We start from the raw sequence: 72089 nt of genomic DNA on the forward strand, positions 1-72089 counted from the left end.
TAGTATTCCATATTCATGGGATCCCAACAAACACAACATGTAGCATTACAAATAGATGATCTTTATCATGATAGGCAGCTCACAAGATCTAAACATGATAGCACAATAGGAGAAGACAACCATGTAGCTACTGCTATGGACCCGTAGTCCAAGGATGAACTACTCACGCATCAGTCCGGAGGCGGGCATGGTGATGTAGAGCCCTCCGGTGATGATTCCCCTCTCCGGCAGGGTGCCGAAGGAGATCTTCTGAACCCCCGAGTTAGGGTTGATGGCGGCGGTGTCTCTGGAACTGTTCTGGTATTTTGGCTCTCGGTACTAGGGTTTTCGGGGACGAAGGAATAAATAGGCGAATGGGCAGCGTCAGGGGAGCCAGGGGGCTCCCTCCCCACGTCTCGGCGCGGCAGTGGGGCCCCCCGCGCCGCCATATGGGGAGGGCCCCCTGCTGGCCTTCCTCGACTCCTCTTCGGTCTTCTGGAACACTCCGTGGAAAATAGGGCCGTGGGCTTTTGTTTCGTCCAATTCCGAGAATATTTCTAAAACAACTTTTCTGAAATCAAAAACAGCAGAAAACAGGAACTGGCACCGTGGCATCTTGTTATTAGGTTAGTCCCAGAAAATGCATAAAAACATTATAAAGTGTGAATAAAACATGTATGTATTGTCATAAAACTAACATGGAACATAAGAAATTATAGATACGTTGGAGACGTATCACCGCCCGCTACCTGCCCCTCATGATGGATGGGGTGAATCACCATTGGTTCAACACTCTCACTCCAAACAACATCGACTCATGGGAAGAGGCCCGCGCTTCTTTCATTCAGCACTTCGCCAGCGCATACACACGCGCTACCACCATCGAGGACCCGGAACGCTGCATCCAAGGCCCCCGCGAATCGACTCGCCGGTGGATGCAACGCTGGCAGGACATGTGGACTGCCTCCAGCGGCATCAGCATGGACATGGCGATCTACTGCTTTCGGCGGTGTTGCCGGTATGAGCCACTCGGTGCCAAGCTCCGACGCGTCAGCAGGGACAACATCTCCATCGCCGAGCTGTTCGACATCGCTCAGCGCTACGCTGGCGAAGATCCTACGGTCGACTCGGACGACGAGTACGGGCAACGGCGCAATCGCCTCCCCATTCGAGCTGACACTCACCACGATGACTACCGCTTCAACACTCGCCCAAGCAATGGCAAGCGCCGCGCCGACGGCGGCAACACCGAGTTCTTCGCCAACACCGACTACGGGAAACGCGACCAAAAATACTCCCGCCGTGACAACCACAGCCCCAGGAGAAGATCGCCCCTGGGCAAGCGGCTCGACGCGCACAGCCTACTGGACGCCCCGTGCATCTACCACAGCAGGGAGGGCAAGCCATCCACGCACACGATGGCTAACTGCTTCTCCCTCAAGCAGATAGAGAAGGCCCGCCGCGCGAAGGAAAATGGCGGCAGCGACCAGAACAAAGACCGCAACAAGGATCAGGACCAGCCAAAGGAGGACGGGTTCGGCCGCAGTGTCGGATCCCTCCACACCTTCACCGGAGTTGGAGACCTCCGCGACAAGAAGGTCCTCACATGAGCAGTGGCTGTGAAAGCGGCCGTCGCAGATGTCCCGCGCTGGCTCAACTGGTTCGAGCAGAGCATCACGTGGAGCCGTGAAAACCATGCTCCACGCATCGAGTACCCAGGGCGAGTGGCCCTAATCGTCAAGCCCAAGGTCGCCGAGTACTGGCTCTCGAAGACCCTGATGGACGGAGGGACCTTCATCACCATCATGTACTACGACACCTTCCGGCGACTCGGCCTGCCCGATTCACGCCTTGAGACGACGAGTGTCACCTTCCATGGCATCGTCCCTGGGCGGAAAGCCTTCCCAATCGGCAAGATCACACTGCCGGTGACCTTCGGCACGCCGGCAAACTACCGCACCGAGCGGATCTCTTTCGAAGTGGTCAACTTTCGCAGCCCGTACCACTTCGTCCTCGGCCGCCAGGCGTTTGCCAAATTCATGGCTGCGCCTCACTACGCCTACAACATGATGAAGCTGCCTGGGCCACGTGGCGTCATCACCATCCGCAGTGACCCAGACCTCGCTCAGGAGTGCGAAGACAACGACACGAAGCTCGCCAACGCCGTCATATCATCACCGCCGAGCATGACAACACCGTCGAACTCGCCAAGTACACGGTCGACCACAACGACCCCGCCATCCTCGAAAAGCCAACTGAGCTCGACTCGTCCGCGGCGACCTTCTAGCCGACGACTGACACTCGTCGAGTAGATTTGGTAGAAAACGACTCGAGTAGGCATGTTATCATTGAGACAGGCCTGTCCGCCTAATAGGAAAATGCGCTCATCAAGTTCCTTCGTGAGAATCGAGATATCTTTGCATGTAAACCTTCTGATATGCAAGGTGTCCCGAGAGAACTTGCTGAGCACAAACTCCACGTTGATCCCACCGCGCATCCCGTCAGGCAAACGATGTGACCCGTAGGTGAAGAGCGAAGAGGTGAACCGGCTGTTCGACGCTGGCTTCATCATGGAAATCAAGCACCCCAAGTGGCTGGCAAACCCAGTCCTGGTGGTGAAGAAGAACAAGACGTGGCGAATGTGTATAGACTACATAGGCCTCAATTGCGCCTGCCCCAAGGACCCATTCGTCCTCCCACGAATCGATCAGATCATCGATGCAGTCGCGGGCTCGGAGTCGCTATGCTTCCTTGACGCATACTATGGGTACAACCAGATCAAGATGGTGGTTGAAGACCACGAGAAAACTGCCTTCATCACGCCACTCGGCGCCTACTGCTGCACCGCCATGACCTTCGGCCTCAGGAACGCCGGAGCCACCTACCAGCAGTGCATGAAAAACTGCCTCGATAGCCAAATCGGATGCAACGTCCACATGTACATCGACGACATGGTGGTAAAGTCGACTCGGCAGGACGACCTAGTCGCCGACCTCACCGAGACCTTCGCTAACTTCCGGCGCTACCAGATCAAACTCAACCCCCTGAAGTGCACTTTCGGGGTCCCCTCGGGACAGCTACTCGGCTATGTCATCTCCAAGCGCGGCATCGAGCCCAACCCGGAGAAGACATCGGCGGTCATGCGCACCAAAAGACCTGCATGTCTCCTCGACGAACAAAAGCTCGTCAGGCGAGTCGCTGCACTCAATCGCTTCATACCCCGACTCGGCGACAAGGCCACGCCACTCTACCGCCTCCTGAAGAAGTCCGATTCCTTTCAGTGGATGGAAGAAGCACAAAAGGCCTTGTAAACTCTCAAAGACGCACTGCAAAACGCACCTATCCTCGCCGCTCCCCTACCACGAGAAACCATGCTCCTCTAGGTCGCCGCGTCCAATCGTGACGTGAGCGCAGTCATGGTCGTCGAGGACAAGGAAGAAGGAAAGGAGTAGCTCATACAACGCCCAGTCTACTACATCAGCGAAGCCCTCACCGAGTAAAAGCAACGGTACCCGCACTACCAAAAGCTGGTATACGCCATACTCCGAGCCCAGCGGCGACTGGCCTCCTACTTCCATGCGCACCCTATCAAGGTCGTCGCCTCAATGCCACTCGCCGACATCATCCTCAATCGTGCCGGCCGAGTCGCCAAGTGGGCATTCGAGCTCGGCGTCCACAACATCACTTACGAGCCACGCCGCGCGGTCAAATCCCAGGCGTTGGCTGATTTCTTCATCGAATGGGAGGAAGCACAACAGCCAACCTCCCCGGCCGACCTCAAGCATTGGATCCTTTACTTTGACGGCTCCAAGAAACTCGAAGCGGCGGGAGCAGGAATCGTCCTCATCTCACCAAAAGGCGACACTATGAGGTACGTCCTGCAGCAACAGTTCGAGCCCTGCACCAACAATATGGCCGAATACCAGGCGCTCCTCCATGGCATGCGGATCGCCAAGGAGATGGGCGCAACAAGACTACACTGCTTCGGCGACTCTGATCTCGTCGCCAGCCAGACCGCCGGCACCTGCGATGCCACCGACGGCAACATGATCGCCTACAAGCGAGCGGTCAACCAGGCCGGCGCCAGCTTCACCGGGCACGTCGTCGAATGGGTCGATAGGCGCAAGAACGAGGAGGCCGACGCACTCTCCAGGCTTGGCAACAAGCGACAAACACCTCCGCCGGGCGTCTTCTTCGACAACCTTACCCACCCGTCGGTGCGAGTACCCCGCGAGGTCCCACATCGCCGAGCCACCCGCACCCGACTCCGTGCTAGTTGTAGTCGTCTCAGACGCTGGGGACTGGACGGAGCCGTACATCAATTACCTCGAGTGGCAAGTCTTGCCCATGGACGAGACGGAGGCACGTATGATCGTGCGTCGATGCAAGTCCTTCACCATCATCAACCAAGATATGTATAAGCGCAGCATCTCCGGAGTATTTCAGCGGTGCGTGACCGCCGAAGAGGGATGCAAAATCATGCGCGACATACACGCAAGGGGACTGCGGTCACCACGCGGGCGCACGCTTGATAGTGACCAAAGCCTTCAGGCACGGCTTCTACTGGCTAACAACCCACGCCGATGCAGTCCAACTCGTCCGCGCGTGTGTCGGATGCCAGAAGTATGCAAGCCAGTCGCACATGCCAGGCTCAGCACTCAAGACCATCCCCATCACTTGGCCATTCGCCGTTTGTTGCATGGATATGGTGCGCAAGTTCAAAACAGCCCCCGGCGGGTACACCCACCTTCTCATCGCCGTCGACAAGTTCACAAAGTGGGTAGAAGAAAAACCCATCAAGAAGTGTGACGGCAAAACCGCCACAAAGTTCCCGCGGGAGTTGATCTATCGCTACGGATACCCGCACAACATCATCACCGACAACGGCACGAACTTTGCCAAAGGTGAGATGGCAGATTTCTGCGAGGAAAACGGGATCCGACTCGACCTCGCCTTAGTCGCTCACCCCGAGTCCAACGGTCAAGCAGAACGAGCAAACCAGAGCATCCTCCACGGAATCAAGCCGCGACTGGAGGTGCCCTTGGAGAGCGCGGCTAGATGCTGGGCGGAAGAACTACCCTCCGTACTCTGGGGCATACGCACAACTCCAAATAGGTCGACGGGCTACACGCCTTTCTTCCTGGTATACGGTGCAGAAGCAGTCATGCCCACAGACATCGATCACGACTCGCCACGCGTCGTGAACTACGCCGAGGAAGAAAACGAGCTCGCCCGTCAGGAAGGATTCGACCACCTCGACGAGGAACGGGACCTCACACTCTCTAGAATGGCCATATACCTGCAAGGCCTCCGGCGCTATCACAGTCGCCGAGTCTGCAGTCGATCCTTCCAGGAGGGCGACCTGGTCCTTCGGCTAATCCACGACAAGAAAGGCATGCACAAGCTGTCCCCGCCATGGGAAGGGCCATTCGCCATCAGCCGCGTACTCGGCAATGATGCCTACTACCTGACGAACGTGCGCAAAGACGACAAAGGAGAGCCGCTCACCAGAGAGGTCGAACGCCCCTGGAACGTCAATCTCCTTCGTCGGTTCTATACCTAGTCGCCATGTAAGCAACAGTCGAACATCAATAAAGATAATATTCACTCCTCTCATATTCGCTGATCCTTAGATATAACCGTGCACCACACAAACATATCTCCCAAGTCGCCGTTACGAGCTAGTCGCCAAGACGCGCAGCTTAGGAACCGGGAGACTTTCGCTTGCTTCTACTGATAGAGCAATCCACGATAAGCTAAGTAACTCGGCTAACAAGGACACGGTGGGTAAGCTAGTCGTAACACCATGACTAGCCCATTCCCCGTTCCTTACGCCGTCAAGCGAAAACAGCGACTGGATCCTACAGTAGGGTTGCCCGCTTGACCAGCCCCCCAGGCCCTAGCAACCGACCAATGCTACGCCATACAGCATACAACTGCCCTCATCTACCCTAGGACCGTGACTTGGAAAGGCTGAGTACTACGACCGGGGACTCCGCAAAATGGACCCGCGGCTCGCTAAGGAAAAACGCCGAAACATGAACCTCCTTCGGGGTGGCCATGCGACTGGCCCATCGGGCCACAATGAGCGGCGCGCTACAAAATAGCGCACCCCAACTGCCACTCTCCCTACCTTTGAAGCAGCCATTCGCCCTATACGACTACGTACTGCGACTGGGGACTTCGCAAAATGAACACCCAGCTCGAACAGGAAAACAGTCATGTCGATAGCCTTCATCGGAGTCGCCCAGCGACTGGCCCCTCGGACCATGGCTAGTAGGCCCGCTAACAAAAACAACAGCTCGAAACAGCACAAAAAACACATTGCAGTGAACTAAAACTCGGCAAACATGGTAAACACATTCCATACATAAGATTGTTGACAGTCAAAAGAACCCGCGAGTCACTTCCACAGACTCGCGGGAACAAAATATCTTATTACAGGAATAAGGGGGAACCCCCCCCCCCCATGAGCAACGCTCCCCTACTCGGAAGGCTCAGCCTCGGAGTCGACCACCGGGACCACCGGCTCCGCCCCACCTTCTTCGTGGACGAACTTCGGCGTGTACTTCACGACCGGATACGTCGATAAGGTATTCGTGGTGGCGGCGTGGAACAGGCGCTCGCCGGGGAAGTCCTTCGGCTTCTCTTTGAACTTCTCCTTCTCAGCATCCTCCGGCGCCGCCTGGCTGGCGATGTGCGTCTCCAGGTCCGCTATCGCCAACACGCGGCCTGCTTATGGACGGACCAGGTCCATAAGGCGTGGCACCTCTGCGACATCAAAGTCGCCGGTCTCGGACAGGAACCCCGCCGTCACCTCCTCCACGTCGAAGCCCTCGGAGTAATGGACGAGCACCATGCTTAGAGCCATGGTGATGCCCACCCGGCAAGACGAGCGGCGCAGCCAGTCCACCACGGTCGGAACGTCCATGATGGCCTTGAAGACCGAAGCGGCGTCGCGCGGAATCCGCTCTCGTGGGCTTAAGTACTGAAGCGTCGCCAGGATATCCCCCGCACATTTAATAATGCGCGTCATCACAGTCTCAAGACACTCACGGGGGGTCGCCATCTCCACGAAATCGCAAGTCCCTGAAAGAAGAAAAAGAACAAGTTAGCACTCGCCACACCCGGACTCTCAAGCAAACTCGCGACACCCGGACTCTCAAGTAGACTCATCAAGCTCGGGGACTGGACCCACAAGCGGACTCGCCACGCTCTGGGACTGGATCCCCAAGCGGACTCCCCACGCTCGGGGAGTGGACCCCCAAGTGGACTCGCCAGGCTCGGGGACTGGACCCCCAAGCGGACTCACCATGCTCGGGGACTGGACCCCCAAGCGGACTCGCCATGCCCGGGGACTGGAACCCTAGGCGGACTCGCCATGCTCGGGGACTGGCGACTCCAGCACATACGATAGAAACAAAAGAAGCAAAAAGGCACATACACTTACCGAGAAGCTGCCGCGACATCTCCCGGACGAACGACTCGAAGCTGGTCTTTTCCTTCTGCATAGTCAGGATGGTTTCTGCAGAGGCCTCCTTTTCCGTGGCGAGCACCTCGGCATGCTTCACCTTCAGTGCTACATGTTGCTTTTCCGCTGTCGTTGGCATCGTGCGAGCCGTGTCCCTCTCCTCCAGTGCTGCGGCAAGCTTGTCTTGATGCTCGGCGATAACGTCCATCAGCTCCTTGCCCTTACCCTCAAGGACCTTGGTAAGGTCAGCGATCTCCGACTTCGCCCGCTTCGCCGCAGCTTCAGCTTCAGTCGCCCGAAAGTCGGCCTCCCTGTACAGCGAATCCTTCACATACCCGGCGCGAGCTTCGGCGAGCGCCTTCTCACGCGCCTTTGCTACAAAGAAACGACTATGAGGAATAGATCAATCAGCAGAACAACGTTCAAAGGAAAAGGGGTAGGACACTTATTGCCGATGACGATAAGGGCATGATTCTTCTTCGCCGCATCCTCCACCAACGCAGTCAAGCGCTTCACCTCAGCCTGTAAAGATAGAAATACACAGCAAGGTCAGTCGTCCGGTCAAAAACAAAGGAAGAGACTCGACTCGCCCCTTCAGCCCAAGTCGACCCTCGGGGACTGGGGGGAGACCGTACTACCTACAGTATCTTACTCACCGTGTGGACTTCGCCAAGAGCATTGTGTAGCTCGGCAAACGACAAGGATGGAAGCCGCAGCTGGTGAGAGGTGCGCAACTCGTCACTCTCCTCGGGAGCAGTAGCGTGCACCACTGCCTCCATCGATGGTGCTCCCCCCTCTGGCGCGAGAGGATCTTCGCGATGAGCGGGGTCCCTCGCCGCTTTCGTCCGCCGCTCCTTCAATGGCGCCACTGACGAGCCGCCCTCCGTAGCAGCGACTCGCCCCTTGGATCTTTCCCCGCCACGGACCCGGTGGCTGTCTTCGTGACCGTGGCCCCGGCCGCTCTCACCGAGGCTTCGGCCTCGGTGGCTCCCTTCGCCGTGCTGACCCCCGTGGCCTGCCCGGTGGACTCCACGCCGGCGGTCTTCGTCACGGTTGCGGCTTCCCCTCGCGACGATGTCATGTCAGCAGGGTCGGCCGCTGCCTTCTTCGCCTCGGCGGCTTTCTTTGCTTCGACCGCCTTCGTCGGTGCTGCCCCGCGCGCGGGGATGGTCTTCTTCAAGACCTTCTGCTTGGCCATGCGATGAATTACCGGTATCCCCTAATTTCTTACGCCGGAGTCAACTAAGCCGGAGAATGCAGGTAACACTTACTTCACGGTCGGGAGCGTCTTCACGCCAGGGCCGACTCGCTCCCCAACATCGAGCGCAGCCTTGAGGGGGCGCTGGAGCACCATCGCGCCCTCCAGGACGGTTTGGCGCATTCGCTTGGGCCGCGGTTCGACGGGCTCCGCGGCGGGTGCCTTCCCTTCCGGCAGGGAAGTCGCCTCCTCCTCTTCCTCTGCCGCACCTTCTTCTGGAGGGCTCTGCGATGAGGAAGTCGTTCCCCTTTTTGCGCCGCGGGCGCGTCGAACGAAGTCCTGCGCCTCGGAGTCTGACTCCGTGCGGTATCCGTCGTCTTCCTCCTCGTCCTCGTTAGCCTCCTCGCCCTCGATCATCTCCAGGGGTCTTTCCCGGCGAGTGGGGGGAGGTGGTTAGAAATCTTCTGCCACCACTGCATCAAAGCCAAAAAAGCAAGGTAGCGACATCACCGAAAGCAGTTGCTCGTCGCAAGGAGAAATGGAATTGTCACATACCTTAGGCGCCGGCTTGTCCTTGGAGTAGGGCTCTGCTCGGCGTCGAACGTGGTGAAGGTGGCCGTGATGATTTTGGCGAGTGACTTCCGGTACTCGTCCTCGCTCCACTCGGTCACCGTGGAGCGGGTGCAGTCGTTCTGCCCCCGGTACTCCCACATGTAATGGCCCCGACACCGTAAAGGAATCAGGCGCCGGGCGAGCCAACAGTTGTACATGCTGGCGGCGGTCAACCCAGCATCCTTCAGCGTCTGGATCGCCAGTCGCATCGACTTCACTACCTCCTCATGGTCGCGCTGCAGCGACCGCACGTTGAGGCGCCAGGGCACACTCGGCTCGGGCGAGTACTGGGCGATGGCGACCTCGCCCGCCCGGGCGAGCTCCGTGGCGTAAAACCAATACTTGCGCTTTTGCGCTTGCGCCTTCTTTGGGAGCGCCATGTCGATGAAGGCCTCTCCGGATTTCACCTGGAAGGTGATCCCGCCATTGGGGATGAGCGACTGGTCGCTCTTGTTCACCCGAGCCATAATGGGAAGTAGGGCGGGCAGCCCAGGTAGCACTCGCACAGCGCCACGAACAGTGCGATCTACTGGACGCTGTGCGGCCCGAGGTCGGAGATCTTGATGTTGTAGAACGCCAGGAGCTGCCGTAGGAAGTCGGAGGTGGGGAGCGCGAAGCCGCGGTCGAGGAAGCTCAAGAAGATCACGAACCCCCCAGCCTCGGCAGCGGCTCCGTCTCGTTCGCAGCCGGAACCATCCACCTCTCGTGCCTCATCTCGGGGATAATCCCGCCGGCGATGTACGGGAGGAGGGCCTCCTTCGTCACCTTGGACTTCCCCCATCCTTTGGCCGCCATCAATGCAGCTGGAACTTGGTCGCGGGGTGGATTGAGGATGAAAGCGGAGAGAGGCGAAGGAATGGAGAAGGAAGAAGTGTGGCGGAGTGTGCAGCCCTAGCCCGCCGTTCGTTCTTTTATACCCCCTCACTCGCCCGAGTTAAGGAACAAAATCCGCCGTCCGATACCGTTCCGAGATCGACGCCCAAAGATCAGTGGTCGAGATTTGCGCCGGAGTTATTTGCGCGTCCGTTAACTAGTTGTTAGTTGTCTTATCGCGCCCAATGGTCAAGCGCAGAGTAGCAGCTCGTGCCTCGGTCAACGTGAATCTAGCCATTGGATTCGCCACGTGTTCCCTCCTGACAACATGCGCTGATTGACAAGCGACGACTGGAAAACGCTGACTGCCATACGTCGACTGGTAAAGGTCGGTTGGAGCATTCTGATTGGCTCCTTGCGACTGATGCCTGGGTCTATTTTAACTTTTGTTTCAGGAGCCCGTCAACGACTTGCTTCGACCCATCGCCAGACCTCTTCAAGCCCTGCCTCAAGCCCTTACTTCATCATTGACGCGCTCGGGAACTACTGATGGGGATACACCCTAGGGGGTGTGTCACGAGTCTCACTCGGTGCAGGAAAGGAGGTCCAAGGAGAGTTCCAGTCGACATGGGCGACTAGTGTAGGGATTCGTTGCATAGAAAACAAAAAAATTCCTACCGCGAGAACGCAATCCAAGCCAAGATGCAATCTAGAAGATGGGAGCAACGAGGGGATGAACGAGACTAACCCTTGAAGATTTCTAAAGCCTACAAGAGGAGGCTCTCGTTGCTGCGGTAGACGATCACTTGCCGCTTTCAAAAGCGCGTAGAAGATCTTGACGGTGCCACAATCGGGCAGCACCTCCGTACTCGGTCACACGTTCGGTGTTGATGACGACGTCCTTCTCCCCGTTCCAGCGGGCAGCGGAAGTAGTAGATCCTCCTCGGAATCCCGACAGCACGACGGCGTGGTGGCGGTGTCGATGGAGAACTCCGGCAGGGCTTCGCCTAAGCGTATGCGGGAGAAGTGGTGGAGGAGGAGAGGCTAGGGTTTGGGGAGAGGGGGTGGCTAGGGCGCCGGCCATGGGCAGCCCTAGGTGGTGCGGCCAAGTGTGTCTGCCCCTCCCTCTCCTCCTCATTATATAGGTGGAAATCCCCAAGAGTTGTAGTCCAAGTCTTCGAATAAGACCCCAACAACAAAACCTCCCATAGGTGGGAAACCTACGCAAGGGGGGAGTCCTACCCAAGGTGGGACTCCCACCTTTCCCTTAGGTGGGGTGGCCGGCCACCTATGGTGGAGTCCACCTGGGACTCCACCCTTTAGGGTTTGGCTGGCCATGCAAGGTGGAGTCCCTTCGGGACTCCACTTTCCATGGTGATTTCTTCCGGACTTTTCTAGAACCTTCTAGAACCTGCCATAAATGCACCGGATCATTTCCAAACTTGGAATATGACTTCCTATATATGAATCTTATTCTCCAGACCATTCCGGACCTCCTCGTGATGTCCTGGATCCCATCCGAGACTCCGAACAAAACTTCGAACTCCATTCCTTATTCCATATCTACTTAAACGACATCAAACCTTAAGTGTGTCACCCTACGGTTCGCGAACTATGTAGACATGGTCGAGATCTCTCTCCGACCAATAACCAATAGCGGGATCTGGAGATCCATAATGGCTCCCACATATTCAACGATGACTTAGTGATCGAATGAACCATTCACATACGATACCAATTCCCTTTGTCACGCGATATTTTACTTGTCCGAGGTTTGATCATCGGTATCTCTATACCTTGTTCAACCTCGTCTCCTGACAAGTACTCTTTACTCGTACCGTGGTATGTGGTCTCTTATGAACCATTCATATGCTTGCAAGCTATTTAGACGACATTCCACCGAGAGGGCCCAGAGTATATCTATCCGTCATCGGGATGGACAAATCCCACTGTTGATCCATATGCCTCAACTCATACTTTCCGGATACTTAATCCCACCTTTATAACCACCCATTTACGCAGTGGCGTTTGATGTAATCAAAGTACCTTTCCAACATAAGTGATTTACATGATCTCATGGTCATAAGGACTAGGTAACTATGTATCGAAAGCTTATAGCAAAAAACTTAATGACGTGATCTTATGCTATGCTTAATTGGGTGTGTCCATTACATCATTCACATAATGATATAACCTTGTTATTAATAACATCCAATGTTCATGATTATGAAACTAATCATCTATTAATCAACAAGCTAGTTAAGAGGCTTTACTAGGGACTCATTGTTGTTTACATAACACACATGTATCAATGTTTCGGTTAATACAATTATAGCATGGTATATAAACATTTATCATAAACATAAAGATATATAATAACCACTTTTATTATTGCCTCTTGGGCATATCTCCAACAACTAGGCCCCAAGCCACTAGAGCGACTGGGCCAGGATCCTGGTGCGACTGGGCCTAAACCCTCAGGGGCGACTGGGCTGAAGGCCCAGGCGACTGAATACGAAGCTTACTTTGAAGAGGCGTAACGAATCCCGAATTAGTAGCAACTGATATGATTCGGACTTATCTCCATGTAACCCTAGATCGAGGGTGTCCATATAAACCCCCGAGCTAAACCCTAGAAGACACACCATCTGAGATCCGATCTCTCCCTCATTGCTCTTGGCGTAGCCGCCGACTGAGCCTCCCATTGTAATTCTCCACTGAGCAATAAGATCTAGCAGGACGTAGGCCTTTTGCTCTCCGAAGGGGCTGAACCTAGGTAAAACCTTGCGTCCTGTGCACCTCGCTCCGCAGATGGCTATGCTCTCTTGCTCCCGCATCAACGAAGTGCTGCACCCTATAGCACCTGCCGTGGTCACATCCACGACACTGATTACTAGGCTTTTCGTGTCTACCAGGCTAGCATCGGTACACGGATGGTGTCTACGGAAAAGCCAAAGATTATCACATAATTTTGTAGTATATCAACAATGCGCTCGCTGTGCCAAATGCAGATCAGGCTGGTGCTTTGTGAGCGCACGGTCATGGAGAAACACCATAGCACACCACTTATCATATCCTATCCACCCTTTCCATTTTCCATAACTGAGATGCATCTTTTTATATGGTGGCTAAGCTCGCTTAGCTAGCCTAGTAGTAGTAACCAGTGCTGCTCCCCACACTATTGCTAAAACTTCTTAGTGCCCTATGACTGAATTATCACATCGGTTGCTAATTATAAGATCATCACAAAGGAAGAAGGCTAACAAAAACTGTGCTTTACGACTATCATCAATCATTTCGACGCAAAGACCCTAGGGTCACATCCAGCATCAGTCGATCGGCTGGTCTGATGTAGCTAGCTGCGTAGGGCCGCACGAAGATGCAGGCAACTAGTTCATATCCTATTGTCTTGCCAACAGATTCGCTTCTTCTTTTCAGGCTTTGCCATGGGAGATGGGACAGGGAATTGGGACAACGAAAAAAGAAAAAAGTAGAGGAATTTATCAAAGTGTGTATATAGAACTAAAGAGAGAGCAAAACCAAAAGGCAGGTAAAATCACGCGGCTCCCTCCCCTAACATGTGTAGATAGATAGCAGACACGTACGTACTGCGTGCGAAAGTTAGAATATGACGAGGTTCCATATCTCTCTCCTCCTCAATCTCGCGAAATTCCATGGCTAGCTAGCTCCATTATTGTTCACATCGACGTACTGCACCACACAAGTGTATCATGCATCCCCCACCTCGATTAGCTACCAAACAAGAGAGCTAATATAATCACGATAACCCTAATGGAGTAATGGTGGATGCAGGGAAGTTAGACAAGACTAGGAAGTGTTTGGGAAAGGGAGGCTATAAACTAAAGAGAGGCAAAGTGGTTGTGGAGATCACTGGATTCCTGCACTCCAGCTCGCGAAAAGCCGAAGAATCACGCAAATAATAATAATACAACTCGTAATAGTATAATTCTTCGCTCGTGCATGCTCCCCACGTCTAGGGGCTATCTGGCATCAAACTAAACCATGCATATTCTTGTGTTGATCACGCTCACTCACACAAACACATTTCCTAGAAAAAGAAGCCCGATCGTCCAACTTGCGAGGTGCACGGCCGGTTTGCCTTTTGGCGCGAATGATGACTGCTACTCCGCCCAATTTGGTTGAATCCCCATCTATCATCGTCCCTTGCCGGCCATCTTTTTCCCTCCTTTTTTCCGCGTTGCTGTCTGAGATCAGATGCCTCGGTTGGCACCACGGAAATGAAGCAGCAAGTTGGGACCCTTTTGGGCAGGAGCGCTTGAGAGCTAGCAATGTTTTACGATATCTTGAGATGACTAGCTGGGAACAGGGACGAGAATGGCACCCTTGGCCGGCCACTCCCCGGCCATCGTGCGCCTGCAGTTCCTCTCCGGCTCTCCGCCGTCCGCCTCGCGCGCGCGCACAGGGATGTAACTGAGATGCCGGCCGCGTGCCCGTCGACGGGGCGGCTGGGCATGTTTATGATAGATACTGGATTGTCACCGCCACCATTGTTCTGGTGGAGCGCTGCACTGTGCAGGATCATAATCGATTAGCAGGGGAAATCGACGAATAGTACGTGTGGTGCTATAGTACTAGCTTTTCGAGTGTTCTCCAGTGCATGCTTTGGCTTAACTCGAAGCAGCAGCCTCAAGTGCACCCCCAAGTCGTGTGCGGTGTGCATGTACATGATGTGCTCGGTGCGCTTGAACCATGCATCCGTAGTAGTGAGGTAAAGCTTTGGGACCAGTTTGATTAGGTGCGTGCTGCCGAGTTCGTGATCAGCAGTCCAGAGACCCCACGCGACACAGCACGCCCACCCACACTGTTGGTGCGTGTGCGTCGTCTCGTATCAACCCCTACCTGCCTGCGATACGCGACGTGTGCAGGGTGCTCCGCTCCGCGCCGCGCTAGGCTCCGCTTCCCGACGGTGGTTCGGTGCGGTGCGGTGGCCGTGCTCCGGGGTGGCAACCTCGCAGAAACCAAAAGGGGATGTGGTGCCTGCCGAAAGAGGGGAGGTGGGCAGTTGGTGCGCCAGGATATGCCGCCTACCGTTCGCGTCACCCTCCTCCGCCTGGTCGCAACACCCAAGGGAACAAACTCCTCTGGATGGAAGAAAACACGACGAAAATGACTTGTTTGTATCCTACTCCTGCATACGTAGGTGCTGCTGGGACCGACGCATCGTGCGTGGATGGACATGGATATAGATAGGCAGATGTGCTCACGCGCGCGGATGCCGTGCACAGCCGGCCCAACTATGCCATCGGGCCACCATCACCTTCACCTTTCGTTTTTCTTCTCCGGAGCGGTGAGAACACACACATTTTCGTAAGATGGCCGCCACCAGAAAACAATTTGTGAGGTAGTGGAAAGATATATCGATATGGAGATTGAGACCAAACGCATGGCAACAAAACGTACGCGAATGGTTCCAAGAAACACTTGTTGGCAGAAACATGCATGCAGATGTGGCTTCCGTCGACCGGCACGGGACAAAGAGCGGCAATGCAGCTCGCACAAGCCACCTGTGTGAGTACTGAACGGGTTGGCAAAATGGCAGTTAGAGGTTCATGGTGGTCACCATCCTCTATTCCTGTCCAACAAACACAACCTCGCCCGAAAACATGGCCTGCATTGTGCTGTACTCATCTAGCCATCTGCGCTGGTAGATGACACTCCATGCGCGCATGTTACCCTCACCACAACTTTGCTTAATCCTCTTCCATTGTGTTCCTTAATCCACGGATCAAAATGGTGCACACAACATTTTTATTATATACTATTATTCGATAAATCTTAATAAGGTAATACGTCCATCAAAACGAAGCCACCTTCTTGGAAAAAAGTAGACAAGCTTGATGATGCCATGATCTCACACCTACACATATCATCTAAAACCTGAGCAATGGTCTGGCTAACCCTAAGCACGCACCGCACATGCATGCTCTAGAAATCGCCGCCGAGAACCCATCTTCAAGACATGGATTAACGCGTCCATCATCATGCGTTCGCCACCAAGATTCATCATACTCGACATCGAAGAAAACACCCCAGCCACTCCAATCTCAGGACCCCTGCAGCCAAAAAAAAAAAAACAATGCCCCGCGAGGGAAAACGGCACCGCATGACACCATTGTCCTATCTTGGAGACCAAGATCTAGGGTTTCTACCGAAGCAGCTTAGGCTAAGAGAGAAGAACTCACCTTCGCCCTATCTTGGAGACCAAGATCTAGGGTTTCTACCAGAGCAACCCAACTAAGACACAAGAACTACATTGGCTAAGAGACAAGAACTACATCGACTGCAACAAACAAAGAATCACCTAGATGAGATCCCTTCATGGAGTGTGACACTTTTCTCGAAAAATAGGATACATTAATATCTCGAAATTAATCTCTAAAGATAACAATTACATTCAACCTGCCCTAATGATAATACCGATGCACACATAAAAAAGAATAATTACAAAAAAGAAAAGTCTCGTAACACAGAAGCGGACCAAACACCACAAAGACAACACCAGAAATCCATCTTCTCCAAAAGTGACACCTCCGAGAAGGATCATTGTTATGATCCAAGATCATAGGTTTTTACCAAGGAGAAAGTCTGTGCTAACAAAATAATGTCTTCAACAAGATCATTGTCAATCACAACCAATTAAGACGACCTTGAGTTTTTACCCTGCAAGTTTAGACTTTGAAATTCTCCTGTACTATCGCTCCCACTTGTCGATCGAGCTGCTCCAAGTCACGAATCACCAACCAAAACCTCATCGCCACACACCAAGACTCGAACCACCATTACAAGTCCTCAGATCTCAGCTTCCATGCCATTCTCTGCGACTGACTTCATCATGGAACTAAAGACATTTCTCACGATGGTAACACACTATAGAGCTTCACATCGCTCCCTCTGAAACCGAACGGTCAGAAAAAACATGGTTGCGCGCGATCGATCATACCATCCGATCTGGCAATCTCTGGCATGTCGTCCATTGGAGTTCACCAGCGGAGCCTTCCGGAACTCAACATTCCGGCCAAATCAATGAAGACATGCAACAATCAATTCTTCATAATGGCATGAGTGGGATCCTAGGACCGCCTCTATTATTCAAGCCGAGCCAGCAGCCCCCACGCCACCAGCCAACTCCTAGCGGGGCAAGTCGACGCACCGGCCATGGCCACGGCTGACTCCCGACAATGCCACGAGGCCGGGAGAGATTGGGCCACCACCACCAAGGCCAACGATGGTGGAATCACCACGGTGTCAGTCCATCACTGCATCTCGGCGTTCATAACCGTGGTACCGTAGCACCGTAGAAGCCCAAGACCCCTGGAGGATCTGGATCCGGCCATCGCAACCATGGGGCACTACCACCAAGCGGAGGAGCTCCACCTCCATTTTCTACGCGCTGGGATCATTGCTGGAAGGATGCAGCACCACGCTGCCGCTGACACTCGATGTCGTCACCGGTGCCGCAAGGAGAGGGAGGTCATTGCCAGCGGAAAAATATCCCCGCCGCCACCACCACGCGGGTTTTGCCCAGTGGTGTCTCCCGACGGTGGCGAGAGGAGGACGGATAGTGAGGACTGCCGGAAGCTAGGGTTAGGAAGGAGGAGGAGGAGGGTGTGACACTGGGAGTGCCTCCTCAATTGATCCTAATCTAGAGTTTTCCCCGAAAACTAATGCCCTACTTTGCTCGAGACTAATGGCACAAGCATGTCGCCGCCAAGGTCCTCCACCACCACATAGTGAGCGCTAACAAAGAGGCCGAGGGAGAGCACCTACCACCACTAGGGAGTCGTGCTGCCACAGCTAAATCAAGGGCCATGGCCCCTGGGATCCAAGCTCACCGTGGAAATGGCCAGAGGTTGCCGACTTCTGTTGTGGGGCTGCTACACCCATGTGCCACCCCGCGCCAATGAGCCGCCTTGCCGAGGTACCCGAGGTACCCGTCAGATGCACCACATCCACTCACCGAACATTGCTCGATGGGTGGGGGTGGCGAAGAAATCCCAGCCGGCGTGGCGGTGAGGGAGGAGGGGGCTAGACACTAGTGGAGACGGGGCATTCAACCTTTAGTCCTGGCCCAGTTACCAGCCGGGATAAATGGCCCTCCACGTGGCTGCGATACAGGGTTTGGGCTAGAGAACCTTTGGTCCCGGCTCGTAATCCCAACCGGAACTAACTATTATTTTCAATAATTATATTTTTAATTTTTTTAATTTCATTTTTCTAATTTCATTTTGTTTGACTTGTTACTCTCTCATTTTGACCATTTTTAATACTAATTACACTTAATATGTAGTTAAATTGTAGACTTGGTCATCACTTCTCGGTCGGTCACCCATCCGCACACTACTCCACCCTCAGCACACTTAACTCCTCGGTTCTTTCCTGTTGAGCTTTCGCGAATGTGATTGTACCTTGTACCTTGTTGTAAATACTACTATATCAATCCTATTAACTCTTATACCATTATGTCATATTTCTATATTTTTTGAAACAAAAAATAATCTATAAACCGCAATTGGACAAATAATATATTCTTTATTATTACAAAAATGTGAGGAATTTGAATATGAAATAATTATGTTTGTAATCATTTATTATTATTATTATCAAATAATATATGTGTTATATTCATATAATATGGCCAAATAATAATTTCATGAAATCCGTAAACCGCAATTGGACAAATAATATATGCTTTATTGTTATATAAATGTGAGGAATTTGAATATGAAATAATTATGTTTTTTTTTATTATTATCAAATAATATATAAGTTATTCATATAATATGGCCAAATAATTAAATGGCGAGGGATAGGCTTCCGCGGGCGCTTGACGCTCGATTTTGATGCCAGTATTGGCGACGCGATCGGCTTCCGCGGGAACGAAGCGTTTGACTTTAAGTCCCGGCGCGTGTCACCAGCCAGGAATAAAGGGGGTACCGCAGGCGCAACGTGCCGCAAAACCCTTTAGTCCCGGTTTGGGATACAAACCGGGACCAGTGGGTCTTAACGAACCGGGACTTATGGGTGTCGTACGATTGGACGAACTCAGGTCGACGTGGCCAGGCCTTTGGTCCCATCCCAGAACACGGTCGGGACCAAAGGGGCCTGACGAAAGGACTGTTTTCTACTAGCGAGAGTTGGAAATGAAATAAATATATGCCCTAGAGTTGAAGAAATGAGCTGCTAATCCGACCAATAAAATAGGCATGTAATTGTTAACTACTCTACTACATAGTATAAAGATATCGAGAAGCTATCTCAAATGCTTACCTAAATTGATTGACCCGGCATGTGCCTTGGCGATGTGGTAAACAAGGAATGATTCATTCCCATATCCAGTTGCTCGTGCTCTGTCTGATTGACATGTAATAAACTCGTTTCTAGAGTATGGGACCAGAATAATCTCCCTTCGAAACGTCCTTACCTGGTGACATGACATAGTAGACAAAGAAAGATCAGAGACACTCGCCAACTAATCAGCAACAAGGAAATCGGACAGACAGACAGGCACCCTCGTTACACGCCACGATTGCGAAATCTGAACCAACCAAATCACACATGGCGTAGACCACTGCACCTCCACGGATAGTTATATCGACGCACACATCACTTTCTTCAGATCAGACAACTATAAAAATGACTTGCTACTAGAGTAGAGGCTATGCAGGAGTAGGAAGAAACGGGACTCCAGCATGAATTAACGCGTGATGCCGATACATCGTCCAAATATTTGTCCGAGGTGAGGGATGATGGTGACGACCGAGCAGGTTCTGACGTTCAAATCAATTCTTTGCTTGCAAAGCGCCAATTTGTTCATCTATCCAAGCCATCAAAATAGATTGTTACATGAACCAAATGGGGTGCCTTCTCCTCCTAAGGGATAGACACCAGGCAAACGATGACAGCAACATGAGTGGTATTGACTGGCCACACTAATTGCGACACTCGACCATCAATTAGACGTCGAGCGGCACAATTCACAGGACCGCTTCAATGACAACTTTATCTGAAGTTTAAAACCCTATAATAACCAGTAGTAGAAAGAGTAAAATGAACTCAATGTAAAAGCTAAGAACCAATAGGGACATTCATCCGAAATGAAGAGAGCTATGACGTCAATGAATAATAAGCTGCAAGAAACTGGAACTCTACCTAATCGGGCAAATAAAATAAGATTTAGGTCCAAATCTAGTGGTAACAACGAGAACAAAGTGAAAGACAAGTAAAGATAATGGTAGCTTCCTAAAGTACGTCAAGCCAGGGTCCCAAGAAAAGAGACACCAGGCCGTGGAAGCAAGCCGGCCCTTGAAGGAGGGATAACTCATGGTTTTTGTGGAAGTTGCCAACTTAGAAAGGCAGGCCCCAGCCAAACACAAAAGTTGTTTATAGAACAGGTAACGGTGATACTCGAGGACAGGGACAGGCAAGCAAATATATACTGCTGTACAAGAAAGATGCATCAATTGGAAATCCAGATGGGTCAACAGAAGCTGAAGGTGACTGAATGGCAATGAAAGCATGAGCTGCTGGTGGCCAATAATAGAGCCAAAAGTATTAAGAGATGCCAATGCAAAGGTTTGCAGTGCAAGTTTGTGGAAATAACATCGTTTGTGAAGGCTACTTCACAGCGACAGATAAATGCTCACCGGGGGAAGTCTACACCATCCGTTGTATTTGCTTGACTTTTCCGGGTATGCCATCCTAAACTAGCAGCCACTAACACCCATACAAATCTAGCTAGCTTCGAGTGCATCCGACCAGACACATGAGTTCATGACCACCATCATAGGTGCTCCCTTAATTAGTGTCTGCAGAATCTGGTCCCAATCGCTGCTCCCGTTTATGATCCTCACTTTCACGGTATCACGGGTTATAATTGAGCAGCACAATAATAGTTGGCCTCATTTCACCTCCATGTGTGTTCACACCGTGCATAATTTTGCCGGTCATTCTTTACTTGGCATATGCTCATCTGATTGATTGGATCCCACTGAAAGCTTAATCTAGCTCTGCAGTTGAGTATATATGCATCTCCCACCAAGACATTCTACGTTGACAACCACTTCAATGCAGGACAATCAATCATAAAAATACTCAAAGACAGTCGGAAATGGATCCAAACCTTCTCATGAGCAGCCTGTTGCAGGTATTGACATAACAACCAATGAAACTTCGCACATGTAGAATCCGGTCTGACATCAACAGCAAGCAGTGTCTCACCAGTCATTATTCATGACTAAGCAACCACTTAACCTACAGGATTCTGGATGATGCCAGTATTTGGCCAGCGCTCTCCCTGAAGCACTCCACTGTATTGTCTCTGTACTTGGCTACTGCAGGACGTAATGATTTTGACACAAAGCCAAATCACACAAAAATATTATTGGTACTAGACTATCCACAAAATAATCTGACAACATCCAACCCATGCTACATAGACTGGTCCTGACTGCTGGATTGCTATATTTGAACTGAATATTAACAAGGGAAAATAAATGCATGTTCAGCTTGCTGTGTACCTGTTCCTGCTGGATAAAGATCGTTCAGTAATTGGTAGGCCATATTGATTTATACTTGGCCCTCTGTGAATTACTCCTGCGGAACAATTTCCAGTGCAGATTACAAAATGTGGGAGTGGGGATTATAGTCCCACGCATAAGTCTTGCTTAACAAAAATGGGGCAATCTGCAGCAAAAAAAAAAAGTGTGGTAACTATCAAAATGCGCAGACTGTTGGGTGTAACCATGAGCTATCATAGTATAAACCTTAGCTGGACTTTGTTCCCTCCTAAAGCAAGGGAATAGGACTGACCTTCCTTCTTTTCGTCAGTGTCCCTAAGGGCGCCTAAAGAATGTGGCAATGCAACATGAGTAGCTATCTGAGATAAAATGGCGCACGGATACTAAAGTATGTATATATGTGGGGATAACGAGAGGAGAGGGGGGGGGGGGGGGGAGGGGGTGACGGCTGGGGAGCTAGGGTTTTCTCCACCGGTCAACACTCATCATCATCTGTTTGTTTCGATATTTTCTCGAGAGACAAGACTTTGTATGGAACATTAAACAGTTGCTCTAGCCCCCACGACCTGGAGGGCACGGCGGGGCGTCTGCCCGGCCTCTCCTTGATGCGGCGGCGCAGGGAGGCGATGGCTATGGCGTCGATCTGCAGGCGGCGGGCCGTGGCAGCGTGGATCGGGTACAATCTTGATCCGTTTGGGCCGGGGCGGGTGACGATCTGCCTGTCGTTGCTCTGCCTCCTCGGCAGGGAGGCGTTCGTGGGCATCCCTCGCGTCATGAGGAAACCTGGGGCAGCAGCCCCGGGCATGGTGGTGGTGGTCATCTTCTTCGTCGGAGGTGGTCGGCCAGGCTGGTAGTCCTGCGTGGGGGATCATGGGATCTCACACAGGTTTCCGGCAATGGTGATCTAGTCCGGGGTGTCATGGCGGCCGGTGAAAACTTAGCCTCGACCTCGGTCTTGGCGGATGATGGTGGCGTCGGTCGACGTCGTTACCTTGTCGAAGGCGTCATCTTTGCCCGTCTTGGCACTACACTCGGCGAGTTGGGGATGCGCGGCTGCCGGTGAAAACCGTGCTCCGACCTCGGTTGGCGGACGATGGCGACGTGTCGCGCCGCTACCTTCTTGAAGGCATCGTCGTCGCAGTCTGCGGTTTCTCACTCGTGCTGCTCCGGGGGAAACTCTAGGTCCGGGTCTCCCGGATTGGACGATGGCGGCGCGCCTTGCGTCGTTCTACCTCTTGGGGCATCGTTTTTGGAGCAGCTGCTGGATGTTGGCGGATGTCGGTGGAGTGGTATTCATCTACAACATTATTGGCGCTGAGGCTCGGTGGCATGGTGCTGCAGGGTATCGATGACAGATGCGGGATGATGTATGCGTGCAGGATGGCGGAGCCGTCTGGCGTCATGGTGGCATCGACAGCAGGTCTTGCAAGGTTAATGCGATGATCTCTCTTGAAGATGGAGTCGAGGAAGACGGCGGTAGCAACTTCTGTGGCGTGTGCGTTGACATGCGCGGAGAGTCTGCTTGACTGGATGTGCTTCTCACCTGCTATTGGGCGGTTTGGGAAGGCATTTAGTTTTTGGATGATGTCAGTTAGTGTATTGTCACCCCCTTCATCCCACTGCGCTCAAAATCTCCCCCACCCCTCGTATCTCTCTCGCTGCCGGCACCACCCCACCGGCTTGTTGCCCAGATTCCGCCGTCCCTCCTTCTCCACCTGCCTATATTCCGCCGTCTTTCGACGAAGGTCTATCTGGCTGCTCCTCCACCGGCCTGTTTTCCGAACTTGTTAAATTTTATGTCGATTTTTTTTGAAATATGTCAAATGCCCCAAGTTAGGGGTGTCCTGCCGGGGGACGGCTGGAACTTTGGCGCTCCTCAGGCCTAATTTTCCTCCAATCCGGAAGAAATTTTCGCCGGATTTGGGCGTGGGGAGCGCCAACGAGTGGAGATGCTCTTATACGGGTCAACCAAGTGATACAATATCCGGCCCATCAGCCCATGCCTGTTTTCTCCTTCCCATGTGAGATGCCGACCCAGCAGAGCCACCATGTACTGCAAAATCGGCTCTTCCTATCACTTTGTGCATGAGCTGCCCGCATAATCTGACATGGAAGTGTACAACAAGATCTGGTATTTCCCAATTTGATCCTCTAGGTTACAATTTATATTAAAGCATATACATAGTTTTGGTTTTCCAATGAGATTTACCGTAGTCATTAGTTGTTTTCTCCAATCTAGGGTCAAAAAGTGCCAGACTACCTTATTTAATGTTTGCTATAAACAACATGCGAATTTTTACTCCCTCAGTTTCGGTTTAACAGACGCGCGCACAGTTTAAGAAATTGTTATGACCATTATTTTAATCAATAAAATATAAAATATATGTCACACAAATTATATCATTGGAAAGCTAGATTTTATAGACATAAAATTTATAATTTGTTGACCAAATCAATGGTCAAAGTTTGTCTTAAACTATGTACGTGCCTATTAAACTAAGATGGAGGGAGTAAAACAAATGAAAGAAAGATCCAAAATTACATTCCTATATAGAAAACCTAATCACCTATAGCTCATCATGTCTAGTATAGCAATACATTACTATTATGGGGCCCATTATGTATTTCGCACAGGGGCCCCAAATATCTGGAGACGGCCCTGATTATTCCTCCTGGAAGCCAATTAGCCAAGAGACAACACCCAACAAATAGATGGCACAGATTTGTTCTCCTGTTCATATGCTATGCTGATTAGTAGCATTTTCGGATCTACCAGGCTAGCATTGGTGCATACATGGTCTCTACTAAGAGATTATCCAACATTTTTTTAGTATATCAACAACAACACACCACTTATCCTATCCACTGCTTACATTGCGAAACGGGAGTAACAGTAACCAGCGCTGCTCCCCACACTAGTGAAAACTTCTTAAGTGCTCTGTGACTCTGAATTACAAGTAACCAGAAAGAAGGCTAACAAAAACTTATGTGCTTTAAGGTTATCATGAATCATTTCGACGCAAAGACCCCAGGGTCACACCTGATAGCATCGATCGGCTGGTCTGATGTAGGGCCGCACGAAGATGCAGGCCATCACTATTATTGCCTTCCAACGGAATCGCTTCTTCTTTTCAGCCTTTCACTACCTCACGTACCCGGATTACCGGCACTTTCTTGCCGGCAGTTTACAATCAATGCCTAAATGCTATTGATTAGCGGCATTTTCTGCTGAGTGCCTTAGATTACCACATAATTGGTGGCACTTTAGGAGGTTGCCCTCAAAGTTTGATTATTACTGGCATTTATCGAAGTGCCGGCATTATTTTCTAAAAATTGGTCTAAAAATTGAAGGGTCTAAATGCAAAAACGAACAAACATCCCAGGGTCTCGCACAGTCGCACTCCTCTCCCCCACCCACCCCTCTCAGCCATTGCGCCGCCGCTGACGGCACGCCCTAGAATCCACCGCGCTGTTGCCGCATGCGCGGACCCGGGGCGTAGCCTGATCGCGAACCCCTCGCCGCTTCGCCCGACGCGGCCCGCGATGCATCGGGCGATGCGGCTGCGCTGCCTCCTGCGCCCTCCGCCCATCTCCCTCGGCACACCCTCGGCCGCCGGCGGGAGATTTGGCGCGCCCGACGGGGTACGGACGCTGGGTGCGCCCTTCAGCGAGAGGGGGCGGCTTCTCCGCTTCTACAGCTCCAAGGAGGAGGGCGTGGGGAACGCGGAGACGGCGGCGAGGAGCGGCGGCAACAGCAACCAGCAGGAGCACTTCCTCACGCCCAAGGAGGAGGGCGTGGGGAACGCGGAGACGGCGGCGGGGAGAAGGACCAGCAGGAGTGGCTAAGCGGCGAGCGGTTCCTCACCGGCTGCAAGAGGCGGGAGTCGCCCTTCCTCACCAAGCGCGAGCGCTTCCGCAACGAGTTCCTGCGCCGCGTCGTGCCGTGGCACAAGAGCAGCCTCACCTGGACCAACTTCCCCTACTACGTCGAGTAAGCACCATGACAGACACACCATCATCTACCACGGGAGGTTTCCCCCCCTTCCCGAACGTCACTAACCCAGCTCCCATTTCGCTGTCCCTGTTTTTCAGTTGCAAGTAACAATGCGAGGCAGCTGCTGACCGAGTGCGTGGCATCGCACCTGCGGAACAAGGACGCCGCTTCGGAGTACAGTTCTCCTGCTCGGCTGCTCCTCCGTATTTTTGCTATACGGCTTGGCGTCGACCCCGACGAGCCCTCACACGACGCCATCCTTCCCATCCCACGCAGGGGGCCTGCCCCGCCGTGGGCGCCCTCGAGGACCCCAACATCGCCAAGGACCACGACAATCAAGGCCTCCTCGTCGACAACCAGCGGTTCGCATCGAGCATTGATGTCTACGCCCCCCTCCTTTTCCTGTAGACAGTGTTGAGCCTCCAAGAGCAGAGGTTTATAGAACAGCAGCAAGTTTTCCCTTAAGTGGATCACCCAAGGTTTATCGAACTCAGGGAGGAAGAGGTCAAAGATATCCCTCTCATGCAACCCTGCAACCACAAAGCAAGAAGTCTCTGGTGTCCCCAACACACCTAATAGGTGCACTAGTTCGGCGAAGAGATAGTGAAATACGGGTGGTATGAATATATATAAGCAGTAGCAACGGCACCAGAAAAGTGCTTTGCCCAGGACAGTAAACAAGCAGTAGTAACGCAGCAGTAGTAACGCAGTAAAACAGTAAACAAGCAGCGATAGCAGTATTTAGGAACAAGGCCTAGGGATCATACTTTCACTAGTGGACACTCTCAACATTGATCACATAACAGAATAGATAAATGCATACTCTACACTCTCTTGTTGGATGATGAACACATTGCGTAGGATTACACGAACCCTCAATGCCGGAGTTAACAAGCTCCACAATTCAATGTTCATATTTAAATAACCTTAGAGTGTAAGATATATCAACACAACTAAACCAAGTACTAACGTAGCATGCACACTGTCACCTTCATGCTAAGAAAGGAGGCATAGATCACATCAATACTATCATAGCAATAGTTAACTTCATAATCTACAAGAGATCATAATCATAGCCTACGGTAAGTACTAACACGGATGCACACACTGTCACCATTACACCGTGCAGGAGGAATAAAACTACTTTAATAACATCACTAGAGTAGCACATAGATAAATTGTGATACAAAATACATTGCAATCATAAAGAGATATAAATAAGCACTTCACCATGCCATTCATAACAGTGAATAAGTATTCTGTGAAATATAGCCTAAGAGACCCACACGGTGCACACACTGTCACCTTTACACACGTGGGACAAGGAGTCTCCGGAGATCACATAAGTAAAATTCACTTGACTAGCATAACGACATCTAGATTACAAGCATCATCATATGAATCTCAATCATGTAAGGCAACTCATGAGATTATTGTATTGAAGTACATAGGAGAGAGATGAACCACATAGCTACCGGTACAGCCCCGAGCCTCGATGGAGAACTACTCCCTCCTCATGGGAGACAGCAGCGGTGATGAAGATGGCGGTGGTGTCGATGGAGGAGCCTTCCGGGGGCACTTCCCCGTCCCGGCGGCGTGCCGGAACAGAGACTCCTGTCCCCCAGATCTTGGCTTCGCGATGGCGGCGGCTCTGGAAGGTTTCTCGTACCGTGGCTTTTTTTCGTATCGAGGTTTTAGGTCCAAGGGCTTTATATAGGCGAAGAGGCGGCGTCAGAAGGTCGAAGGGGCGCCGACACTATAGGGGGGCGCGGGCCCCCCCTTGGCCGCGCCGGCCTAGGGTTTGGTGGGCCTGTGCCCCCACTCTGGCGGTTCTCGTGTGTTCTGGATGCTTCCGGGCAAAATAGGAACCTGGGCGTTGATTTCGTCCAATTCCGAGAATATTTCGTTACTAGGATTTCTGAAACCAAAAACAGCAGAAAACAGGAACTGGCATTTCGGCATCTTGTTAATAGGTTAGTTCCAGAAAATGCATAAATATGACATAAAGTGTGCATAAAACATGTAGATATCATCAATAATGTGGCATGGAACATAAGAAATTATCGATACGTCGGAGACGTATCAGCATCCCCAAGCTTAGTTTCTGCTCGTCCCGAGCAGGTAAACGATAAAAAAGATAATTTCTGGAGTGACATGCCATCATAAACTTGATCATACTATTTGTAAGCATATGTAGTGAATGCAGCGATCAAAACAATGTATATGACATGAGTAAACAACTGAATCATAAAGCAAAGACTTTTCATGAATAGTACTTCAAGACAAGCATCAATAAGTCTTGCATAAGAGTTAACTCATAAAGCAATAATTCAAAGTAAAGGTATTGAAGCAACACAATGGAAGATTAAGTTTCAGCGGTTGCTTTCAACTTGTAACATGTATATCTCATGGATATTGTCAATGCAAAGTAATATAATAAGTGCAATATGCAAGTATGTAGGAATCAATGCACAGTTCACACAAGTGTTTGCTTCTTGAGGTGGAGAGAAATAGGTGAACTGACTCAACATAAAAGTAAAAGAATGGTCCTTCAAAGAGGAAAGCATCGATTGCTATATTTGTGCTAGAGCTTTGGTTTTGAAAACATATAGAGAGCATAAAAGTAAAGTTTTGAGAGGTGTATGTTGTTGTCAACGAATGGTAGTGGGCACTCTAACCCCCTTGCCAGACAAACCTTCAAAGAGCGGCTCCCATTTTATTTTATTTTTGTGTGGCACTCCTTCCAACCTTTGTTTCACAAACCATGGCTAACCGAATCCTCGGGTGCCTGCCAACAATCTCATACCATGAAGGAGTGCCTTTTTATTTTAGTTTTATTATGATGACACTCCTCCCCACCTTTGCTTACACAAGCCATGGCTAACCGAATCCTTCGGGTGCCGTCCAACAATCACATACCATGGAGGAGTGTCTATTTTTGTTAATTAATTTGGGACTGGGAATCCCATTGCCAGCTCTTTTTGCAAGATTATTGGATAAGCGGACGAAGCCACTAGTCCATTGGTGAAAGTTGCCCAACAAGATTGAAAGATAAACACCACATACTTCTTCATGAGCTATAAAACATTGACACAAATCAGAGGTGATAAATTTTGAATTGTTTAAAGGTATCACTCAAGCAATTTACTTTGGAATGGCGGAGAAATACCATGTAGTAGGTAGGTATGGTGGACACAAATGGCATAGTGGTTGGCTCAAGTATTTGGGATGCATGAGAAGTATTCCCTCTCGATACAAGGCTTAGGCTAGCAAGGTTATTTGAAACAAACACAAGAATGAAGCGGTGCAGCAAAACTCACATAAAAGACATATTGAAAACATTATAAGACTCTACACCGTCTTCCTTGTCATTCAAACTCAATACTAGAAATTATCTAGACTTTAGAGAGACCAAATATGCAAACCAAATTTTAGCATGCTCTATGTATTTCTTCATTAATGGGTGCAAAGTATATGATGCAAGAGCTTAAACATGAGCACAACAATTGCCAAGTATCACATTATCCAAGACATTTTAGCAATTACTACATGTAACATTTTCCAATTCCAACCATATAACAATTTAACGAAGCAGAAACTTCGCCATGAATACTAAAAGCTAAGAACACATGTGTTCATATGAACCAGCGGAGCGTGTCTCTCTCCCACACAAGCATTTATTCAAACAAAAACAAAAATAAACAGACGCTCCAAGTAAAGTACATAAGCTGTGATGGAATAAAAATATAGTTTCAGGGGAGGAACCTGATAATGTTGTCGATGAAGAAGGGGATGCCTTGGGCATCCCCAAGCTTAGATGCTTGAGTCTTCTTGAAATATGCAGGGATGAACCACCGGGGCATCCCCAAGCTTAGACTTTTCACTCTTCTTGATCGTAGTATATCATCCTCCTCTCTTGACCCTTGAAAACTTCCTCCACACCAAACTCGAAACAACTCATTAGAGGGTTAGTGCATAATCAAAAATTCACATGTTCAGAGGTGACACAATCATTATTAACACTTCTGGACATTGCCCAAAGCTACTGGAAGTTAATGGAACAAAGAAATCCATCCCACATAGCGAAAGAAGCAATGCGAAATAAAAGGCAGAATCTGTCAAAACAGAACAGTCCGTAAAGACAAATTTTATTAAGGCACCAGACTTGCTCAAATGAAAATTCTCAAATTGAATGAAAGTTGCGTACATATATGAGGATCACTCACGTAAATTGGCATAATTTTCTGAGTTACCTACAGAGAATTTTGCCCAGATTCGTGACAGCAAAGAAATCTGTTTCTGCGCAGTAATCCAAATCTAGTATGAACTTTACAATCAACGACTTTACTTGGCACAATAAAACACTAAACTAAGATAAGGAGAGGTTGCTACAGTAGTAAACAACTTCCAAGACACAAATATAAAACAAAGTACTGTAGCAAAATAACACATGGGTTATCTCCCAAGAAGTTCTTTCTTTATAGCCATTAAGATGGGCTCAGCAGTTTTAATGATGCACTCGCAAGAAATAGTATTTGAAGCAAAAGAGAGCATCAAGAGGCAAATTCGAAACACATTTAAGTCTAACATGCTTCCTATGAAAAGGAATCTTGTAAACAAACAAGTTCAAGAAGCATAATGCAACAAGCATAGAGAGATAAAACAAGTGTAGCTTGAAAAAATTTAGCACATAGAGAGGTATTTTAGTAACATGAAAATTTCTACAACCATATTTTCCTCTCTCATAATAACTTTCAGTAGTATCATAAGCAAACTCAACAATGTAACCATCACATAAAGCATTCTTATCATGAGTCTCATGCATAAAATTATTACTGTCCACATAAGCATAATCAATTTTATTAGTAATAGTGGGAGCAAATTCAACAAAGTTGCTATCATCAAATATAGGAGGCATATTGTAATCATAATCAAATTCACTCTCCATAGTAGGTGGCACCAAAAGGCTACTATCATTATAATCATCATAAATAGGAGGTAAAGTATCATCAAAGTAAATTTTCTCCTCAATTCTTGGGGGACTAAAAAGATTCTGCTCATCAAAACCAGCTTCCCCAAGCTTAGAATTTTCCATAGCATTAGCAACAATAGTGTTTAAAGCATTCATATTAATAAAATTCCCATTAGCATGCATATAAAGTTCCATGGGTTTTTTAATTCTCTCTTCAAACACATCATGTCCTAATTCAAGATAAAGTTCATAAAGATCTCTCATATTTTTGTTGTTTTCCATTATGCCTAACTAGTGTAAACAAGAAACAAAAAGATGCAATTGCAGAATCTAAAGGAAATAGCTTCGAGCACACACACAATGGTGCCAGAAAAGTACTGTTACCTGGAACCGGAGTATGAGTGCCTTTTACCTTTCCTCCCCGGCAACGGCGCCAGAAAATAGCTTGATGTCTACGCCCCCTCCTTTTCCTGTAGACAGTGTTGGGCCTCCAAGAGCAGAGGTTTGTAGAACAGCAGCAAGTTTTCCCTTAAGTGGATCACCCAAGGTTTATCGAACTCAGGGAGGAAGAGGTCAAAGATATCCCTCTCATGCAACCCTGCAACCACAAAGCAAGAAGTCTCTGGTGTCCCCAACACACCTAATAGGTGCACTAGTTCGGCGAAGAGATAGTGAAATACGGGTGGTATGAATATATATAAGCAGTAGCAACGGCACCAGAAAAGTGCTTTGCCCAGGACAGTAAACAAGCAGTAGTAACGCAGCAGTAGTAACGCAGTAAAACAGTAAACAAGCAGCGATAGCAGTATTTAGGAACAAGGCCTAGGGATCATACTTTCACTAGTGGACACTCTCAACATTGATCACATAACAGAATAGATAAATGCATACTCTACACTCTCTTGTTGGATGATGAACACATTGCGTAGGATTACACGAACCCTCAATGCCGGAGTTAACAAGCTCCACAATTCAATGTTCATATTTAAATAACCTTAGAGTGTAAGATAGATCAACACAACTAAACCAAGTACTAACGTAGCATGCACACTGTCACCTTCATGCTAAGAAAGGAGGCATAGATCACATCAATACTATCATAGCAATAGTTAACTTCATAATCTACAAGAGATCATAATCATAGCCTACGCCAAGTACTAACACGGATGCACACACTGTCACCATTACACCGTGCAGGAGGAATAAAACTACTTTAATAACATCACTAGAGTAGCACATAGATAAATTGTGATACAAAATACATTGCAATCATAAAGAGATATAAATAAGCACTTCACCATGCCATTCATAACAGTGAATAAGTATTCTGTGAAATATAGCCTAAGAGACCCACACGGTGCACACACTGTCACCTTTACACACGTGGGACAAGGAGTCTCCGGAGATCACATAAGTAAAATTCACTTGACTAGCATAACGACATCTAGATTACAAGCATCATCATATGAATCTCAATCATGTAAGGCAGCTCATGAGATTATTGTATTGAAGTACATAGGAGAGAGATGAACCACATAGCTACCGGTACAGCCCCAAGCCTCGATGGAGAACTACTCCCTCCTCATGGGAGACAACAGCGGTGATGAAGATGGCGGTGGTGTCGATGGAGGAGCCTTCCGGGGGCACTTCCCCGTCCCGGCGGCGTGCCGGAACAGAGACTCCTGTCCCCCAGATCTTGGCTTCGCGATGGCGGCGGCTCTGGAAGGTTTCTCGTACCGTGGCTTTTTTTCGTATCGAGGTTTTAGGTCCAGGGGCTTTATATAGGCGAAGAGGCGGCGTCAGAAGGTCGAAGGGGCGCCGACACTATAGGGGGGCGCGGGCCCCCCCTTGGCCGCGCCGGCCTAGGGTTTGGTGGGCCTGTGCCCCCTCTCTGGCGGTTCTCGTGTGTTCTGGATGCTTCCGGGCAAAATAGGAACCTGGGCGTTGATTTCGTCCAATTCCGAGAATATTTCGTTACTAGGATTTCTGAAACCAAAAACAGCAGAAAACAGGAACTGGCACTTCGGCATCTTGTTAATAGGTTAGTTCCAGAAAATGCATAAATATGACATAAAGTGTGCATAAAACATGTAGATATCATCAATAATGTGGCATGGAACATAAGAAATTATCGATACGTCGGAGACGTATCAAGCATCGCCGACCAGACCACGCGCGTCGAGGCCGAGGCGCGTACCGTCGCGGGTGAGGGTGGAGCTCCAGCAGGTCCTTGCCGACGTGCGGGTGCTGGCTGCGCGTCCTCAACGAGCAGCTAGGGCGTACTCAGTCCGAGTAGGCCAAGGATGACAACATCGGTATCCAAGGATATCGAGAAGGGCAGGTAACCCGTATGTTTAATTCCTAGAAATATCAAAGGGCAGGCTCCGTGATTACTCTTGTTCAAATTGAGACCAAAACCCAACTACGAGTTCATGTCATGATTCAGTTTTAGCGCTGAGATTCTATTTTTGGATAATTTGTGTGGATGTTGTGAATGCACTTAGTATTAAGTCACATGGTTAGCATAGTTAGGATTTTTCTAATTCCACGGAACCTGCTAGAGAAATTTTCTGGGACATTCATGCACATACAAAGCAGCTCTTGTGGTGTTGACTCTTGAGCTGATATAGATTGCTATGCTCAAGCTAGTCGCTATGTCCATGGAAGTGTTAAATTGTTGGCATGTCAAGCATTAGGGTTATAGCTTAAATGAAGCCTTGTCTTTGATCGGAAGATCACTGAGTTACAATTAAGCTATTTTTACCTTTCATGTTGCATGAGTAGAAGTATGAAAGCACATGTCTTAAAAAAATCCACTGTTTATGTGCTTAACAATTTTCGGTAGCAAAGATAGAGTTACTTGGGGGGATTGATATAGACTATGGTGGTGTATTTTTTTTTGCTAAAGACTAAAGATCACCTGTGTCATTTTCACAGCAATTTTGTGGTTCACTTGAATTTGTAATGGATGTTTTATGCTCATCTGATGGTGTGTAAGGCTGCAAGTCATTCTCAGGAAATGCAAGGTACACCTTAGATAAAAGCTTCCAAGCGCCTCCTATATAAGTAGATATACTGAGCCTTATTTTGTTTGCACTTTCTTGACAAATATAGTGGTACACAGCCATAAGGCTTTTGTTGTACTTGCATAGTACTTCTGCACTCAGTTTTGCCATAAGTCATTATCTGATGAAGTGTCAAATGGCTATTCTTGTGGGAAGCAACCTGTTTTATACTTCCATCTCCTCCCTGTTCTTATGGTCCCCAAGCGGGCTAGACAATTTATGGCCTGCCTATGCAAATCTTAGGGTTTTTTTTGAGTCATTGCTGGAAAAATAACTCAGGTTGCATGTAATTATATTAATGGAAGAAGCGGCATACAAAGTTCATTTTTCTGCAGAATCTTGGAAGGTTTCTGAATTGAAACAACATGTAGTTCACTATTATTGTGACTTTGCGAGTAGTGGTTGAAAAGCAAAGTTGCCACGGCAGCTTGTATTACGCGCACTTGATGTTACTTAAAGGAACACACATGCACACATAGATTACTGTTTGATTTTTATAAGTCTTTTGTTTCTTTGTTAAGGATATGGACAACAATGAACTTATTCACTTCTATTCTACCGTTTTAGATTCGCCGGAGACGGGATTCAGTGACCTCATTTAGCATAACTTCTCAGATGCGAATAACAAGCAGCTCAATAACAAGCATTAGAGGTCCTGTTCCTTTCTGACCAAATTTACATGGCTGCTGGTCACACCTGCCTGCTAGAGTACCCATTTCTGGCCAAACTAGCATTTGCCCATGTAACTTTGCACTAACACAACACATACAGTTTTGGATGGTTGGAGACTGTTTCAGCACACTTGAGATGGCTCACTTCGCAACCTTCCAGGAGTACTGTACTTTTGCTTTGCTTGTCGAAAAGCTTATGTTTGGGGGTAGAAATTGTGGAGTAGCTTAAATTGGTTGATACCTGTAAAACACTGGATCTAAGCATTGATGTACAGTTAAACCAGTTTAACTGAGCGTATGGGTTTCTGATTGTGATGAAAGTGCATCACTCCTGGAACCTGAAATGTCTTTGTTATACACCAGTAGCACAGTCCAACCTGAATTGTCTTTGTTATTCTACAGTACAGCAGATAGAAAAAAATTGGACCGTTCTACTGGTACTACTGGAGTACATTAGCTGCTTGTTTATCTTAGTAAGAATATTTAGTCTCCGCTCAAAAGAATATTTGCAATATAGCTGTAGGACATCACATTTCAAAGCGGATGAACGACCTAATGAACAGGATACCAAATAACATCAGGAGGTAAAAGAAGTACTGAGAGTACATAGACTAATCGTTTAGCTAGGTCTGAAAACGCAGAAGGCACACAAATATAATCACTGGTACACAAAATTTGCCTAGTTGTTTTAGTGGCCGCATGACAAACCACAAGTACTGATAGTCCGTCTACTAGACTTTGAAAATATTTCATCGAAGCACCGCATTGTGTGAATCTAAACTCTTCAGAAAGCATTTAAATACAGTGGGTCTCTATATGCAGTAACCTATAGTGTTCCGTTTCCTTGGTGTTTACAGAGAAGAAGCTCCAGTACAAAAGTCAGATAGACTTAAGAATCAGGAAACTGAAGTCTGATCTGAAGAAGATAACAGGCTTCCAGGTATGCTTTGCACTAAGTTGATTAAAATTGTATCCTAGTTTAATTGTTTCTGGAAGTGGTGTGCTTCTACAGTAAGTTGATTAAAATTCTGGAGTATATGCATCAGGGCTTACTATGCTTGTTAATTCTGGAGTACAATATCTCAGCAACCTTTTTCCTGTTACCTTGCTTCAACATTTACTTGTTACCTGTTACTATTCTGAAATTTATCTTAGAGATGTATTCTGCAACTGGAAAAATCTGGAAGACATTGCAGAACAATACACCTCTGGAAGCCGAGCTCTTCCAGCTCCGCTCGCCGTCCTTTTTCCTGTTACCTTGCTTCAACATTTACCTCTGGTGTATTAACTCGGGCTCTCCTTGGATGCTATGTGCCAGAATGGGTATCTGCACGAGAAGATCTTCTGGTTGCATCTTGGTATGTGAGTATGTGACTGTTTTCTTCTTTCTCCAGTCATATCTCTATCAGATACTCCGCGGCGTTGCTTACTGTCATTCTCATAGAGTTCTTCATCGAGATTTGAAACCTCAGAATTTATTGGTAGATCGGTGTACTAACGCACTGAAGCTTGCAGACTTTGGTTTAGCCAGGGCTTTTGGAATCCCTGTTCGTACATTTACTCAAGAGGTATTTTTCTTCTATTACTCGTTTACAAGCGCATTGAGAACTGTTCCAGTACCACGTCGCCTTTTGGCAGGATCTTAGTATACAATTTTGCATCTTAGTATGTACTACATATGATTTTGCATCTAAACAAGCTCATTGTTCTTGTATCAAACAACACCATGGCACATCAACTCACAAGGCATGTCTATGGGAAGTATTTTTTAGGTAGTAACATTATGGTACAAAGCTCCAGAAATTCTTCTTGGAGCGAGGCAATAGTCCACACCAGTTGATGTGTGGTCAGTGGGCTGTATCTTTGCAGAAATGGTGAAGCAGAAGCCACTGTTTCCAGGCGATTCTGAGATTGATAAATTATTTAAGATATTCAGGTTCGATTCTCTCCCCGAACCATTTTAGTTTACCATAGCTTGATTGAACAATAGCACCGGTAGCTTGACTGGGAGTATGTTTTATTGGACAGTTATTTGACTTAACTTCACCAATAGTACAGTACCAATTTATTTCGTGTGTCAAACGGTCAATGCATGTTTGCTACTCTCTGAATATTGTTTGATTTCTTGCTGGGAGTACTTGCAAATTTAAAGTGGAGCAAGTTCCTATATACATTACTGTATGTGTTCATACAACAAGTTACTAGAGCAACAAATCTCTAAATATTGTTTGCCTATGTGTCCATGAATTACTGTATGTATACTTGCATTATTGGAATCGAAGTGTGTTTGCATTAAAGTGGACTACTTGCTTTACTCTATTTTTTTGTCAGGATAAATTACTGGAACTGCTGGGATTTGGAGTAGATCCGCATCTTCTTCTAGAGGATCATTGTCTTTTTCGGGTGCTGTACAATTTAGGCAAACAATATTCCTCCTGGGCATTGGGCTGCGAGTAGGCTGTGAAGAGACACATGGGATAGAAGCCACAAGCAAATGGAAGCCAGTATGATGTGTGATTGTGTTACAGGTCTTGCTTGATGAACCCTGTTGGTCAGACAAGTAAGATGGAAGCCAATTAGATGAACCATGTTAGATGAACCTTGTTGTGTATTTTATCTAATGGTTTCAAACAATGTTGTTCATGATGTGGAGATGAACACTGTTGGTCATGGAAGTTAATTAGATGCTTGGATTGTGAATCCTTGAATGTTCAAAATGTTGGTTTCAAACATTGCTTGACTTCTTGAGTGTGATGTATGCTTGATTGTAGATTGCTTGAATGTTTGAGGCAGTATAGCAACCTTAAAAATGCCTAAGAAAATAATCAGCGGCACCAGAATTAAAAGCCTGAAAAAGTAATTGTAGGCATCCTTTAAAAGTGCCGGCAAAAAGTTTAGATGGTACTCTAGAAAAGTGCCAGTAAGAAGATTTCGTGACATTTTTCGAAAAGTGCCGGCAAAAAGATTCTATGGCATTTTTGAAAAGTGCCAGCAAAAAGATACCGTGGCATCTTTCAAAAGTGCCGGCAATACTAACTAGCGGCATTTTTGGAAGTGCCTTAAAATACAATTAACGGTACTTTTCTAAAAATGCAGGCAAAGACCTACCTCGACTGGAATAAACGCAACACTTTTTTTTGTGCCTTAAAAAATCTTTGCCGGCACTTTTGGTGTCTTTGCCGGCACTTTTTTGTGCCTGCAATCTGGGTACATGATGCAGTGTTTGCCATGGGAGATGGGACAGGGAATTGAGATAACGAAAGAACAAGAAAGGAGAGAATTTATCAAAGGGGGTATCATACTAAAGATAGACAATAACTAAAAGGCAGGTAACTTCACGCATATCCCTCCACCAACATGTGTAGATAGATAGCAGACACATACGCAGGTACTACGTGAACATGACAGGGTCCCGTCTCCCCTCAATCTTGCGAAATTCCATGGCTCCATTATTGCTTTCATCGACGTGCTGCACCCCAACCGTATCATGCATCCCCCACTTCGCTTAGCTACCAAAAAAGAGAGCAAACCTCATCGCGATAACCCTAATGGGGGATGCAGGAAAGTTCAACAAGACTATGAAAAGTTTGGAAAAGGGAGGTTATAAACTAAAGAGGGGTAGCAAATCTGACTCGGCTCCAAAGCTGGTTGTGGAGATCACCGGATTCCTACACCATAGCTCGCAAAAGCCGAAAAATTAATATGTGTATTATCATTTGTGCTCGTGCATGCTCCCCACGTCTAGGGGCGATCTGGCAACAAACTAAAACCATATCCTTGTCCTGATCACACTCACTCACAAACACAAACACCTCCCTGAAAAAGAAGCCCGATCCAACTTGTGAGGCAGACAGCTAGTCTGCCTTTTGCACAAATGATGACTGCTGCAGCTACTCCATCCGATCCGTCCCGCCCTCCAGCCTATTTGGTGAGAATCCCCATCGATCCTCGGCTCTTGCCGGCCATCTTTTTCGCTCCTTTTTCCACGTTGCTGTCTGAGATCAGATGCCTCGGCTGGCTCCACGAAAATGAAGTAGCAAGTTGGGACCCTTTTGGCCAGGATCGAGCACACGATACGTCCACTGGTCCAGAGCTAATGTTTTACGATATCCCCAGCTGACCTGGCCTCCATGACTTGTACTAGCTGGGAACAGTTGAGATGCCACTCTCCGAAATTCTTGGCCACTCTCCGTCGATCGTGTAGTGTGCATCTGCAAGCTCTTCCTCACCGTCCACCTCACGCGAAGGGATACAGTTGAGATGTCGCGCGTCCGTCAACAGGCCCGACAAGCATGGTACTGGATTGTCAGCGCCACCATTGTTCTGGTCAAGTGAGTAGTAGAGGAAATCAACCATTAGTGTGCTATTAGCACTAGTTTCTTGAGCTTCCGGTGCATGCTTTGGCTTAACTCGAAGCAGCAGCCTCGAGTGCACTCCACGTCGCATGATGCATGTACTTGATATGCTGGGTGCGCTTGAACCATGCAGAGTGAGTTAAGCCAGCTTGGGGACCAGTTCAGTTAGGTCGTGATATGGGGTGGCCCGATCTTCTCAGTAAGCAACGGTGGTGATGATGATCACGGAGTGATGGCAGCGGAGGAACATGACGATGTAGTGGTCGATAACTTGTATGACACAACAAGATCTCTCGATTGGTCCCTGTCGCCAATGCAACAGCTCTCAACCCTGCAAGATATTCGCAACTCCACACACTTGCGCACGTAGCCGCCGACCACGAAGCGGTAAGTTGCAACCGTCTAATTCCCAATGGAACAGCAGATCACACAAGACTTTTTCAGGATCTACACAATATCAAGCAATATGGTGTAGGGATTCAATAGTTTTGCTAGAGCAAACAACTAAGAACTAGGGTTTATCTTAAACGTGGTCTAGAGCAGCTAGGGGTTCATCCAAGGCACTTATATAGGCGTCCGGGACAAGTTCTGGTCGAAAAGATACAAGAAAAACCGACCCAGAATAGATCTGGTCGAGACAGACTCAGACTAGTCCGGTCTGGAATCCAGTTGACCGGGTTAGGGACCGGGCTGGCCGGTCTGGACCGGGCCCTGGACCGGGAAGCAACCGGAAAGGTCGCAAAACTCCGTCCGGTTGGCCCCGGTACGACGCCCGGTTGGCGCCGGGGTGAATCCGGTCTGCCGCCCGGTTGGACCGGGCCAGGGACCGGGCGCGCCGGCCTGCCGACCGGTCTGACCGGGTGCTGGACCGGCATGGACTTCTTCTTCTCCTCTCGCGCATGCCTCCCGCTCCTCCCTCGCGCGTCCATGAGATATCTTCATGTCCAGCTCCATGTCCAACTTCACGTCCATCTTGACGTCCATCTTCACGTCCAGCTGCTCCTCTACTCCTCGTGCGATGCTCGTCTCCTCTTGATACATGATGATACATAAGTAACAGGACTTAGGCAGTATAAAGTTCTCATCAATCAAAGAATCGTTTAAAAACAAATTCACCTGTTGTTTAAGTAGCTTCGCACGAGCCCTTGTAATTGGTCCAATCCGAACTTCAACAGACTTGAGCTTCACAGCAGGTTCATCTTCATTTGTCAATGACGGAGGTAGTGGTGTAGTAGGGATGTCCTCATCATCTCCCCCCCTTCAAAAGGTGTCGACCTCGACGCTCCAAGGTCTTCTCCGTCATATGGTGTCAAATCAGCAACATTGAAAGAATTACTGACACCAAACTCATCAACTGGAAGATCTATCGAGTATGCATTATCATTGATCTTGGCAAGCACTTTGTAAGGACCAGCACCACGAGGCTTCAATTTAGATTTCCGCAGCTTCGGGAACCTATCCTTGCGAAAATATACCCAGACCATATCACCAGGCTTGAACAACATCTCCTTGCGCTTCTTGTTCATCCTTGCAGCATTGCTACTACCTTTCTTTTCAATCACCTCTTTAGTCTTCACATGGATCTTTCGCACAAAATCTGCCCTCTTGGATGTCTCCATATTAACTCTCTCATGTATGGGCAAAGGCAAAAAATCAAGTGGGGTAATGGGTTTGAAACCATACACCACCTCAAAAGGACACAGCTCCGTGGTAGAATGTACCGCCCTGTTGTAAGCAAACTGCACATGCGGCAAACACTCTTCCCACTCCTTCAGGTTCTTCTTGATCATGGATCTCAACAGTTGTGACAATGTTCTATTCACCACTTCAGTTTGGCCATCAGTTTGGGGATGACAAGTAGTACTGAAAAGTAGCTTCGTCCCCAGCTTTCGCCACAGCGTCTTCCAGAAGTAGCTCATAAACTTCACGTCACGATCAGAAACAATAGTCTTCGGGACTCCATGTAGTCACACAACCTCCCTGAAAAACAGGTTAGCAATATGCGACGCATCGTCGCTTTTGTGGCAAGCAATAAAGTGCGACATCTTAGAAAATCTGTCCACTACCACAAATATAGAATCATGGCCTCTCTTAGTACGCGGCAAACCCAACACAAAATCCATATTAATATCCTCCCAAGGTGTAGTAGGTGTCGGTAAAGGAGTATACAAACCGTGAGGCTTCAGCTTGGACTTGGACTTGTTGCAAGTAATGCATCTCTTCACATACCTGTCCACATCCCGCCTCATCTTTGGCCAATAAAAGTGGTCAGCTAGCATGAGCAGCGTCTTCTCACGCCCAAAGTGACCCATCAAACCTCCAGCATGTGATTCCTGCAATAAGAGCAAACGCACAGACGATTCTGGAACACGTAGTTTGTTAGCTCTAAACAAGAACCCATCGTGTATGTGATATTTGTCACATGCTTTACCAAGAGCACATAAGTGATATGGTTCAGCAAAATCATGATCAGTAGCATACAAATCACATAGTACTTCTAATCCAGGAATTTTAACATCAAGTTGAGTTAATAGCATATTCTTCCTAGATAGAGCATCAGCAACAATATTATCTTTTCCCTTCTTATGCTTAATAATGTATGGAAAAGACTCAATAAACTCAACCCACTTAGCAAGACGCTTATGCAAAGTAGATTGTGCTTTCAGATATTTCAAAGCTTCATGATCAGAATGTATGATACATTCTTTTGGCCACAAGTAATGTTGCCAAACCTCAAGAACTCTAATTAAAGCATACAATTCTTTATCATAGATAGGATAGTTCAACTTAGCACTAGAAAGTTTCTCAGAAAAATATGCAATTGGGCGACCCTCTTGCATCAACACACCACCAATTCCAATACCACTAGCATCACATTCAATCTCAAATTGCTTATTGAAATCAGGAAGTGCAAACAACGGTGCAGAAGTTAACAATCTCTTAAGTTCATCAAAAGCATGATCTTGGGCTGCGCCCCACTCAAATATAACACCCTTTTTAGTCAAGTCATTCAAAGGTGCAGCAATAGTACTAAAGTTGGGCACAAATCTTCTATAAAACCCAGCTAGACCATGAAAACTTCCTACTTGACTCACATTCATGGGAGTAGGCCAATTTTGAATAGCTTCAATTGTAGACACATCTACTTCTACTCCATGCTTAGAGACAACATAATCCAGAAATATGACCTTATCTTTGTAAAATGTGCACTTCTCAAGATTACCATAGAGTTTATTATCACGCAACACTTGCAAAACATGTCGAATATGTATAGTATGATCAGATTTATTGCGCCTGTAGATTAATATGTCATCAAAATACACAACCACAAATTTGCCAATAAATTCACGCAAAACATGGTTCATCAGTCTCATGAAAGTGCTAGGTGCATTACTCAAACCAAAAGGCATTACTAACCACTCATATAAACCAAATTTTGTTTTAAAGGCTGTTTTCCACTCCTCCCCTTCTTTCATCCTAATTTGATGATAACCACTACGCAAATCAATTTTAGAGAACACAGCAGCACCACTCAATTCATCTAGCATATCCTCTAAACGGGGAATAGGGTGACGATATCGAATAGTGATATTGTTTATAGCTCTACAATCTACGCACATACGCCATGTACCATCTTTCTTAGGAACTAGAATAACAGGAACATCACAAGGACTAAGCCTTATGCGGATATAACCTTTGTCGAGTAGCGCTTGTACTTGCTTCTGTATCTCCTTCGTCTCTTCGGGGTTCGTTCTATATGGTGCCCGATTGGGTAGCGAAGCTCCGGGAATCAAGTCGATTTGATGCTCAATACCTCGCAATGGTGGAAGTCCTGCAGGTACCTCATCCAGAAATACGTCGCCAAATTCCTGCAAAACATTAGAAACACCAAGAGGAAGAGGGGTCATGTCGTTAGAAACCAAAACCGTACCCCTGTACAAGAGCACAAGAGGCATGGCTGTAGGATCCTCACTAAATTCTTTCATGTCTTCTTTGGTGGCTAATGAGACTAAGGAATTCACTCTCTCACTTTTCGTTATATCACTCACAACATTACAATTCTCTCGCCTATCTAAAGATGCATCCTTCAAGTGTACTTCAATCTTCTGACGAGACTCATTGACAATTTTCTATGGTGTCATAGGCTGTAAGTTAATTTTCTTGCCCTTGAACTCCAAGTGATATGTATTGGCACGGCCATTGTGTTGCACAGAACGGTCATAGAGCCAAGACCGACCCAATAGTAGGTGACACACCGTCATAGGAACGACATCAAAATCAATGCAATCCTTATACGGTCCAATAGCAAACTCAACATGCACCATGTGGTTTACCTTTATCTCACCATTGTCGCTCAACCACTGAATATAGTATGGATGCGGGTGCGGTAGATACTTCAACTTCAGCTTGGTACACAACTTCTTGCTTGCTAAATTGCGGCAACTCCCGCCATCAATAATGACCTTGCAAGCCTTGTCAGGACCAACTAAAGCCTTTGTTTGGAACAAATTGTAGTGCTGAGTAGATGCAGTAGGCAACACATTAAGAGCACGCTGCGACACAACAATGGTGCGAGCATCAGACGGATATGCATCTTCACCATCAGTGTCATAGTCATCATCTTCTGGAGCATTAGGATCAACATCATCTCCAGTCTCGTACTCATTGTCCTTATTGATAATCATGACTTTGCGGTTAGGACAATCCCTCTTGAAGTGACCTTTGCCACCACATGTATGACAAGCCATATCACGGTTACGCGCAGTAGACACATTAGAACCACTCGTACTTGCAGCAGATTCAGACTTCTTTGTGTTAGACACATTGGAGACCGGCTTACTAGGCGGAGTAGAGTAAGGGGCGGAGCGCGTCGAAGGCGCCGTAGATGGGGCCGCGCGGGGTGTGAAACGCCCAGCTCCTGTAGCTCGACCTTTGATCTTTGTTTCGTCAGCCAACTGTGATTCAGCTTCTCTTGCATGATGTAACAATCGATTCATATTGGTGTAGCTGTAGTGACGAACAATGCCTTTGATATCATACTTCGAACCGTTGAGGAAACGCTGCATTATCATCTCGAGAGACTCACGGACACGGCCACGCTGCATAAGCATCTCCATCTCCATGTAGTATTCATCCACAGTCTTCACACCTTGTCTCAATAGAGTCAGCTTATCATATATATTCCGCAAGTAATTTGTAGGCACAAAGCGAGAAGTCATCGCCTCCTTCATGGCACGCCATGTGCGTATAGGTTGCTCACGATCCTCTTCGCGGTGACGAACAAAAGCATCCCACCAACGCAAAGCATAGCCATCAAATTCGGAAGAAGCAAGCTTGATCTTCCGATCTTCAGTATAATGTGGATGTAAGCTCCACAACTTCTCAATCTTGAGCTCCCAAGTGAGGTATTCTTCAACATCAGCTCCTCCTTCAAACTTGGGTATAGAAAATTTGGGCTTAACCAATCCATCTTCCTCATCTTGTCCACGACCATTGCGGCCAAGCGGAGCCCAACCGCGAGGACGATTACCACGTGGCGCATCACGAGCATTGTGTGCGTCATCTTGAAGTTCAGGATCTTCGTCATCTTGTTGTTGTTGTTGCGCGGTCAAATTCTCAACAGCTAAGCGCAAATCAGCAAGACTGCGCTGTACATCCGTCATTTGATCTTGCATTGTAGTGACGGTCACATGGGTAGCATCCAGCTTTTGGGAGATCTCTTGGACCGTCCCCTTAAGCTCCCCATCCTGAGCGCGGAATTCACGTCGCATCTCATTACGAAGAGCCTCATACTCCCTCCTGATATCTGCAGCACTCTTGTTTTCCTGGTTAACAAGTTTATGATCACTAGCAGACATCGTTAGTAGATTAGTGCACTAAATCAAAAATACATGGTGGTACTCTCACAACTCACTCAACAACTGATAAGAAAAGGAGATCTTAGCGTTCTTACCACTTGTAGTAACAACCAGTGCACGGATGTAGCGAAGCGAATATAAGGGTATAAGAACAAATCAAACGGCAAAGCAGGATATATGTGGAGCTGTAGGTAGGCTACCTATTTACACCAATAACAAGCTCTAGCGCTGACCGTAGACAACCAATGATACTCACACAAGGCGATAAATGTGGCAAAGCAACTATATGTAGGAAAGGTTGAAATGCTCTAGAGAGACGCTAGCAAAGCTCAATGAGATAGGCACAAGATTGCTCAACTACGGGTGCAGTAAAGTAAACTTAGGCCTTCACTTGATTCTTCTAGCATTTCACTTTGTCTCTTTGTATTTTTTTTTTGTAACGCAGCTATGTAGCTCTTTTTGCTTCTTTTGAATTTTCTGTTTTTTTATGACACACTCCTTGATAACACGGCCAACAAGATATGCAAAGCACCAAAACCCTAATGAGCAGCCTGTCGAGCGGTAAAACTAGTCTCTTCTGGGGAAGTTCCTAGTCACTTTATATCGATAGGCTGTGTCTATGGTTGGAAACAAGCACACTGTACGCTATGTTGACTCAGAGTAACAAAACATAAACTAGATGATAATAGAGACTCAAACCCTAACAATACTAGATGCAGGAAAAAGATAAGCAAAAACAACTACGAAAAGCAACTAAAACTCGGAATTAGTGCAATCTAAGGCTATGGCAAACCCTAACCCTAATATTTTTGGCTTTTTCTGGATAGGAAAACACTCACAACTCAACTATGGGGTGGATTGTGGATGGCTTGCCGAGGAAAACTGGAAATCTGATACCAAGATGATATGGGGTGGCCCGATCTTCTCAGTAAGCAACGGTGGTGATGATGATCACGAGGTGATGGCAGCGGAGGAACACGACGATGTAGTGGATGATAACTTGTATGACGCAACGAGATCTCTCGATTGGTCCCTGTCGCCAATGCAACAGCTCTCAACCCTGCAAGATATTCGCAACTCCACACACTTGCGCACGTAGCCGCCGACCACGAAGCGGTAAGTTGCAACCGTCTAATTCCCAATGGAACAGCAGATCACACAAGACTTTTTCAGGATCTACACAATATCAAGTAATATGGTGTAGAGATTCAATAGTTTTGCTAGAGCAAACAACTAAGAACTAGGGTTTATCTTAAACGTGGTCTAGAGCAGCTAGGGGGTCGTCCAAGGCACTTATATAGGCGTTCGGGACAAGTTCTGGTCGAAAAGATACAAGAAAAACCGACCCAGAATAGATCTGGTCGAGACAGACTCGGACTATAGTCCGGTCTGGAATCCGGTTGACCGGGTCAGGGACCGGGCTGGCCGGTCTGGACCGGGCGGCAACCGGAAAGGTCGCAAAACTCCGTCCGGTTGGCCCCGGTACGACGCCCGGTTGGCGCCGGGGTGAATCCGGTCTACCGCCCGGTTGGACCTGGCCAGGGACGGGGCGCGCCGGCGTGCCAACCGGTCTGACCGGTGTTGGACCGGCCTGGACTTCTTCTTCTCCTCTCGTGCATGCCTCCCGCTCCTCCCTTGCGCGTCCATGAGATATCTTCATGTCCAGCTCCATGTCAAACTTCACGTCCATCTTCACGTCCATCTTCACGTCCAGCTGCTACTCTACTCCTCGTGCGATGCTCGTCTCCTCTTGATACCTGATGATACATAAGTAACATGACTTAGGCAGTATAAAGTTCTCATCAATCAAAGTATCGTTTAGAAATAAATTCACCTGTTGTTTAAGTAGCTTCGCACGAGCCCTTGTAATTGGTCCAATCCGAACTTCATCGGACTTGAGCTTCACAGCAGGTTCATCTTCATTTGTCAATGACGGAGGTAGTGGTGTAGTAGGGATGTCCTCATCAGTACGTGCTGCCGAGTTCGTGATGAGCGGCCCAGGGTGGTTGTTTCCTCGTACCTTGGCTCTGCCTGTAGCCCGTAGGCCACCCACGCTGTTGGTGTGTGTGCGTCGCCTCGTCCCAACCCCCACCTGCCTGCGATACGCCGGTGCCCGGTGCAGCGGCCATGCTCTCTGGTGGAAGCCTCACAGAAGACGAAAGGGGAGGTGGTGACAACATGAGGGAACAAACTTCTTCTTCTTTGGATGGAAGAAAACACGACGAAAACGACCTGTTTGTATCCTACATAGGTGCTGGGACGCATCGTGTGTGCGTGGATAGATAGGGAGATCGATGTGCTCATATGTGGATGCCGTGCAGAGCCAGCCCAACCGTGCAGCCCCCATGCCATCATCACCTTTCGTTTTTTCCTCTTTTTCTTCTCCGCCACTGGAAAAACAATTTGTCAAGTAGTAGCAGTAGAAAGAAGGACAGGGAGAGACCAAGCGCATGGCACCAAAACGCACGCGAGTGGCTCCGAGAAACATTTGTTGGCGGAAAGATGCAGGTGTGGATTTCGTAGGCCAGCCCGGGACAAGAGCGGCAATGCAGCTTCCACAAGCCATTGTGCTACAAAGCTGGGTTGGCAAAATGGCAGTTAGATCGAGGTCCATCGTCCATGGCGAAAGGAGCGTTAGGGTGGTCATTATCTTGTGCAACAGCAGAAAAGTTGCCATGTATTGTACCATACTCATCTCATCGGCGCTAGTAGATGGCACTCCATGTTACCTTGCCACAACTTTGCTTAGCTACCCACCATTGTGTTCCGTGATCCATGGAAAGGGCAAGATGCTAATTTCTTTTTTTATTTAATAACCTAGAGTTGGTTGTTCGGAGTAGAAAATAATATATATCCTAGAGTTGAAGAAAAAGGAGCTGCTGAACCCTACCAGTAAAATAGGCATGTGATTGTTAACTACTACCTCGGGTCCTAAAAAATTGACGCGTCCACCTTCATAAGCACAGGCACACGCAGCTCTCCCTCCGCGTCGATTAAATCCGACCGGAGGGAGTACTATACAGAGTATAACATGATGTTCAGAAGCTATCTGAAACACTTACCTAAATTGATTGACCTGGCCTGTGCCTTGTCGATGAGGTAAACATGGAATGATTCATTTCCATGCCCAGATGCTCACGCTCTGTCTGATTGACATGGAATAAAATCGATGGGGCAAGAATAATCTCCCCTCGATACGTCCTTACCTGGTGACATGACATAGACAAAGAAAGATCAGTGGGGAGACTTGCCAACAAAGCAGCAACAAGGAAATCCGATGCAGAGGGGCAGACAGACAGATACCCTCATTTACATGCCGCGATTGTGAAATCTGAACCAACCAAATCACGCGTGCCTACGCCACTGCGGATGGACCCCTACACCTCCATGAATCGTTATATCGATGCACACATTGCTTTCTTCAGATCAGACAACTATAAAAATGACTTGCTGCTAGAGTAGAGACTATGCAGGAGTAGGAAGGAACGAGACTCTGGCATGAATTAATGCGTGATGCCGATACATTGTCCAAATGTCTGTCTGGGGTGTGGGATGGTGATGGCCGAGCAGGTTCTGACGTTTCCAATTTGTTTATCCAAGCCTTGAAAATAGATTGCTACATAACCTAAATGGGGTGCCTTCTCCTCCCAACGGATAGGCACCAGGCAGATGATGACAGAAACACAGGTGGTATTGACTGGCCGCTAATCGCGACGTTCGACCATCAGAGAGATGTCGAACGACACAATTCACGGGACCGCCTCTATTTCAGCTTTATCTGAAGTTTAAAAAATCATATCATAACCAGTAGTAGAAAGAGTAAAATACATCCACTGTAAAAGCTAGGAACCAATAGAGACAGTCATCCGAAATGGAGAGAGCAATGACATCGTTGAATCAATAAGCTGCAAGAAACTGGAACTCTACCTAATCCGGCAAGTAAAATAAGATTTAGATCGAAATCTAGTTGTAACTAGGAGAATCGAAGTGAAAGACAAGTGAAGTAATGGCAGCTTCCTAAAGTCAAGGCAGGGTCCGGAGAAAGAGACAGCAAACCGTGGAAGCAAGCCGGTCCATGAAACAGTGATAACTCGTCGTTTTTGTGGAAGTTGCCAACTTAGAAAGGCAGGCCCCAGCCACACAAAAAAGTTGTTTATGAACAGGTAATGCGAAAAGTGATTTTAGCTCACAAGCTCCAGTGCTCTCGCTCAGTTAAAAAAAAAATATATTTTTACAAGTTATAAAAAATCATGAAAATAATTCTGTAGATTACCATTGATACATCCCACAATCATGGAAAATTCCAATCCGAAATTCTTTTTATTTTGACCTGGACAAAAATGACAAATTCTGATATGTTTTGGAGATTTGAAAATGACTACTCAGATCTACAATTTTGTCATTTTTGTGTAGCTCAAAATATTAAGTATTTGAAACTGATTTTCTGCCCGTTTGTGGGATACATCATTGACTATGTGTGGATTTTTTTCCAGAATTTTTTACAGCTCAAAACTATTATTTTTAATTTTTTTTAAAAACGAGATCACTGGTGCCCATGTGCACCAAATCTCTGTCTCAGGTAATGCTGCTACTCAAGGACAGGGACAGGCAAGCAAAGACCAGTGTACAAGAAAGGTGGATCAATTGGAAATCGAGATGGGTCAATAGAGGCTGAAGGTGACTGAATGGCAAGGAAAGCATGTGCCGCTGGTGGCCAATAATAGAGACAAAAGTACTAAGAGATGCCAATGCAAAGGTTCACAGTGCAAGTTTGTGGAAATAACATCGTTTGGGAAGGCTACTGCACATGGACAGATAAATGCTTACCAAGGGAAGGAGAACAAATTGGGTCAGAAAAGGGCCTCTAGTCTACATCCATCCGTTGTATTTGCATGACTTTTCCGGGTATCCTAAACTAGCAGCCACTAACACCCATCCAAATTCAGCTAGCTTTGTGTGCATCTGACCAGGCTTATGACCACCATCATAGGTGCTCTCTTAGTGTCTGAAGAATCTGGTCCCAATCACTGCTACTGTTTATGCTCCTCACTTTCACAGGTTATAATTGAGCCAGCACAATAATAGTTGGCCTCATTTCACCTCCATGTGTCCACACCATGCATGATTTTGTCAGTCGTTCTTTACTTAGCATATGCTCATCTGACTGGATCCCACTGACACCGAGAGCTTAGTCTAGCTCAACAGTTGAGTATATATGCATCTCCCACCTAGGCATTCTATGTTGACAACCACTTCAATGCAGGACTATCAATCTGAAAATACTCAACATAGTCGGAAAGGGATCTAAACCTGCCTATGAGCAGCATTTTGCAGGTATTGCCATAACAACCAATGAAACTTTGCACATATAGAATCCGGTCCGATGTCAACAGCAAGCAGTGTTTCACCAGTCATTATTCAAGACTAAGCAACCACTTAACCTCCAGGATTTCGGAGGATGCCATTATTCGGCCCTCGCTCAACCCGTCAAATCACTCAACTGTAATGTCTCCGTACTTGAGTACTGCACGACGTATTTATTTTGACACAAAGCCAAATTATACAAAATAACATGACAACATCAAACCCATGCTACAAAGACTGGTCCTGACTGCTGGATTGCTATATTTGAACTGAATATTAAGTTATTAACAAGAAGAAATAAATGCATGTTCAGCTTGATCTATACCTGTTCATGCTGGATAAAGATCGTACAGTAGTTGGTAGGCCATCTTGGATTACAGATCACCCTCTATGACTTCTGTCTGCTGAACAATTGACACTGTAGAGTACAAAGATGTGAGGATTGGGGACCATGGTCCCAGGCACAAGTCTTGGTTAATATAAATGGGACAATCTGAAGAACAAAAGTGCGGCTGTCAAAATTCACAGACTGAAGGGTGTAATCACGTGCTACGCCAGTATTATCTTTAGCACAACTAAAAAAAATTCTGAAGCAAGGGAATATACCTGATCTTCCTTCTTTTCGTCAGTGTCCCAAAGGGCACATGATAAATGTGGTAATGCAACATGTAGTTGAGCATGAAACTTAAGTAATGTACATATGTTGCAGCTATCAAAGATGACTCACAATTGTTTCAAAACAAAATACCATGTGAATTAAGCAGTGCAGTATTTCACATTTCCGAGATTTAAAAAAAAATCAAAAGAGCTATCCAAATAAATATGTAGAAAACCAATTATCCAAAAGAATAAATTAAATAACAGTAGGCATAATCTTGCTTAATAGAAATGGGGCAACCTGCAACAGAAAAGTGTGGTGACTGTCAAAACGTGCAGACTGAAGGGTGTAATCACATGTTACCACGTATTATCCTTACCAGAACTATAAAAAAAAAAATCTGAAGCAAGGGAATATACCTGATCTTCCTTCTTTTCGCCAGTGTCCCAAAGGGCACATGATAAATGTGGTAATGCAACATGAGTGGTTGAACATGGAAACTGAAGTAATGTATATATGTTACAGCTATCAAAGATGACGCACTATTGTTTAAAAAAAGTCACCATGTGAATTAAGCAGTGCAGTATTTCACACTTCTGAGACTAAAAAAGTCAAGAGAGCTATCGAAATAACCATGGAGAAAAGCTACTATCTAAAAAGAAAACAAATAATAGTACAAAGACATGGTTCAGAACATGTTTTGACATGCTCACCATTTGAGCACAAGTCATCAAATTTCGTATGCACCACACTATGTAATCTTGCTAGTTGCTTCACAGGAAAAATAGGCACACAACAAAGCAAAAAAAAAACTGTTCGTTCTCCATAATTTAATACTTGTAAACAAGAAATCTGACATCTGAAACACATGAAGATGTTGGAAAAGAAAAACTAACCAGGGCCATGCCTCAGTGATCCTGAATACTCCATGTATATAAAGTTAAGACTATACCAATGAGATAGAAGACATCAAACTACTACAAATGTCAGTGACTTATGTTGCTGACCTGTCTCGAAAATGAAGAAAATTATATACCAGAAGTAATTCTGTGTCTCTAGATGCTTATAATAATCGACTCGCAACCAATAAATTAGATCAAGTTAGTGAAATATTTAAGATGCGTAACTACATGTGAAGTTATTTCTCATTCCTACTATCTCAAACAACCTATAGGGATGTCCTGCTGCTTATTCACAAATCAATCCACCTTAATATAAATAAATGGACTGAGAAAGTAATGATACACCATCCGATAAAAAAAATAAAGAGAATAATGCCTTCTAAGTCCAATGTGGACAATTGAAGTCACTAGCGACACAAGCATGATGACACAGTTGGATACAACAAACATCGATAAAAATTCAGAAAGTAAGGAAAATTCAATTGTTAATAGCATTTTACAGGTGCTTTGAGCCTGTTAATAAAAGCAGAATCAAGAACTGATTGAGATTTCAGATTGTTACTGTGCTAAAACCATTACCAATGGCAGGTTCATGCAAGGAATGACAAACACTGGTGATGAATTAAATCCATCCGACCAACCAAGAGCGTTTAGTGGTGTATCTGTGTAAGTATGACAACAAATATCCTTCTACAAGCAACTGAATGAATAATAGAGACTGTATTATTTATCTTAAAAAGTCATAAAGCAATTCAAGTAGGAGAAGCAGACTAAACATTAAGTATGTCAGTACAAAGGGAAGTGATTACTATAACTTCTTTTTTGGAATTACAAGCTACACAACAGGAGATTATCCTCTCAAATGTCTAAACTAACCCCTACCATCCCCTACGTTCCAAATCGACAATGATAGGAACTGCGAACTAAACATGTGAGCTCCGTAACACATAGACGTCTTGTCCTTCTGATTTAGCACTTGATTCCTAGGGGCTTCAGATTTGAAGATGGGATATTGGTGCAAATAATTCTATCTTTAACAGCTAAGGTGCAAGAAACATCCATTGTACAAAGGACTTACATAGTTGGTTGCATGCAAATGAGCTCATGTGAGCATCTAGAAATCAACTAAAAAGATGCACAAGCCAGCCGGACCATGGTTTTGCCTCCCATGTAAATCAGTACTCCATTTATACTGGCAGCACAGTATTTGAGTCGGAGCATGATCGGCCAATTAAAGATGAAAACTGATCATGGAATTTCAACAGAGGACACTTCTCAATAAGGTCAGTGTCATCATAGGCCTCCTTGAGGAAGAGAGTACTTCTTGCTCCCTTGTTAGAGATGTAGAAGATACCATGATTTTTTACTAAACAAAGAAGTAGCTTGCTTGGCAGCCTGTACTCATCATGGAACACTTCTAGCTTAACAGATGTCAGTCTTTTGTGCATTGTCAAGCTCAAAATCTCATGTAAAACAGCAACAGATCGCTTCCGAGCCTGTGGAATTGCAGGCTCCACTTCCCTAGCATTCAAGTAAGGCGAAGGAAATGCCATCTTCTGCCACTTGACTACCTCCTCAAGGTACTTTCGCTTGGGCCTAAATCCTGCTGGATACTTTACCTTGAAATTAAAAGGACCCAGTATATTTCAATCTTTAGGAACCCCTCTGTAGTCCATCTCAAATGCATCAAAATTCAATTTATCTTCTCATGCTGTGTCTTCTATTGAAGAATCCCAACTCATCACACTACCCTAGAGACTGTCAAAAAAAAAAAAGATCCACACATTCACCACACTACCCTAGAGTGATCGAGTGAGCAGACAACAGACGAACCTGGCGTATTCTAGGGCAAACTTCTGAGAGGGGGCTATAGAGGAAGCGGCGGCGTGCCACGCAGGCGATTGGGCGAGGGCGGAGCCGGAGCCGGAGCCTCCGAGTGGAGATGGTTGCGCCGCCCTACGATGGAAATCCGGTGAACATATTGGTCCGGAGAGGGAGGAACGCTGGGGGAGCCGCCTTAGTCAGAAGTTGCAGGGCAGATGGCAGAGATGGCGATCCAGCCGGTGGAGAACCGCGGTCGCCACGGAGGCGTGCTGAAGGGGAGGCGAAGGGGGAACAAGAACAACGGCATAGCGAGTCGAGTCGTGACTCGTGAGTGCCCTTTGCCTTGGTGGCTCCTATTTGACGCCCGGCCAATGAGGCGGCCCATTAGACCATCTCTAACAACCGCTCTATATTTCGGTGCGGTATATATCGCTGGCATATGTCGCTGCGACGCGATGTAAAGATGTATTTCGCGCTGCCCTGAATTTCTCTCATCGGAGACGCTAAACTAGAGCGCGTTGGCGAGGGCTAAAAATGTTTTCCCGTCGAATGCTCCATTATACAGCGCGCAGCACGACGGAAACAACAATCACACGCAACTATGAATCAAAGAAGATCAAACTAGCTTCATAAATTCATAAATAAATATACTACAAATACAACAAATTATTCACAACAAATACAATAAGTACATCAAATTGTTCACAACAAATACGACAAATTTACTGATCAACATACAACAATATAACATAGTTTTAAAACAACATTTAATTTTCAAACAAATACAACAAGTATGCAACTATTATTGTTCATGCCAATTCTACCATTCTTCCATGAGATCTTTTTGAAGCTCATCATGTGTGTCGTTGGAATGGCATGGTACGAGGCAATGAACCGAGCAATCCTATGTGCGAACCTCCCCATTTGTATAGGAAGCCCCATCAACTCGTAGTGGTATGATCCACATTTTTCCCACGATCGTCCTCTATAATCATGTTATGCATGATGATACAAGTGGTCATGATATGCCAAAGGCACTCTTGATCCCAAAATCTAGCCGGCCCCTCACAATGGCAAATTAAGCTTGCAAAATCTCAAATGCTCTCTCTCTACATCTTTCCTAGTCGCCGCTTGTGCATTGTGAAATTGGGTTTGTTTCTTACCTCGTGGTTGAATAACCGTCTTCACAAATGTTTGCCATCTTGGATATATGTCGTCGGCGAGGAAGTAGGCATAGTTGTACTTGTGGCCATTTGCTTCAAACTCCACCGATGGACCTTCCCACATTGCAAGTCTTGTCATTAGTGGTGACCGTTGAAGAACATAGATGTCATTGCAAGACCTCGATATTCCAAAAAAAAATGCATGTCATATCTAAGTGTCATGATCGGCGACCGCTTCAAGGACTATAGTGGCATCCTTCTTGTACCCTTTGAATTGTCCATGTCATGCTGCTAGACAATTCTTCCAACTCCAATGCATACAATCAATGAAGCCAAGCATACCTGAAAATCCCTGGTCGGTGTTGAACTCCAAAAGTCTTGCCGTGTCTTGAGCATTGGGGGCTCTCAAGTATGTGGATGCGAAAACATCCACAATTGCCACGGCAAAGAGCTTCACACACAAGATAGAAGTGTTCTCTCCCATGGCCAATGATCATCAATTAGATCCGCTAGTATACCATATACCAACATACGCAAGGCGGCTGTCACCTTCTGATATGTGCTATGATCAAGTTCTCCGGCGGCATTTCTCCGTTGCTCAAAGAATCGATCATACTTGGTCACCTTCGTTGCGATGTGCTTGAACAAGTCGATGCTCATCCGAAAACGCCGCCGAAATAGATTTCGGGAAATATCGGATTCTCATTGAAATACGACAGCATCAACTTCTCATGCCCTTCAATCCTTTCTCTCCACAACTTTTGTCTACCGAACACCGATCCACCTATTTTTGGCATCTTGACGGCGCGGTATGCTAATAGTATGGATATGTTTTGTTCTTCCTCTTGGTCGTACTCGTCATCCGATGAATCATATGATGAACTCTACAAATATACATATGAAATGAATTCACTACAACTAGCTAGTAGCAAAAAAAAAATCGACAAAATGATAGCGGTCGGTGGAGGCGCATACCTTGCGAGCAAACCGGCGAGCATGTTGGCTACGCCATGTTGATAGTAGGCTGGACGACGAGGACATGGTGACGGCGGCGCGGGGTATGGAGAGGAGAAGGAGCGGGGGATGCGGGCAGAAGCGTCGACCTTGTGCCCGTCGGTGGTGAGGACGGCCAGTCGGTACAACGCGGCGGAGCGGCCGGAACTGCCGGCAGGAGGCGCGAGCGAGGCGGATCTACGGTGCGGCGGCGAGCTACAGCGGGGCCGGCGGCGGAATCGTGCGGCGGCATCATGGTGGGAAAATGGAGGGCGCGGGGAAATTTTCAGTCGTTGTATATTCGCGCGCGTCCGCAGAGATGTCGCACGATGCAGCCGACGCGTCACATTTGGCGCCCCAGATAGTGCAAAAAGTCGCGCTCCCCAAAAAATTTATAGCGCCGCCGTGGATAGCGCGCCTGCTGGAGGGCCGATTCCGTCTCCGTGCGCTGTTTATTGGCTGGTTTTTTAGCGCGTGCTCATTATAGCGCGCCTGTTGGAGATGCTCTTAGGACGCGCCACGATCGTTGTAATCTTCTTGTGTTAAACTATTATGTACATTCCGGCTTTTCCCATTTTTTATGGTTTCCACAGATTTGGAAAAATGTTTGAATTTACAAAATGTTCATATTTTAGATTTTCTAATTTAAATTGTGTTAAAATTTAATAATTATTCAAAACTAAAAAAATTACATTTTAAAAATGTTCAAAATTTTAAAATATGCATATTTTAAAATTTTCATGTTTCACATATGTTATTTTTTAACAGACGGAAGAACCAGATGGAAAAAAAAAACTAGAAGAAAACCGGTTCCAAAACCTTCCATTTCCCTAGCATTGAGATAAGGCGAAGGAAATGCCATCTTCTGCCACCTGACTACCTCCTCAAGGTATTTTCGGTTGGGCCTAAATCCTGCTGGATAATTTACCTTGAAAACAAAAGGACCCAATAAATTTCCATCTTTAGGAACCCCTCTGTACTCCATCCCAAATCCATCAAAATTCAAATTTCTTCTCATGCCGTGACTGCTATTTAGGAATCCCAACTCTCCAAACACAGATGGTCCAATCCTCCCACATCGCGGATTGAAAAATAAACAGGGTAGCCAGGAATCAACTTGTCCTTCAAATTCCTTGGTAAACCCAATTCAGATTGGATGAGCTCAGTTTTGTCTAGAAGGATCTGGCAGTTCATCAACATCATTAGCAGGTTCCTCAGATTTTTTTAACAAGATTGGCTCCATTAGCTCTTGTGCTTGGATCTCTTCTGGAAATAATTCTGGCCTTCTCAGAAAGCGTGACACACTGACAACAATGCCCCCCCCATGATTACTCCCACCAGAGAGGCAGAGACACGGAAGATACTAGGGTGGCGCTCGATAAGTGCAGCAGAGTTCCATTTTTGGACAAAGCCAACCTCCTTTTCAAGATCACGCAAGAGTATCGAACCAGACTTTTGGGCCATGATGAGATCACAGGAGTCGAATGAGGAGAGCAGGCTTCTTCTGGAGGTCCATGGCCTTGTTGAGGCCAAGCTCGCGGTGATAAAGCTTTTTCTTCGGTCGGTGTCCATGACCAGCAGAGAATGAGGACATAGCTTTAAGTTTGTCAAGGGACGAATTCCGCGAATGGATGATAAGTGTTCTGCCAATCTTATTTTCATCAATTGTCTGGCAGTATGTGCAGGCACCACACGTCCAAGCCTTCATGGGCACAGGATAATGAAGCATAAAACCTCACTTCAAATTCTGCATTGAAAAGGCCAAAATACCATTAGCCATTTTAAACAGGCCAAGCTTTGCAGCTAACGAATCAGATCCATATGAACAGTACACTGTTCTGCTTTGAAACTACGTCAGAGAGAGGATTCGGTCTGAAAACTACAAGCCAACACAAAACTGAAGTATAGAGGAAATGGTCTAGTCAATTGACATGAAATCTTAGCGATGGGATGAAGTATATAAACTATGGAAAACAATGTAGAGCAATTAAGCAGAGCAATAGAAGAGCTTATTCTACACTGATACAAAATTACAAATAACAAAGATGCACAAATTCATCACGATGTCACAGATTAATTGAGTGAGAAGATAGCATAGGAACCTCGTGTACTCTCGGGCACACGGCGCAGGTGGGGCCTCAGGAGGAAGCGGCGATGGAGGGACACAGAGGCAGCGGGGCGGCCACCCAAGAGCAAGCGACTGCCGACTGGGAGAGGGCCGATCGGGAGCCAGAGCCACCGTACGTTGGTCCGGCGGGGAGAAGCACTGCAGGATCAGGCCGTGTCAGCAGCTGCAAGGCAGGTGGCAGAGATACTCGTAGGCCAGCGCTCCAGCAGGTGAACCGCTGTCGCCATGGACATGTTTTTCGTTGGCGGAGGCGTGGAGAAGGGCAGGTCCAAACTCCAAAGGGGAACAACGGCCGAACTGAGTGCACTCTTGGCTGGATCTTGGGTTGGATCAAGAGAGGGGAAGGCCCAGGAATTTGGGTCGAACGAGATGCTGCAGCCTGCAACCTGGCAGCCAAATACACTATTTTCCTTCTGTGATTTGGGAAGGCAGGTCTCCGGTCCGGTTGACCCTAATTCAGCGCGCACGTTCTGGCAGAACCCCGCGCGTGACAGCCCACCATAGTTGCCAGTGAGAATCTCAGCTTTTGGCCCGGCAACTCTTTGGAAAAAACTAGAAGTTGACAATCTAGCCATACATTCTGAAACAGTGGGCTGAGATTGCATCGCACCACGGAGCCAAAGCACCAGCCAACCATCCGGGCTATGCCTTGGTTCACGCACGTTTGCATCATACATATACATTCTTTTTTGAACGTAGAAAAGCATGCCGGCATTGGTGCGCCAATGTCAACGTGAAAGATGGATCATCTAGTGGGACGGTCATGTGTGTGTGGTGTGTGATGTGCGTGCCTTTGTGCACACTTGATCGTGTATGTGTAAGCATTGTGAATCCACCTGTAAATGCAGAAAATGTTGCCCTCGAGGTGTGGCAACTAGCCGAGAAGTGATACAAATTCGACAATCTCAATCACACACACAAGCATCTATCTATCTCTAATACTCCCCCGTTCCTACCATATAATTATTTGAGAAACAATCCAAAATATAAGGTATATTGTGTTGCACCATTTGTATGGATAATATTTTTAGGGATTTGATAATGCATTCTTATCTTATGTAAAGTCTTCTATTAGCTAACGTCAATTGCATAGGGTTAAAGCTACCCAAACATGATGTATTTTTTCCTCAATTTAAGTTCTTCAGTTTTCGTGCTAGAAACTATATAGCTTATATCTAGGAACGGAGGGAGTATATGATACGTCCCAAACGTATCTATAATTTCTTATGTTCCATACTACTTTTATGATGATACTCACATGTTTTATACACATTATATGTCATTATTATGCATTTTCCGGCACTAATCTATTGACGAGATGCCGAAGAGTCAGTTGTTGTTTTCTGCTGTTTTTGGTTTCAGAAATCCTAGTAAGAAAATATTCTCGGAATTGGACGAAATCAACGCCCAGGGGCTTATTTTTCCACGAAGCTTCCAGAAGACCGAGAGCCACGGTACGGAAAACCTTCCAGAGACGCCGCCGCCGCCAATCCCATCTCGGGGGATTCAGGAGATCGCCTCCGGCACCCTGCCGGAGAGGGGAATCATCTCCCGGAGGTCTCTTCATCGCCATGATCGCCTCCGGATCGATGTGTGAGTAGTCCACCCCTGGACTATGGGTCCATAGCAGTAGCTAGATGGTTGTCTTCTCCTCATTGTGCTATCATGTTAGATCTTGTGAGCTGCCTATCATGATCAAGATCATCTATTTGTAATGCTACATGTTGTGTTTGTTGGGATCCGATGAATATTGAATACTATGTCAAGTTGATTATCAATCTATCATATATGTTATTTATGTTCTTGCATGCTCTCCGTTGCTAGTAGAGGCTCTGGCCAAGTTGATACTTGTGACTCCAAGAGGGAGTATTTATGCTCGATAGTGGGTTCATGCCTCCATTAAATCTGGGACAGTGACAGAAAGTTCTAAAGTTGTGGATGTGTTGTTGCTACTAGGGATAAAACATCGATGCTTTGTCTAAGGATATTTGTGTTGATTACATTACGCACCATACTTAATGCAATTGTCTGTTGTTTACAACTTAATACCGGAAGGGGTTCGGATGATAACCTGAAAGTGGACTTTTTAGGCATAGATGCATGCTGGATAGCGGTCTATGTACTTTGTCGTAATGCCCTGATTAAATCTCATAGTACTCATCATGATATATGTATGTGCATTGTTATGACTTCTTTATTTGTCAATTGCCCAACTGTAATTTATTCACCCAACATCTGTTTATCTTATGGGAGAGACACCACTAGTGAACTGTGGACCCCGGTCCTATTCTTTACATCTGAAATACAATCTACTGCAATTGTTCTTACTGTTCTTCGCAAACAATCATCATCATCCACACTATACATCTAATCCTTTGTTTACAGCAAGCCGGTGAGATTGACAACATCACTGTTACGTTGGGGCAAAGTACTTTGATTGTGTTGTGCAGGTTCCACGTTGGCGCCGAAATCCCTGTTGTTGCGCCGCACTACATTTCGCCGCCATCAACCTTCAACGTGCTTCTTGGCTCCTACTGGTTCGATAAACCTTGGTTTCTTTCTGAGGGAAAACTTGCTACTGTACGCATCACACCTTCCTCTTGGGGTTCCCAACGAACGTGTGTTAACTGCACGCATCAAGCATATTTTCTGGCGCCGTTGCCGGGGAGATCAAGACACGCTGCAAGGGGAATCTTCCACTTCCAATCTCTTTACTTTGTTTTTGTCTTGCTTTATTTTATTTACTACTTTGTTTGCTGCACTAAAACAAAACACACAAAAATTAGTTGCTAGTTTTACTTTATTTACTGTCTTGTTCTCCATATCAAAAACACAAAAAATTAGTTACTTGTATTTACTTTATTTAGTTTGCTTTATTTACTACTGCTAAAAATGAGTAATCCTGAAGTTGAAGTTCGTTCTTTTAAGCAACACAAGGTGGAGAAAGTTTTAAAGATGCTTGGTATAGAATTAGTGATGCCCATCATAGGTGCACTAAGAAACACTCCACTATTATCCTACTTAGGAACTTTTATGTTGGTATATCTAGCTGGAATAGGTATGTTCTTGATACTCATTCGGGGGGTAATTTCCTAGGTACTCATGCTTTAGAAGCTTGTTGCATCATTGAGAGTCTAGTTGGAATACCACCTGTTAATGAAACTAAAATTGAAATCTCTCTTGAGGATGTCATGAAAAAGTTGGAAGCCATAGAGAAAAATCTTCCATGTGTTGAGACTAAATTGGGGGTATTACTTGATAATACTGATAAACTTGATAAATCCCTAGGAGGAATTAATGAAAGAATTGCTACTTTAGAAACTTGCGCTATCCATGATAATCAAACCCATAGAATTGGTAAACTTGAAGAAGCTATGGGAACATTGGGTTCAACTTTTTCTTCTCTTAAATTTAAGGAGAAATCTTATGTGGGAAAGGAGCAAAATTCATGTATGTTTCTAAGGTGCCTAAGCCAAAGAATTATTATAAGCCTAAAATTGATAAAACCCTTAGTACCACTATGGGAAATTTAGATAATGGAGCATCTAAGGTACCCTCTGCAACAAGTTTTGTTTGTGAGAAAAATTTTGATGTCAATGCTTCATCTCTTGATAATACTTGATTCACACTTTCTGCGCCTAGCTGAAAGGCGTTAAAGAAAAGCGCTTATGGGAGACAACCCATTATTTTACTTCTGCACTTTGTTTTATATTTGAGTCTTGGAAGTTGTTATTACTGTAGCAACCTCTCCTTATCTTTATTTTATTGCATTGTTGTGCCAAGTAAAGTCTTTGATAGTAAAGTCAATACTAGATTTGGATTACTGCGCAGAAACAGATTTCTTGCTGTCACGAATTTGGGTATGGTTCTCTGTAGGTAACTCAGAAAAATCTGCCAATTTACGTGCGTGATCCTCAGATATGTACGCAACTTTCATTCAATTTGGGCATTTTCATCTGAGCAAGTCTGGTGCCTCTAAAAAATTCGTCTTTACGGACTGTTCTGTTTTGACAGATTCTGCCTTTTATTTCGCATTGCCGGTTTTGCTATGTTTGATGGATTTCTTTGTTCCATTAACTTTCAGTAGCTTTGTGCAATGTCCAGAAGTGTTAAGAATGATTATGTCACCTCTGAATATATGAATTATGCACTGACCCTCTAATGAGTTTGTTTTGAGTTTGGTGTGGAGGAAGTTTTCAAGGGTCAAGAGAGGAGGATGATACAATATGATTAAGAAGAGTGAAAAGTCAAAGCTTGGGGATGCCCCCGTGGTTCATCCCTGCATATTTTAAGAAGACTCAAGCGTCTAAGCTTGGGGATGCCCAAGGCATCCCCTCTTCATCGACAACTTATCAGGTCACCTCTAGTGAAACTATATTTTTATTCCGTCACATCTTATGTGCTTTACTTGGAGCGTCTGTTTGTTTTTGTTTTTGTTTTTGTTTGAATAAAATCGGATCCTAGCATTCTTTGTTTGGGAGAGAGACACGCTCCGCTGTTTCGTATGAACACATGTGTTCTTAGCTTTATCTTTAATGTTCATTGCGAAAGTTGGACTATTTCATTCATTGCTATATGGTTGGAAACGGAAAATGCCGCATGTGGTAAATGGTATAATGTCTTGAATAATGTGATACTTGGCAATTGTTGTGCTCATATAGATCATGTTTAAGCTCTTGCATCATGTAGCCTGTACCCATTAATGAAGAATTACATAGAGCTTCTTAAAATCTGGTTTGCATGATTAGTTTCTCTAGAGTCTAGATATTTTCTGGTTAAGGTGTTTGAACAACAAGGAGACAATGTAAAGTCTTATAATAGTTACAATATGTTTATATGTGAGCTTTGCTGTACCTTTTACACTTGAGTTTGCTTCAAACAACCTTGCTAGCCTAGCCTTGTATTGAGAGGAATTCTTCTCGTGCATCCAAATCCTTGAGCCAAATACTATGTCATTTGTGTCCACCATTCCTACCTACCACATGGTATTTCTCTGCCATTCCAAAGTACATTACTTGAGTGCTACCTTTAAAATTCTATTCTTTGTCTTTACAATATATAGCTCATGGGAAAAGTAGCCTTAAAAACTATTGTGGTGAAGAATATGTACTTATGTATCTTATTTCTTAATAAGTTGCTTGTTGAGCGGTAACCATGTTTCTGGGGACGCCATCAACTCTTTTACCATTTGTTGAATATCATGTGAGTTGCTATGCATGTTCGTCTTGTCTGAAGTAAGGGAGATTTTCATGATCAAATGGTTTGAGTATGCATAATGTTAGAGAAGAACATTGGGCCGCTAACTAAAGCCATGATCCATGGTGGAAGTTTCAGTTTGGACAATTAATCCTCAATCTCTTATGAGAATATTATCTGTTGTTAAATGCTTATGCATTAAAGAGGAGTCCATTATCTGTTGTCTATGTTGTCCCGGTATGGATGTCTAAGTTGAGAATAATCAAAAGCGAGAAATCCAATGCGAACTTTCTCCTTAGACCTTTGTACAGGCGGCATAGAGGTACCCCTTTGTGACACTTGGTTGAAACATATGCTATGCAATGATAATCCATGTTAATCCAAGCTAATTAGGACAAGGTGCGAGCACTATTGGTATACTATGCATGAGGCTTGCAACTTAATTATAGGATATCTTATACATAACACATATGATTTATTACTACCGTTGACAAAATTATTTCTATGTTTTCAAAATGAAAAGCTCTAGCACAAAAATAGTAATCCATGCTTCCCTCTGCGAAGGGCCATTCTTCTACTTTATTGTTGAGTCAGTTTACCTATTCTTTCTATCCCAGAAGCAAACACTTGTGTAAACTGTGTGCATTGATTCTTACATGTTTTCCTATTGCACTTGTTATATTACTTTGTGTTGACAATTATCCATGAGATATATATGTTGAAGTTGAAAGCAACCGCTGAAACTTATATCTTCCTTTGTGTTGTTTCAAAGCTTTCTACTAAGAATTTATTGCTTTATGAGTAACTCTTATGCAAGTCTTATTGATGCTTGTCTTGAAAGTATTATTCATGAAAAGTCTTTGCTATATGATTCAGTTGTTTACTCATTGTCTTCATCATTGCTTCGAATCGCTGCATTCATCTCATATGCTTTACAATAGTATTGATCAAGATTATGATAGCATGTCACTTCAGAAATTATCCTTGTTATCGTTTACCTACTCGAGGGCGAGTAGGAACTAAGCTTGGGGATGCTTGATACGTCCCAAACGTATCTATAATTTCTTATGTTCCATGCTAATTTTATGATGATACTCACATGTTTTATACACATTATATGTCATTATTATGCATTTTCCGGCACTAACCTATTGACGAGATGCCGAAGAGCCGATTCTTGTTTTCATTGTTTTTGGTTTCAGAAATCCTAGTAAGGAAATATTCTCGGAAATGGACGAAATCAACGCCCAGGGGCTTATTTTTCCACGAAGCTTCCAGAAGACCGAGAGCCACGATACGGAAAACCTTCCAGAGACGCCGCCGCCGCCAATCCCATCTCCGGGGATTCAGAAGATCGCCTCCGGCACCCTGCTGGAGAGGGGAATCATCTCCCGGAGGTCTCTTCATCGCCATGATCGCCTCCGGATCGATGTGTGAGTAGTCCACCCCTGGACTATGGGTCCATAGCAGTAGCTAGATGGTTGTCTTCTCCTCATTGTGCTATCATGTTAGATCTTGTGAGCTGCCTATCATGATCAAGATCATCTATTTGTAATGCTACATGTTGTGTTTGTTGGGATCCGATGAATATTGAATACTATGTCAAGTTGATTATCAATCTATCATATATGTTATTTATGTTCTTGCATGCTCTCCGTTGCTAGTAGAGGCTCTGGCCAAGTTGATACTTGTGACTCCAAGAGGGAGTATTTATGCTCGATAGTGGGTTCATGCCTCCATTAAATGCAGGACGATGTGAGAAAGTTCTAAGGTTGTGGATGTGTTGTTGCTACTAGGGATAAAACATCGATGCTTTGTCTAAGGATATTTGTGTTGATTACATTACGCACCATACTTAATGCAATTGTCTGTTGTTTACAACTTAATACCAGAAGGGGTTCGGATGATAACCTGAAAGTGGACTTTTTAGACATAGATGCATGCTGGATAGCGGTCTATGTACTTTGTCGTAATGCCTGATTAAATCTCATAGTACTCATCATGATATATGTATGTGCATTGTTATGCCTTCTTTATTTGTCAATTGCCCAACTGTAATTTGTTCACCCAACATCTGTTTATCTTATGGGAGAGACACCACTAGTGAACTGTGGACCCCGGTCCTATTCTTTACATCTGAAATACAATCTACTGCAATTGTTCTTACTGTTCTTCGCAAACAATCATCATCATCCACACTATACATCTAATCCTTTGTTTACAGCAAGCCGGTGAGATTGACAACCTCACTGTTACGTTGGGGCAAAGTACTTTGATTGTGTTGTGCAGGCTCCACGTTGGCGCCGAAATCCCTGGTGTTGCGCCGCACTACATTTCGCCGCCATCAACCTTCAACGTGCTTCTTGGCTCCTACTGGTTCGATAAACCTTGGTTTCTTTCTGAGGGAAAACTTGCTACTGTACGCATCACACCTTCCTCTTGGGGTTCCCAAAGGACGTGTGTTAACTGCACGCATTAGTATACAACAAGTAGACTTCCCGGGTGTCTCCCGCATAGAGCGAAGACCCCCAAACCATAGCACCGCCACTTTCCCATTGCGTTTCCCTCGACCGCTGCCGTTCCACCGAACGGCGGAGGGCAGTGGCGCACACATGTTGGATCTTGGGGCGGAGAGACACGATGACAAGTGAGTGTGCGCGGTAAACTGCGGGACGGAGATCGGGTGGATGGCGAGGCGGCAGTGATGGTCGTTGGCGGCGGCTAGGCGGCTCTCTGGCTCGCTGCTCCGTGGGCGAAGGCATGGACAAATCATGGGCCCTAGGTCTGTGATACGTTGCAAACGTATCTATAATTTTTGATCATTCATGCTTGTTTTACACCAATTCCTATATGTTTTACTCACACTTCGTTGCACTTTTATACATTTTTCGGCACTAATCGATTAACAAGATGCCACAGTGTCAGTTTCATGTTTTCTACTGTTTTGTATTTCAGAAAAGTTGTACAAGAAATATTCTCGGAATTGGACGAAACAAAAGCCAAAGCCAATATTTTTCCTAACGAAGACATAGTCCAGAGGGGGAACGAAGAAGAGGCGCAGGGCGGCCAGACCATGCCTTGACGTGAACTGGCCTAGGCCCGTGCCAAGGGGTGGTGTGGGCCACCCTGGCCTCCACCGACCTCGCCCTTCAGCCTATTTATTCTCGATCTCGGGAAAAACCTAAACATACCAGCCTCCCTCGACGAAAAGTTTTGTAGCTCCACCGCTGCCGAAGACAAGATTCGAGGGACATAAGTCTGTTCCGGCACGCTGCCGGGACGGGGAATTGCCCCTGGAGCCATCTCCATCGACTCCACCGCCACCTTCATCGTCGTTGCTGACTCCCATGATGATGAGTGAGTAGTTCCCCCTGAGGCTGACGGTTTTACCGGTAGCTATGTGGTCTATCTATCTCTCCATGTATGATCTTTATGTGATCATGAGCATTGTAATCTAGCTACTTGAATAAGTAGATATTATTATTCAACTATTATGCTACTCAAGTGGTTTTATTATGTGATCTCCGGGGTAACCTTGTCCAACGGTGTGAAGGTGACAGTGTGCACACCGTGTTTGCTTCTTAAGCTTAATTTATAGAAATACTTACGAATTATGGTGACTAGTTAGTACCACCTTTGTATGCTCAAAGTGACAGCGTGGGGTGTCCATAGATTGAGAATGCGAACTTTAAGGGAATGCATATGCAGATCTACGCAGTGAATTTGTGTTTATTATCAAACCGGAGAGTGGTTCAGAGTAGCGTATTTAAGTGATAATATCTATGTATTCAATTATGATATCATTGTTGAGAGTGTACACTAGTGAAAGTATGATCCCTAGGCCTTGTTTCCAAGCATTGAAATACCGTTTACAACCAGTTCTGTTACATGTTTGTTTGCTGCCATTTTTATTTCAGATTGCAATTACTACTTACAATCATCCATATTACTTGTATTTCACTATCTCTTCGCCGAACTAGTGCGCCTATACACCTGACAAGTGTATTGTGTGTGTTGGGGACACAAGAGACTTCTTGCATCGTAATTGCAGGGTTGATTGAGAGGGATATCTTTGACCTCTGATGCGTGCAGTTAACACACGTCCGTTGGGAACCCCAAGAGGAAGGTGTGATGCGTACAGTAGCAAGTTTTCCCTCAGTAAGAAACCAAGGTTATTGAACCAGTAGGAGTCAAGGAACACGTGAAGGTTGTTGGTGATGGAGTGTAGTGCGGCGCAACACCAGGGATTTCGGCGCCAACGTGAATCCTGCACAACACAATCAAAGTACTTTACCCCAACGTAACAGTGAGGTTGTCAATCTCACCGGCTTGCTGTAAACAAAGGATTAACCGTATAGTGTGGAAGATGATGTTTGTTTGCGAAGAACAGTAAAGAACAAGTATTGCAGTAGATTGTATTTCAGATGTAAAGAATGGGCCGGGGTCCACAGTTCACTAGTGGTGTCTCTCCCATAAGATAAATAGCATGTTGGGTGAACAAATTACAGTTGGGCAATTGACAAATAGAGAGGGCATAACAATGCACATATATATCACGATGACTACTATGAGATTTAATCAGGGCATTACGACAAAGTACATAGACCGCTATCCAGCATGCATCTATGCCTAAAAAGTCCACTTTCAGGTTATCATCCGAACCCCTTCCAGTATTAAGTTGCAAACAACAGACAATTGCATTAAGTATGGTGCGTAATGTAATCAACACAAATATCCTTAGACAAAGCATCGATGTTTTATCCCTAGTGGCAACAGCACATCCACAACCTTAGAACTTTCGTCACTTGTCCTGCATTCAATGGAGGCATGAACCCACTATCGAGCATAAATACTCCCTCTTGGAGTTACAAGTATCAACTTGGCCAGAGCCTCTACTAGCAACGGAGAGCATGCAAGAACATAAACAACATATATATGATAGATTGATAATCAACTTGACATAGTATTCCATATTCATCGGATCCCAACAAACACAACATGTAGCATTACAAATAGATGATCTTGATCATGATAGGCAGCTCACAAGATCTAACATGATAGCACAATGAGGAGAAGACAACCATCTAGCTACTGCTATGGACCCATATAGTCCAGGGGTGAACTACTCACACATCAATCCGGAGGCGATCATGGCGATGAAGAGCCCTCCGGGAGATGATTCCCCTCTCCGGCAGGGTGCCGGAGGCGATCTCCTGAATCCCCCGAGATGGGATTGGCGGCGGCGGCGTCTCTGGAAGGTTTTCCGTATCGTGGCTCTCGGTACAGGGGGTTCCGCGATGAAGGCTTTAAGTAGGCGGAAGGGTAGGGTTGGAGGCGGCGCGAGGGACCCACACCATAGGGCGGCGCGGGCCCCTCCCTGGCCGCGCTGGCCTATGGGTACGGGCCCTCGTGGCCCCACTTCGTATCCCCTTCGGTCTTCTGGAAGCTTCGTGGAAATATAAGACCCTGGGCGTTGATTTCGTCCAATTCCGAGAATATTTCCTTTGTAGGATTTCTGAAACCAAAAACAGCAGAAAACAGCAACTGGCTCTTCGGCATCTCGTCAATAGGTTAGTGTCGGAAAATGCATAATAATGACATAAAGTGTGTATAAAACATGTGAGTATCATCATAAAAGTAGCATGGAACATAAGAAATTATAGATACGTTTGAGACGTATCAACCTCTACCTCCCTAAGTTTGATAAATCTTGGGTGATCCACTTAAGGAAACTTGCTTCTGTTCTACAAACCTCTGCACTTGGAGGCACAACACTGTCTACAAAAATAGAAGCGTGCCTAGACATCAAGCTCTTTTCTGGCACCGTTGTCGAGAAGGTATGGTAAAAGGTACTCACATCCTCTGGCTACTAAGTCTTTTAGTTGTTGGTGAATGCTCGAAGTTATTTCCTTTAGATTCTGCAATTATATCTTTTTTTCTTGTTTTTATTTTCACTAGTTAGGCTTAATAGAAAACAACAACAAAATTATAGAGCTTTATAGTATTTATCTTGAGTTAGGACATGAGGTGTTTGAAGAGAAAATTAAAAAACCAATGGAACTTTATTTGCATGCTAATAGCAATGATATTGGTATGAATTCTTTGAACACCATTATTGCTAATGCTATGAAAAAGTCTAAGTTTGGGGAAGCTAGTTTTTATGAAAATGATCTTTTTAGTTCCCCAGCTTTTGAGGAGGAAATTTGCTATGATGATCCTATATATGCCTCCAATATATGATGATTACAATGATGATTATGTTATTTTCAGTCCACCTACTATTGAGGAGAAAATTAATTGTGATTATAATATGCCTCCTATATTTTATGATTATGGTGATGAGAATAATAATGATAGCTATTTTGTTGAATTTGCTCCCACTACAATTAATAAGAATGACTATGCTTATGTGGGGAGTAATAATTATTTTATGCATGCAGCTCATGATAAGAATGTTTTATGTGATAGTTATATTGTTGAGTTTATTCATGATGCTACTGAAAGTTATTATGAGAGAGGAAAATATGGTTGTAGAAGTTTTCAATTTACTAAAACACCTCTCTATATGCTGAAAGTTTTGAAGTTGCTCTTGTTTTATCTTCCTATTCTTGTCACTTTGTTCTTTGTGAATTTATTTGTGAACAAAATTCCTATGCATAGGAAGTGGATTATACTTAAATGTATTTCATATTTGCTCCTTGATGCTATCTTTTGCTTCAATTCATATTTCTTATGTAAGCATCTTTTCAAATTGCTGAGCCTAGATGAAAGGCGTTAAAGAAAAGCACTCTTTGGAGATAACCCATGTTTTATTTCTGTAATTTTTCTTTTGTTGAGTCTTGGAAATTATTATCTCCGTAATAACCTCTTCTTATCATTTTTATTTCGTTTTTGTGCCAATAATAGCCTCTAATAGGGAGAAAGTAATATTTGGAGAAGTTGCTGTCACAGATTCTATGCTTTAACCAAAACAATCGTATTCCCAGCCAGAACGTAAGTTTGAGCTGAGAATTTTTCAGCTTATGCCCCAGGTTATTATATAACTTTCGTTAGTTTTGCGCTTTTCGATTTGAGCAACAGAGGATTTTCGAAAAAATCGATCTTTACATACTGTTCTGTTTTGATAGATTTCTGCCACTATTTGCATTTGCCTCTTAATCTCTTTCTTTTTTTAGTTATTTTGAGTGAAAGAGCTTTTTGAAGAGGTTGCTACAATAGATAATGTTTCAATGGATGTTTTATATATGTTAGAACTGAACCCAGATAGATTTGTTATTTTGATTGTACTAATGCTGCTAATAAGAATTGTGTGAAGTTTTGTATGAAGGAATTTTTCCAGTGTAGGGAGAGAAAAATGATGTAATGAGATGAAGTATGGAAAAAAGCTCAAGCTTGGGGATGTCCATGTCACCTCAAGAAATATCCAAGAGGTAGAAATGTCAAAGCTTGGGGATGCCCAAGGCATCCCCTCTTCATCAACAAAGCATCATGTCATCTTTCTAGCGCTATATTTTTATTGCTTCATATGCTATATGTTGTTCTTGGAGCGTCTTTATTTTTGTTTTTAGTTTTATTTTATTTTGTTTGCTATAGCATATGGTTGGATCCTAGAATTCTTGTGTGGGGGGAGAGACACGCTCTGTTTTCATTGCATAAAACACTATAGTTTTCACTTTTAGGGCCTGTTTGGTTCCCAGCCACACTTTGCCAAGCCTAACTTTGGCAAATGTGGCAGCCACAAAAGTGTGGCTAGGATTTTGGAAGCCACAAAGTGTGGCAAAAGTTGGCAAAAAATTCACTCTATGACAAGTGGGCCATATGAATAGTGAAGTGTGGCAGTTCTAAAGTGTGGCAAGAACCAAACACATGCCAAATTGCCAAACTTTGGCTTGGCAAAGTGTGGCTGGGAACCAAACAGGCCCTTATTGTTCTGTGAGTGTTCTCTTTGCTAGTACTGTGTTTAGCTCTGATGTTCCACTCTTATTTTGTGCAGAGCTTGTTAGTTGTCTTTAGTTAGGTATTATTAGCTCTCTGGTCTTTATTTATTATTAGCTATGAGAGTTGTTTTAAATAAATTGATTGGTGTTGGAGACGAGTAAAATATTTCATGTCTATAGTGATGCAAAAGAAAGCTTGTCTAGACTGTGGCATAGACTTTGGCATGTCATGTTAGATGTTATTGTCATATGCTTAGTATTTATTGTTGTAGCATGATGATGTCTACGTGTGCTTCTATTCTTGTAGATAGTGTTGGGCCTCCAAGAGCAGAGGTTTGTAGAACAGCAGCAAGTTTCCCTTAAGTGAATCACCCAAGGTTTATCGAACTCAGGGAGGTAGAGGTCAAGGATATCCCTCTCAAGCAACCCTGCAATTAAGATACAAGAAGTCTCTTGTGTCCCCAACACACCTAATACACTTGTCAGATGTATAGGTGCACTAGTTCGGCGAAGAGATAGTGAAATACAAGTAATATGGATGATTATAAGTAGTAATTGCAATCTGAAATAAAAATGGCAGCAAGCGAACATGTAGCAGAACTTGTTGGAAACGGTGTTTCAATGCTTAGAAACAAGGCCTAGGGATCATACTTTCACTAGTGGACACTCTCAACAATGATCACATAATTGAATAGATAAATGCTACTCTCAAACACTCTCTTGTTGGATAACAAACACCATTCATTGTGTAGGGCTACAAAAGCACACCTCAAGCCGGAGTAAACAAGCTCCACAACGTCATAAAGGAATCACACACGATGTGCACACCATCACCATCACACCGTGGAGAGTGACTCCAGAGTTCATATTAAAGTAACCTCTAGAGTGCATAATAGACAAGAGTAACATCTACATATTCAACTAGATTACAAAGCTCATGATCACATAAAGATCACACTATGGGAGAGAGAGATGAACCACATAGCTACCGATAGAGCCCTCAGCCTCGGGGGATAACTACTCCCTCCTCATCATGGGAGACAGCAACGTCGATGAAGATGGTGGTGGTGTCGATGGAGATGACTCCGGGGGCAATTCCCCGTCCCGGCGGCGTGCCGGAACAGAGACTTATGTCCCCCGAAACTTGTCTTCGCGATGGCGGCGGCTACGGAACTCTTCGTGGAATATGACTGGATTTTTTAGGGTTTTCGCGACGGGGAGAATATATAGGCGGAAGGGCGGCCTCGGAGGAGCCAGGTGGTGGCCTCCCCACCTGGTGGCACGGCCAGGGCTGGGCCCGCACCCCCCTATGGTGTGGGCCCCCTGCTGGCCGCCTCCGACTCCCCTTCGATGTTCTGGAACCCTCCGTGGAAAATAGGACCGTGGGCTTTTGTTTCGTCCAATTCCGAGAATATTTCCTGTGTAGGATTTCTGAAAC

At 46.1% G+C, this 72089-nt stretch overlaps 2 protein-coding genes, 1 long non-coding RNA gene and 1 pseudogene across 23 annotated transcripts; 3 read left to right on the plus strand and 1 right to left on the minus strand.

Annotated features, from left to right (window-relative positions):
- Nucleotides 1-3584: 3584 nt before the first annotated feature.
- Nucleotides 3585-5716, plus strand: LOC127347060 (uncharacterized). The gene is made up of 3 exons (XM_051373289.2): nucleotides 3585-4202; nucleotides 4445-5372; nucleotides 5613-5716. Exons 1-3 carry the CDS (start codon nucleotides 3585-3587, stop codon nucleotides 5714-5716), a joined length of 1650 nt encoding a protein of 549 aa, XP_051229249.2.
- A 19737-nt stretch (nucleotides 5717-25453) lies between these two features.
- LOC139830507 (uncharacterized) lies at nucleotides 25454-26002 on the plus strand. Its single transcript, XR_011742729.1, has 3 exons — nucleotides 25454-25622; nucleotides 25731-25799; nucleotides 25902-26002. It is a non-coding gene; the product is annotated as an uncharacterized lncRNA (long non-coding RNA).
- A 6750-nt stretch (nucleotides 26003-32752) lies between these two features.
- On the plus strand, nucleotides 32753-37065 carry LOC127293540 (uncharacterized). 21 transcript variants are annotated; one of them, XR_011742728.1, is made up of 8 exons: nucleotides 32753-32938; nucleotides 33535-33623; nucleotides 34230-34314; nucleotides 35191-35273; nucleotides 35652-35691; nucleotides 35849-35901; nucleotides 36106-36269; nucleotides 36665-37065. XR_011742728.1 is itself a non-coding variant. In XM_051323181.2 (8 exons), the coding sequence occupies exons 2-7, from the start codon at nucleotides 33566-33568 to the stop codon at nucleotides 36240-36242; spliced, it is 471 nt and encodes a 156-aa protein (XP_051179141.1). In that variant the 5' UTR covers nucleotides 32753-32938; nucleotides 33535-33565; the 3' UTR covers nucleotides 36243-36269; nucleotides 36665-37065. The 21 variants fall into 21 exon arrangements, 4 of the variants coding, with proteins under 4 accessions (XP_051179141.1, XP_051179146.1, XP_051179144.1 ...); XM_051323181.2 differs by lacking the exon at nucleotides 34230-34314 and adding an exon at nucleotides 36080-36105 and having other exon boundaries at nucleotides 35489-35699; nucleotides 36203-36269; XM_051323186.2 differs by lacking the exon at nucleotides 34230-34314 and adding an exon at nucleotides 36080-36105 and having other exon boundaries at nucleotides 36203-36269.
- Nucleotides 37066-45731: 8666 nt separating this feature from the next.
- On the minus strand, nucleotides 45732-54521 carry LOC127347061 (protein ROOT PRIMORDIUM DEFECTIVE 1-like; annotated as a pseudogene).
- Nucleotides 54522-72089: the final 17568 nt, after the last annotated feature.

The sequence above is a fragment of the Lolium perenne genome, chromosome 4 (genome assembly GCF_019359855.2).
Source record: "Lolium perenne isolate Kyuss_39 chromosome 4, Kyuss_2.0, whole genome shotgun sequence".
NCBI lineage: Eukaryota > Viridiplantae > Streptophyta > Magnoliopsida > Poales > Poaceae > Lolium > Lolium perenne.

Excerpts from the sequence above, each read along its gene's own strand:
- LOC127347060 (XM_051373289.2), top strand. The coding sequence starts at position 3,585 with ATGCCACTCGCCGACATCATCCTCAATCGTGCCGGCCGAGTCGCCAAG. Across the intron at positions 4,203-4,444 it reads TTACCCACCCGTCGGTGCGA|AGGGATGCAAAATCATGCGC; the intron begins GTACCCCGCGAG and ends TGACCGCCGAAG. Across the intron at positions 5,373-5,612 it reads GCTAATCCACGACAAGAAAG|ATATAACCGTGCACCACACA; the intron begins GCATGCACAAGC and ends GCTGATCCTTAG.
- LOC127293540 (XM_051323181.2), top strand. The coding sequence starts at position 33,566 with ATGTTTTATGCTCATCTGATGGTGTGTAAGGCTGCAAGTCATTCTCAG. Across the intron at positions 35,274-35,488 it reads AGAAGATAACAGGCTTCCAG|AGATGTATTCTGCAACTGGA; the intron begins GTATGCTTTGCA and ends AATTTATCTTAG. Across the intron at positions 35,902-36,079 it reads TTCGTACATTTACTCAAGAG|GCATGTCTATGGGAAGTATT; the intron begins GTATTTTTCTTC and ends TCAACTCACAAG.